At 32.5% G+C, this 72,089-nt stretch overlaps 1 protein-coding gene across 1 annotated transcript; it reads left to right on the plus strand.

Moving 5' to 3' along the window:
* Window positions 1-560: 560 nt before the first annotated feature.
* Window positions 561-31,430, plus strand: LOC128555024 (rab3 GTPase-activating protein catalytic subunit-like; the record flags this gene model as incomplete). Its single annotated transcript, XM_053536376.1, is given in 14 exon segments — window positions 561-653; window positions 2,651-2,811; window positions 3,402-3,494; window positions 4,676-4,848; window positions 5,717-5,771; window positions 6,069-6,468; window positions 6,470-6,821; window positions 13,706-13,787; window positions 14,419-14,524; window positions 16,418-16,539; window positions 16,893-16,989; window positions 19,425-19,525; window positions 21,502-21,720; window positions 27,161-31,430. Coding segments are annotated over 14 exon segments (2,297 nt in total), but the record flags the coding sequence as incomplete, so codon positions are not given.
* Between the last annotated feature and the right edge of the window lie 40,659 nt (window positions 31,431-72,089).

Consider the following 72,089-nt stretch of genomic DNA (forward strand, 5'->3'; position numbering starts at 1 on the left):
TTCTCAATGGATCTTCATGAAAATTGGTGAGAATGATCAGCTTGATGATATCTAGGTCAGGTTCGTAACTGGGTCATGTGCGGTCAAAAACTAGGTCAGTAGGTCGAAGAATAGAAAAACCTTGTGACCTCTCTAGAGGCCATATTTTTCACGAGATCTTCATGAAAATTGGTGAGAATGTTCACCTTGATGATATCTAGGTCAAGTTTAGAAGTGGATCACGTGCCTTCAAAAACTAGGTCATTAGGTCAAATAATAGAAAAACCTTGTGACCTCTCTAGAGGCCATATTTTTCAATGGATCTTCATGAAAATTGGTCAGAATTTTTTATCTTGATGATATCTAGGTCACATATGCTCAAAAACTAGGTCACTATGTCAAATAATAGAAATAACGATGTCATACTCAGTTGAACACTGGGTCATGTGGAGATAGGTGAGCGATTCAGGACCATCATGGTCCTCTTGTTCTTGAAATTTGGGCATGTTTTTTTAGCACAGGTTTGAATGTACATGGGTTTTCTTGTATATAATTCTTGCATATTTCTTCCTTTATTTCAGGAGAGTATCTGATTAATTTTTTGGCACTGTGCCACAGAAAAGAGACATTAGACCAGCTGATTGGAGGATTTGGCTCAGAAATGAGAGAAAGTGGTAAGATTCTGTTTGATCACTATTATTATTATTATTATTATACCAGATTTGTTGAGCGCCCTTTTCATATGGAATATACGTTCAATGGCACTTTACAATTAAACATGTGACACATCGCAGATATGTACGAAAATAACAAAACATGACATATGCAATCACAAAACTGAAACTGAACAATTTGATTAAACGCCTTTTTTATCATGAGTTAAATATGTTTTGTAATCTAGACAAACATTATGGTAGTTGTCCAATATAAACAATCTCCGAGAGCCAGATATTTCCATTCACACCTTCAACCAGTGATAGATTTTTTTTCTTGACATATTACTCTTCAGCTGGTAGAAAAAATGAAATAAAGTGAATGCTTTTCATTTAAGCTCTATTTTATTATAATAGCCTATGAATTTAAGCATTCATCTATAAATTGCAGTAAGTTAGTCATCTTAACATGCTGGGGTGTAACATGAGTCTTCTAGCATCGTCAAAAAACAGGGGGAAATCCTTAAAATACCTTTTCTTTACTTTTGTGTCATTTAAAAAAAAGTTCAGTTGACACTTGAGTACATATTTAAATGTTCATCGCGTTTCTCAGTAAAGAAGTGGTATATTTTTTCTGGTTCGTCAGTTAGTTGATCCATGCAATGTTTGGGTTACAATCATTAACTGTATAGAATGCTTGGATGTTTTATTGACATAGGGTTGTTGATTATAGTCAGTAGATGATTCCCATCGTTTTAGGGTCAATACACCAAAGGTCAAGGGCATAATGATAGTTTGAAAATGGTTTATAATCAATATCTGGAGAATGCTGGGGATTATGATGCCAAAATTCAGCCAAGAAGAATAATAGCAGACTTGGTTTGATTGTGTCTGTTTATAAGAGGTAATGAAATGTGCAACATCTCTCACGCTCTCTAGCATCGGAAGTTGTGCATCTATTGTTTTGATTTGGATCAGTTATTAAGACCAGAGCTATAGCCCTTTACTGTCAGAAGTATTTATAAAAGGCCAAAAAGTTTGTGCCACATGTATTTCAAAAAGTGTATGACCTAGAGTCACGAAACATTACAGGATTGTTATTCAGCGAGGGTTCAACACAATAAGGGCGTATCTACATATAATAACTATATGCAGATACGCCCTTATTGCGTTGAACCCTCGTAATATGAAATTATGCATCTGTGTGATTTTGTTTGGGATATTATTCTGCACGACCAAAGTTATGGCCTTTGACTACTGTAAAAGCAGAAATATTTGTGAAGGGTTAATTTCCACTAAATTTGTGAGGTCCCGTACCTTGGGAACTTTAATCCTCATGTGAATATCAAGCATTAATATAATGCAAATCAAGAAAATCTTGTCATCATACAGACCTTCCTCAACATAGCAAATTAAAGCAGTCATATTTAGGAACTGTGGTTATGTTCTGTGTTTCCCATATACAGGTAGTATCATTTTAAAAAGAATAAAACAAACTGCAATTTTGACCTCACTAAAATATGTACAGTAAGTCAAAAATATGCATTAAGGGCCCAAAAGTTTGTGTCACAAATACAACAAAATGTAATAAAAATCTCAAAAATGTATTTTAATTGGAGTTATTGAAAATCGGAATGTTGTTCAGCAGGTGAAGTTGTCCACTTGCGGTTTCATTTTGAATGTAATCAATACCTTACCCCTCCTACTCTCCCCTCTCTGAAAAATGCACTGATTTTTTTTTTACTTCAGTTTCTTTTATGTGTCTCTTGATGATGTTTGTAGTATCTTTACCCTCCTGGCGTTACTCACTCCCATACCCAAGGTAATATGAAAGTTGAACTTGTCATAAAGTAACAAATTAGCATACAGTGACAGAAAGTGAGAGCACCAGAGTCCTATAAACCGATATCCAGTCATACCTTTTATTCCTCTGGCAGCTCATGCTATCTTATAACTATTAACGAGGTATCTCTGAATGACCATCATAGAGTATACAATCAGTTTTGTATATATTTTAGATTCTGCGGGAGAAATAAGCAATGCTCTTCAGAAGTTGACCGAGCCATCAGTTGGATACAACATTCCTTCATTAACATCATATGTCTCACAACCACAGAAACAGGCAACCAAAACCAGGGATGCTCCCATACAGGGGGAACTTCTGGACCAGATTCTGCAAGTAAGTACTGGAACATTCCTTCATTAGTGTAGTATATCTCACAACACCAGCGATATTCCAGTAGTTACTAGTCGAACTCTTGGGTCAATACAAGTCAGGAAGGAACATCCCATCATTCATGCCATTTGTATCACTACCCCAGAAACAAACTAGCAAGAACAAGGATGTTCCTATGTGATACTTCTGGACCAAATTGTACAAGTAAATAATGGAACATTCCTTAATTTATACCATATGTATCACAAACAAGCAAAGTCAGAGATGCTTCAAAAAAAGAGAAATTGTGCAAGTGAGTGAACATTCTTTGATTATGCCACAACCCCAGGCCAGCATGAGCTAGGATGTGCTAGTAAAGATGTACTCTAGGAAGGGATGCTTTTAGTCCCACTGTATGGTTATAAAGGTCATATATAGGCACTATGTAGGTAATAAGTATGTAATTCACCATAGCATAAAACTAAGTAGGAGTAGCATGCCATATACATGGGAAACTGGTGGGCTGAGATCACAGCATAGAAAACTATTTGATATAAATGTAACCCTGTATATCCATGTTTTTATAAAACAAAGGTTACTGTGTGTATTTTCAGTTCCTGTTCCCTGATGCAGCCAAACCAATGTCTGTAGACAAGTCAGATAGTGCGGAGACAAACACAACTCTGCAGACCTCTCAGACTGTCAGGGTAATTCATCTATGTGAATTGTGCATGCTGATGTCTTATCAAGGATGTACAAGTTTACGCAATTTTAACTTATCAATAATTAAATGAAATTACTATAGGCTAATTGTACAGTGATTGCTGCAGAATGAAAGCAAACCATAATATATGCACATCAATTATAAACACTGTTTCTAAGTTAAGTAAAGTATGGCTTTCATCTTTGCTTTATTTTCAAAGTGGCATTGAAGACATTTTTAATGCAGATATTGCCAGTTCATTTCCTTCAGTTTATATCATTTATAAAAGAAAGATCAAAGCTAATATACATCTGGCATAAATCCATTTATGCATATATCTTTTCAAAGCCTGACCTTTGTTGTTTTTTTTTTTGAGCCATAGAATTAACTTTCAGCCCATACAGTAATAAAGAATGCAGTATCAGCTTCACATGATAATATACCCCTTATGACCTTTCAGCCAAAGCATCTGTACTTTGTGATACTGTAAAATCATTTAATTTTGTGGCATTAAATTTCATGGTTTTGGTCAAGACGGCAATTTCATGGGATATGAATTTGTGGATTTCAACTTTTGAACATAAAATGAATTGGAATTTTATTTGTTTGTTGGAATTAACTTTCGTGGATTGACTCAACCACGAAATCCACGAAAATTAGTCCCCAAAGAATATTAATGATTTCACAGTAAGTGACTCTATCTATGTTAATGCCTTGACATCCAAACATTATAGCATAATATTAGTTAACTTAATTTCACTGAAACTGTGATCCGTTCACCACAGTTTCCAAACAAAATGCTCTTCAGTAAATATGGAAATTAGCTTTGTTGGAAAGGTGATTGTAAATCCAATTATTGTCTTCAAATTTGTTTAAAAATAGAAAGAGAACGATGTAAAGTATTAAGTTCCATAAAACTCTGACCTCTTGAAGTCTCTTTGGGATTACCAAAATGCCTGAGTTATCACATTTTGACTGATCCAAACATAGAAAGTATAAGGAAAATCGTTTTGTAGCATATAAATTGCTTGAATCAGCGTTGGTGCTGTACCTGTTGATGTTTTATTGATCATCTTTCACTATACTATGTCAAATGATAACTCGTCAAGTTCAGTTTGAGTACAAAGTTGAACAAGCCCTGATAAATATTTACTGGTAAGGTAATTTTCCTCATTGTTTTTACAGGAACTCCCCAAACAGTTAAAGTCAGCACCAGTAGATGGACTGTTACACAAGCTGTCTATATGTCTGTGTGTGTTGAATCACAACCGTGGTGGTCTGTTTGCTGTGGCCCAGATATGGCAAGAGTTTGTACTAGAGATGAGATACAGATGGGAACATAACTACTTTATAGAAGGGTACATTGTATTTGTTTTACTTATTTACTAAGTTAAGCACACACTATAAGCTCTGTGGGAGAAGCACCTTGTATCAGGAGGTCACAAGTTTGACCCCTGAGCTTTGAGAAGATCTACATTACCATTTGAAAAGAGACTGTTATATCTGGAGTTATTTTTCCTACCAATATGGGGTGTTTGTCAGTTTACTCGCAGAGAACAAGGTAGTCGTGGTGCAGACACCAGTGTCAATAGTTAGGTAAACTGCCTGCTGTTATATAACTAAAACACTGTATAAAACAGGCTGTTATACCAATATAAAAATACTGATATGACTTGCAAGGCTATTTTACAAAATGGATTGCATAGTGTTGGTGCTAGTTCATTCTCTGCCTCTGTTTCTTTTGTTTTCCAGTGAGTATTACCTGTATTTAGGAGCACTTGGTTAATTAGCTGACTGCCAATAATATCTATAAATCAATTTCATAAATGAATCTCAAATGCTACTGTTGAAAAATAACAGTGTTATACTTAATCTAAGCATCAGAAACACAAACCACTTTTAGAAAATATTTATACATTGTAAGATTTATTTGCTTTGTCACTGTTACAGGTTTCTTGTGTAATTATTTTGTTGCTTGGATACTGTGAAATTATTTAATTTCGTGGGCATAGATTTTCATGGTTTTGGACAAAACGGCAATTCGTGGGGATATGAATTTGTGGATTTCAACTTTTGAACATAAAATATATGGGAATTTTACTTGTTTGTTGGGATGAAATTTCGTGGATTGACTCAACCACGAAATCCACGAAAATTAGTCCCCCACGAATATTAATGATTTCACAGTATTTGTTTCATAAAAATGCAATAGCCTTTTTATTACAGGTTAGAAAAGGGACCTCCAAATTTAGGATCTTGTTTACTCCATCAAAAATTACAGGTAAAAAAATATTTTCTTGAGTTTCCACTCCCTTGTTTAAAATATATTATTATGCAACATATTACCTAAAAAGCCATTTTAGCATATATTGATAATGCTGAATGTATGATGAGGCAGATGGGCTACTTAAGTATCGACAAATTTAAAATATATAAGATGTTCTATGGAACTATGTTACAGTTTACTGTGATATGATTCTCAAAAAGATTGTTAAATTAGTATGAAAGTCCTCTATTTTCAACAGTGCCAGGTTTACTTTTAAATAAATATAAACATTATTCATATATTCTGTTTCAGATGTTAAATTGCTGTATAGAACATAAGAAAAAAAGGGAACAACTTCATAAAGGTTATACAGGGGAACTTGACTCACCTCCAAATTCCCCGTACAGGGGCCCATCAACTTCACAGGTGTCAAGGTCAATGTCTCAAGAGGATGCTTTCAATATCCAATCAGATAACAGTGCTGGACAGAATGATTGTGACATGAATCAGGCTGGGGCATCTGGACACCAGTCAAGTGACAGTGCAGAAAAATCGAGAAAACCAAGTGCAATAAAAAGTTTAAATAAGACTGGTTCCCAAGACTTGCAAGTTCAGGAGAGTCTAGTGATGAAGATGAATTCTTTGAGTGTAATGATGATGAGAATAACCAGTCTGGTGAAAAAGATGAAGATACTTCAGCAGAGAACAGACTACAGAAACTGGTAATGAAAGCCAGTCTGTTGATAATGATGATAACCAGACTGAAACTGAAATGGAATGTGAACCAGTCAATACTTCACAGACTAGTTCTCTAAATACATCATTGACTGAGTCTCAAATAAGAGAAATGACTGGTTCTGAGCAAAGACAAAGTGTTAGCAATGTTTCTGTAGTAAGTGACTCAGCATTTAAGGAGAGCTATTCCTATAAACCAGAAGGAAGGCTGGCACCTTTCCAAGAGTTAAAGTTGGTAAATTGTGAAGAAAAAATGTACATACCAATAACACAGGAGCCAGCTCCAATGACCGAAGATATGTTGGAAGAACATGCTGAAGTTCTTGCAAAGTTAGTATTTCAGTTGATTCAGAATATTAAATCTTACTTTTGTTAAAAATATTTTCTGTTTTCTGTTAATTTTTGAAATTCTAGCTCAATGTAAGTGGTTAATAATACCAAATTTTGATCATTTGTCAGGAGAAGTAGGATAAAAGGATGAGTCATGTTTGTAATGGCCTGGTGTGGAAGATTCTTGAGGCATATAGTGTACTACCAGTCTGTCAGTCATTTTGTCCATCAATCACACTTCTTGTGGAATCAGTGCCACTTATATTTTGCATCCAGTTCAAATGAAATTTGTTATACACCATCATCTTGAAGTGGACATATGCATGGTATCAGAACTTTCATGTCAGGTTAAGTTTTTCGTACCAGTCCACATTTTGACAAAGTCTTTTGAGATAAAGCTTTGAAACTTTCAACACTTGTTTACCATCACCATGGCCAGTTATAGGCAGGAGCACATAACTCCATCAAGGATTTTGGCTGAATTACGGCCCCTTTTGACTTAGAAATCATGGTTAAGTTTTTCGTACCAGTTCATATTTTGACAAAGTCATTTGAGGTAAAGCTTTGAAACTTTCAACACTTGTTTACCATCACCATGGCCAGTTATAGGCAAGAGTACATAACTCCATCAAGGATTTTGGCTGAATTATGGCCCTTTTCAACTTAGAAATCTTGGTTAAGTTTTTCATACCAGTTCATATTTTGACAAAGTCTTTTGAGATAAAGCTTTGAAACTTTCAGCACCTGTTAACCATCACCATATCCAGTTATAGGCAAGAGTACATAACTCCGTCAAGGATTTTGGCTGAATAATGGCCCCTTTTGACTTAGAAATCTTGGTTAAGTTTTTCGTACCAGTTCATATTTTGTGTAAAGTGTTTGACATATGGCTTTGAAACTTTTATCACTTGTTCAGTATAATAGTCTCTATCTGTAGGAAAGAGTACATAACTCTGTCATCTATTTTGGCTGAATTATAGCCCTTATAAGACTTGGAAATTTGTTCCGTTTTCATACAAGTCCACGTTTTGTCAAACTATTTGACATATTGCTTTTAAACTTTGAACACTTGTTTATCATCATGATTGCCATCTGTAGGCAAGAGTACATAACTCTGACAACTATTTTGGCTGAAATACGGCCCTTTTTGGACTTTGAAATTGGTTCACACATTGCCATTTAGTGCAAGACTTATCGAAATCCACAAATACAGGAACATTTTTTGTATAATCTATTTTTAGCTCACCTGTCACAAAGTGACAAGGTGAGCTTTTGTGATCACGCGGTGTCCGTCGTCTGTCCGTGCGTCCGTAAACTTTTGCTTGTGACCACTCTAGAGGTCACATTTTTCATGGGATCTTTATGAAAGTTGGTCAGAATGTTCATCTTGATGATATCTAGGTCAACTTCGAAAGTGGGTCACGTGCCTTCAAAAACTAGGTCAGTAGGTCTAAAAATAGAAAAACCTTGTGACCTCTCTAGAGGCCATATATTTCACAAGATCTTCATGAAAATTGGTCGGAATGTTCACCTTGATGATATCTAGGTCAAGTTCGAAACTGGGTCACGTGCCGTCAAAAACTAGGTCAGTAGATCTAAAAATAGAAAAACCTTGTGACCTCTCTAGAGGCCATATATTTCATAAGATCTTCATGAAATTTGGTCAGAACGTTCACCTTGATGATATGTAGGTCAAGTTCGAAAGTGGGTCACGTGCCGTCAAAAACTAGGTCAGCAGAGCCCACGCTGTCGTTCGCCACTCGAGCCATTTGGCGAATCTGCGATGAAAGTGGCGAAGAAAAATCGCGAGTGGCGAAAATGAAAAAATGTTCGTAATTTGGACCGCCATTTTGTTTCAGACGTTCTAAATCGTAACCTCCGAGAAATTATTTTAAAAAAACAGTTGACTGGTTCCGATAATTTTACCTTATAAAATTAACTTACTTCGGGATAGTACTACCCAGTCTGCGTTTACTTTACAATGTGTAATAAGCATCTTGACACGCGAGAAGATGCAATTTGCAATCCATTAGCAACCGATTATCGGGTTAAAATAATCTTTTTGTTTTGTTGTCATTACGGCAGATTAAATGATTGATGCCTTTAATTTCCATGGATCAAATAATTAATAAATAAATCTGCAAAATAATGAATGGTTTGATGAATTTTTAACGTTGTCGCCACCGTCAGACAGTATCTTAGTCACAGGCACGGGTCCAGTGTATTTTTTGTTTAATATAAAAATCCATTTTTTTCACACAAATATACTTTTTATATGTTAGTCAAATGAAAAAAAAATGATGACAAAAAATCCGGTCACAATATCATACACGACACTGACCGGATTTTTGTCATCATTTATTTTTTCATTTTTTTTTCATTTGACTAACGTAAGAAAAGCATATTTGTGTGAAAAAAGGTTGTTTTTTTATATTAATCAAAAAAAAAAAAAAAAAATACACTGGACCCGTGTCTGTGATCTTAGTAAGTAATTAGTAAAAGTGTTTGCCAAGCTTTTTGAATGTATTTAAAAGTTAGGAATGGATTTGAAATGTAATCCTGTATCAGGGTAGATTTCTCGGAAGCACAGAGCACCAAAAACACAGCCCCGGGCCATGCATTTACATAGTGGGCCCCACAACAAAAAGAAGCTGTAATGGAAAAATATTTCAGACAGGTTGCTTCAAAAAATCCAACAACATTTTAAAATACAAAACTTGCTTAAGAGTTATACCCACTTTCATTCAAAAGTCCCCCTATATAGCTAGAATATCACCATTTGCTTAGGAAGTAACAAAAATTTTCAAACACGCCGCGGAAGGGAAACCTCTGCAGCATCCTCCCTACCGTTCCCGAGAAAAAAAGTGGCTCCAACTTTTTTCAGCCCAGTGTGGGCCCTGGGTCAGTAGGTCAAATAATAGAAAAACCTTGTGACCTCTCTAAAGGCCATATTTTCATGGATCTGTATGAAAGTTGGTCGGAATGTTCATCTTGATGATATCTAGGTCAAGTTCCAAACTGGGTCACGTGCCGTCAAAAACTAGGTCAGTAGGTCTTGAATAGAAAAACCCTTGTGACCCTTGAGAGGCCATATATTTCAGAGATCTTCTTGAAAATTGGTTTGAATGTTCATCTTTATGATATCTAGGTCAACTTCGAAACTGGGTCACGTGCCCTCAAAAACTAGGTCAGAGGTCAAATAATAGAAAAACCTTGTGACCTCTCTAGAGGCCATATTTTTCATGGGATCTGTATGAAAGTTGGTCTGAATGTTCATCTTGGTGATATCTAGGTCAAGTTTGAAAGTGGGTCACGTGCCTTCAAAAAGTAGGTCAGTAGGTCAAATAACGAAAAAACGTTGTGACCTCTCTAGAGGCCATATTTTTCATGGGATCTGTATGAAAGTTGGTCTGACTGTTTTTCTTGATGATATATAGGTCAAGTTTGAAACTGGGTCAACTGCGATCAAAACCTAGGACAGTAGGTCTTAAAACAGAAAAACCTTGTGACCTCTCTGGAGGCCATACCCTTGAATTGATCTTCATGAAAATTGGTCAGAATGTTCATCTTGATGATATCTAGGTCAAGTTTGAAACTGGTCACCTGCCTTAAAAAACTAGGTCAGTAGGTCAAATAATAAAAAACCTTATGACCTCTCTAGAGGCCATCTTTCATGGGATCTGTATGAAAGTTGGTCTGAAGGTTCATCTTGATGATATCTAGGTCAAGTTTGAAAGTGGGTCAACTGCGGTTAAAAACTAGGTCAGTAGGTCTAAAATAATTAAAATCTTTTGACCTCTCTAGAGGCCATATTTTTCAATGGATCTTCATGAAAATTGATCTGAATGTTCACCTTGATGATATCTAGGTCATTTTTGAAACTGGGTCACGTGGGGTCAAAAACTAGGTCAGTAGGTATAAAAATAAAAAACCTTGTGACCTCTCTAGAGGCCATATTTTTCATGAGATCTTCATGAAAATTAGTGAGAATGTTCACCTTGTTAATATCTAGATAAAGTTGAAAACAGGGTCACGTACCTTCGAAAACTAGGTCCATAGGTCAAATAATAGAAAAACCTTGTGACCTCTCTAGAGACCATATTTTTCAATGGATCTTCATGAAAATTGGTCAGAATTTTTATCTTGATAATATCTAGGTCAAGTTTAAAACTGGGTCACATGAGCTCAAAAACTAGGTCACTATGTCAAATAATAGAAAAAACGACGTCATACTCAAAACTGGGTCAAACTGGGTCATGTGGGAAGAGGTGAGTAATTCAGGACCATCATGGTCCTCTTGTTATGTCAGGGACACTTTGGGGACATCTCTTGGTGGCATCCCTCTAGAATTTTGAAATTAGAGTGTAGTTTCAGGTAATTGCATTTGTTGGGTAAAGAAAAAGTGAGTCAGTGAGTGCTATCATAAAAAAAACTCTGAGTCTATTAAGTATGAAGTGTAAGTAAGGCTGTAAAACAGAAGGCATTTAGTGCTATGTTATAGATAGAGTTTATTAAGTGAATTCTTTGTGAAAAAGAAATCGATAGGAAGGGAAACGGAAAAGAAACCAATAGGAAGGGAAATGGAAAAGAAACCAATAGGAAGGGAAAAGGAGTGTAGCGGAGTGACTGACCAAGGTTTCTTTTTCTCGAAGAATTCTTTTCATGGACTCTATCTGACAGTGTGAAATCTGTGTTTGACCAATCAGAATTGTTGAGTCATGTGTCGACGCTCTTCAGTATGTAGAGATGTTCTTCGAAAATTATTGTTATAGTCACATTGATCTTCAGGGACAAGAAGCCACATTTTTAGCTCACCTGTCACAAAGTGACAAAGTGAGCTATTGTGACCGCTTGATGTCCGCCGTGCGTCGCCCGTCAACAATTTCTAAAAAATCTTTTCTTGAAAACCACTGGGCAGAATTACACCAAACTTCACAGGAATGATCCTTGGGTGGCCCCCTTTCAAAATTATTCAAAGAATTGAATTCCATGCAGAACTCTGGTTGCCATGGCAACCAAAAGGAAAAACTTAAAAAAATCTTCTTCTCAAAAACCAGAAGCCCTAGAGCTTAGATATTTGGTTTGAAGCATTTCCTAGTGGACCTCTACCAAATTTGTTCAAATCATGACCCTGGGGTCAAAATTGACCCCGCCCCATGGGGTTACTTGATTTTACATAGGAAAATCTTAAAAAATCTTCTTTTCAAAAACCAGAAGCCCTAGAGCTTAGATATTTGACATGTAGCATTGCCTAGTGGACCTCTACTAAAGTTATTCAAATCATGACCCGGGGTCAAAATTGACCCTGTCCAGGGGGTCACTTGATTTTACATAGGAAAATCTTCAAAATTTTTAAAAGTAAACCAGAAGGCCTAGAGCTTAGATATTTCACATGTAGCATTGCCTAGTGGACCTCTACAACATTTGTTCAAATCATGACCCCTGGGGTCAAAATTGATCCCGCCCCATGGGGTTACTTGATTTTACATAGGAAAATCTTCAAAAAATTTCTAAAAATAAACCAGAAGGCCTAGATCTTAGGTATTTGACATATAGCATTACCTAGTAGACTTCTACAAAATTTGTTCAAATCATGACCCCCGCCTCATGGGGTTACTTGATTGTACATAGAAAAATCTTCAAATTTTCTAAAAATAAACCAGAAGGCCTAGAGCTTAGATATTGACATGAAGCATTGCCTAGTGGACCCCTACAAAATTTGTTCAAGCTTGACCCCCAAGGTCAAAATGACCCAGCCCCAGGGGTTACTTGATTGTACATAGGGAAATCTTCATAAATTTCTAAAAATAAACCAGAAGGCCTAGGTCTTAGATATTTGATATGTAACATTGCCTAGTAGACTTCTAAAAACTTTGTTCAGATCATGACCTTTCCCGGGGTCAAATTGGCCCCGCCCCATGGGGTTACTTGATTGTACATAGAAAAATCTTCAAAATTTTCTAAGAATAAACCAGAAGGCCTAGAGCTTAGATATTTGACATTTTAGCATTGCCTAGTGGACCTCTACAAAATTTGTTCAAATCTTGACCCAACAGGGTCAAATTGACCCAGCCCCAGGGGTTACTTGATTGTACATAGGGAAATCTTCATAAATTTGCTAAAAATAAACCAGAAGGCCTAGATCTTAGATTTGATATGTAACATTGCCTTGTAGACTTCTAAAAACTTTGTTCAAATCATGACCCCCGGGGTAAAATTGGCATTTGAAACATATAGCTCATATTACTCAGGTGAGCGATCCAGGGTCATCATGACCCTCTTGTTTTCTTTGTCTGAATATCTGTGGTAATATTTTGACACCATTCTTCAATTAATTCTTCAAATAGTCGAGCGCGCTCTGGTTTAAGTTGTTCCACTTTTTCTGGACTTAGCAATATAACAACTGCATCTGAATTTTGTGTACTCAACATCCAAGAGTTCCAACCCAGTCTGAATGAAACTTGATATAGTACATCAACAGGAAGTGGACAGGCACATATTGTTGGAACTTTTATATCTGATGATTGTTTTATTAGTTATGCCCCTTTTTGGATTAAACCATGCTACAACTACTATAACATATGTACCATGTGTACTCAACTCCTCCTACAGTTTCCATCCAGCTCAAATGAAATTTGGTAAACGTCATCAACACGAAGTAGACATTTGCATATTATTGGAACTTTCATGTCAGACTTTTTTGAATGATTTAATTTTATTCTAACTCATTTGTGAGGGAAATACGCTATGCATGCTTGACAGTATTCTTGTTTTAATACTGGTATTTTATTTTGATGTAATAAATATGTATGTGAAATTTAAGAAAGTTTTATCAGTTTTAATAAATGATATGCATGAACAAGATATTTTAACACACTTTATAGACTTGGGACATCTGCAGAAGGAGCAGAGTTGAGGGCCAGGATGCAGAGTGCTTGTCTCTTGTCAGATATGGAGTCATTTAAGGTACAGACATTTTGTTATTTTTATATAACAGTTTCCAGCCTATACACAGCAAGATTATATTTAAATCTTAGCAGTATCCATTTATTGTTTCCTTACTGTACCTATAGTTGGAAAAAATCATGTACACCACTATAAAAGTATTTACATTGGAACACCAATTGCTCAAAGTGGCAAGGGAATGAGTTCAAATGCTTGAGCAATCAAACATAGAAAATATAAGGAAAACTTCTTTAGGATTACATGAATTGCTTGAGTCAGCTTAGGAGCCGTCAGTGCTTGAGTCAGCCTAGGAGCCGTCAGTGCTTGAGTCAGCCTAGGAGCCGTCAGTGCCTGATTGGTCAGCACGGTTAGTTCAATACATTCAACCCAGCATGCTTTTAATGATGAAGATGTGGGTTGGAATCTTAGGTGAGGTGTTTATTCTATGTAATGATTGACTGAAGACAGTCTGCCAAAATTTATTTGCCTCCACCATTACTAAATGTAGGGAAGTTCATTCAGAAAAATACTTGTTAGCTTATGTGATCACTCTAAGTAATTTGAATACTGTTCAAAAATGGCCGTTAACCTAACAAAACAAACAGCACTGTTGACTGAATCATTTAAATGTTTTTTGTTATTTGTATTAAAGTCAGCTAATCCTGGTTGTGTCCTTGAAGACTTTGTAAGATGGTATTCTCCCAGAGATTGGATTGAAGAAACTGTTGAAGATGAAAATGGAGATGTTAAAGTAGAAGGTATGTGATAAACTCAAACATCAGATTTATACCACAGGCTTGGAGTTTTTAGCTCACCTGTCAAAAAGTGACAAGGTGAGCTTTTGTGATCGAGCAGCGTCCGTCGTCCGTCTGTCCGTGAGTGCGTAAACTTTTGCTTGTGACCAATCTAGAGGTCACATTTTTCATGGGGTCTTAATGAAAATTGGTCAGAATGTTCACCTTGATGATATCTAGGTCAAGTTCGAAACTGGGTCACGTGCCTTCAAAAACTAGGTCAGTAGGTCTAAAAATAGAAAAACCTTGTGACCTCTCTAGAGGCCATGTATTTCCAAAGATCTTCATGAAAATTGGTCAGAATGTTCACCTTGATGATATCTAGGTCAAGTTTAAAACAGGGTCATGTGCCTTCAAAAACTATGTCAGTAGGTCAAGTAATAGAAAAACCTTGTGACCTCTCTAGAGGCCATATTTTTCAAGGGATCTGTATGAAGGTTGGTCTGAATGTTCATCTTGATGATATCTAGGTCAGGTTTGAAACTGGGTCACGTGCGGTCAAAAACTAGGTCAGTAGTCTAAAAACAGAAAAACCTTGTGACCTCTCTAGAGGCCATACTTGTGAATGGATCTTCATAAAAATTGATCAGTGTGTTCACCTTGATGATATTTAGGTCAAGTTCGAAAGTGGGTCACACGCCATCAGTAACTAGGTCAGTAGGTTAAATAATAAAAAAAGCCTTGTGACCTCTCTAGAGGCCATATTTTTCATTTGATCTGTATGAAAGTTGGTCTGAATGTTCATCTTGATGATATCTAGGTCAAGTTCGAAACTGTGTCAGCTGTGGTCAAAAACTAGGTCAGTAGTTCTAAAAATAGAAAAACCTTGTGACCTCTCTAGAGGCCATACTTTCGAATGGATCTTCATGAAAATTGGTCAGAATGTTCATCTTAATGATATCTAGGTCAAGTTTGAAACTGGGTCATATGCAGTCAATAACTAGGTCAGTAGGTTAAATAATAAAATAACCTTGTGACCTGTCTAGAGGCCATATTTTTCAAGGGATCTGTATAAAAATTCGTCTGAATGTTCATCTTGGTGATATCTAGATTAAGTTCGAAACTGGGTCAGCTGTGGTCAAATACTAAGTCAGTAGGTCTAAAAATAGAAAAACCTTGTGACCTCTCCAGAGGCCATACTTTTGAATGGATCTTCATGAAAATTGGTCAGAATGTTCACCTTGATGATATCTAGGTCAAGTTCGAAACTGGGTCACGTGCCTTCAATAACTAGGACAGTAGGTCAAATAATAAAAAAACCTTGTGACCTCTCTAGAGGCAATATTTTTCAATGGATCTTCATGAAAATTGGTCAGAAGTTTTATCTTGATGACATCTATGTCAATTTCAAAACTGGGTCACATGAGCTCAAAAACTAGTTCACTATGTCAAATAAAAGAAAAAACGATGTCATACTCAGTTCAAAACTGGTTCATGTGGGGACAGGTGAGCGATTCAGGACCATCATGGTCCTCTTGTTATTACTGTGATATTTTATTTTTATGCAAATTAGATGTGTTCTCCTGGCAGTGTTTTTTTATAAATATATGCTTTTTATTAAAAACACGTAATTCAATATTTTCAGGAATGGTGTAGCCATCGTAAGATCTGGTGTTCACAAGGGAAAGACATTTTAATTTACATTTAAAACAAAGAAAATTTCTTTTTCTTTCATGTCTTTTCTATAGTTTTGATATAATTTACCCTTTTTCCTTTTTGGGGGGTTTGAACAAATGCAAATTATATTTGCTATTTTCTTTGCGAAATAGTCATTATTTCAATAATTCTTAGACAAACATGTACATGAAATACTAGTAAGCCCTGACAATTCAATAAAATCTTTCAATTTTCTTCAAGGTCATCTAAGTCAGAGGATGCAGATACCAGGAAATATGTGGGTAGAAGTTTGGCAAACTGCCAGACCAGTCCCAGCAAGAAGACAGAAGAGACTGTTTGATGAGACAAAGGAAGCTGAGAAGGTCACTTTCCTTTTGTTTTTTTTATCATTTTATTGTAGTTTTAGTGTCATACATTTAAGTCAAACTCTTTAGAATTTCTTTTATGATTACTACCTAAAATATTAAAGAACTTTGATGTTAACTGAAAGCTACAGTCTATCTTGGCTGGTTATGTCTATAGGAAATGTCCCAGAAGACTTTTAAAAGAAAGTATAAAATTTGGAATCCAGTGGGCATAAATTAGATACAGTCTGTTTGTAAAAGGTTTTTTTTGTGGAAAGTCTACCTCACTCTCACATCTCTGTTCTTGACCTCACATTTTCGATTCCAAATTGAGTCAGCATACACTGTATGTTACCTGCTCTGTATTCCAGGTTCTTCATTTCCTGTCATCACTGAAGCCAGCAGATGTTGTGGTTCATTTGATGCCTATGTTAATTCATGCTGCCCTTCTTAAAGCCATGGAAAATGGTAACAACTTGTTCATTAACACAATTTATCATCTTTGTCTATCTTTAATGAATTGAGTTTTACCCAGGAACAGATTTCTAATTTTGTGATGCCTAGCAGTCACTGCTTGGAGAATAGAATAGGAAATAAATTTCTTTGGTTAATAAATTTCCTTCATGTTATTGCTTATATTCTGATTCAGATGAAAATTTGAAAAATCCATAAAGGTTACATTGAGAAATTTTCTAGTGTTTTATTAGAATCTGAAAATTTTAGCTAAAGGTAAAAAGGTAAAGGTAAGTTTTATTTACCGTCGCTTTGTGAAACAATTAACATAAGCTCTATAGAGCTTTTCTGCGACCCTATATTAAGAACAGTTAAAACTAATTATACCTCACCCCCAGCAATTTGTTGGTACTCATTTACAGCTGGGTCGACTGAGGCAATCGTGATAAAGTGCCTTGCCCAAGGACACACCGCAATGGGAGTAGCCAGGATTCGAACCAGGGGCCTTCACCTCCGTAGGAAAGTGTCTTAGCCCTCTCGACCAATGCGTCCACTGCTGGAAAAAAAAATTTGCTTTTGTATTTTAAAGACATACATTGTATGTTTTAATGTCTACACTTAAATCTTCAATATAATTTCTCTTAGTGACACATGCAAAGAGAAAACGACCTTCTACAAATACAATATATTTTCCTTTTACAGTGAAACATCACTTGCATGAGCATGTACCTCAGTGGTTTTCCATAGATTATCAATATTTGGATCGCTGAAAACCTTGAATAACTTGAGCGTTTTGCTCATCTCCTTTTGACCTTGAGCAGTCAATGTTTTAATTAAGAAATAATGTATAGAAAAATCGTGTTTTAACATTATTAGTACACAAAAAATAGGTTATACGTCTACGGAATAATTTCACGAGGGTGAAACTGGAGTGAAATATTCTGGTGAAATATAACTGATTTTGAGAGTTTTAATTTAAATGAAATGCAATTTTGCTATAGACCTACATTATTTTGATTCGAATATGATCTTAATCTAAAATAGAGGATAAAGTATAGTAGTGCTCTTTCTTGGTCGCAACAAAATCATTGACTTTATTGACTTTATCACCCATTAATGTGATGTCATTTTGTTTTAACAGAAACAAGCATATTAGAATGTATTTCGGAGGAAAAGCTCTGTACAACAAATATGTTTTAGATACAGTGGTGTTCACTTTAAGGAGATTGAAGTATATCAGTTATGTTATACTGATATTTTTAACTCGACTCTTCGAAGAATAAGTAGAGCTATCCTACTCACCACGGGGTCTGCGTCACACCTTGGTTAAGTTTTTCGTACCAGTCCACTTTCTGACAAAGTCTTTTAAGATAAAGCTTTGAAACTTTCAGCAATTGTTAACCATCACCATGTCCAGTTTTAGGCAAGAGTACATAACTTCATCAAGGATTTTGGCTGAATTATGGCCCCTTTTAACTTAGAAATCTTGGTTAAGTTTTTCGTACCAGTTCACATTTTGTGTAGTGTTTGACATATGGCTTTGAAACTTTTATCGCTTGTTTATTATAACAGTCTCTATCTGTAGGCAAGAATACATAACTCTGTCAACTATTTTGAATTATGGCCCTTTATGGACTTGGAAATTGGTTCAGTTTTCATACAAGTCCATGTTTTGTCAAAACTATTTGACATGTGGCTTTGAAACTTTGAACACTTCTTTATCATCATGATTTCCATCTGTAGGCAAGAGTACATAACACTGTCAACTATTTTGGCTGAATTATGGCCCTTTTTTGGACTTGGAAATTGGTTCAATTTTCATACATTGTCAAGTCAACATTTTTTCAAAGCTATTTGGCTTTGAAACTTTTAACACTTGTTTATCATCACGATTCCCATCTGTAGGTAAGAGTACATAACTCTGTCAACTATTTTGGCTAAATTATGGCCCTTTTTGAACTTGGAAATCAGTTAAGTTTTTCACACCAGTCTGTATTTTGCCTAACCTGTTTGTCATATGGCTTTGAAACTTTGACCACTTGCTTATCTTCATAGTCTACTTACCTAGGATAAGGACTTTAGCTCAGTTATGACCCTTTTTTTGGGCATAGAAATTAGTTAGGTTTGACATACCATTCAATATTTTATCTGATAACTGTTTGATATATGGCTTTGAAACTTTGAACCAACATGGTCACACATTGCCATATAGTGCAAGACTTATCCAAATCTGAAAGTGCAGGTACATTGTTTGTCTTATCTGTTCCTTTTCTTTTGTCTGAAAATCTCGGGTAATATTTTGACCCTATACTTCTATCAATGCTTTGAATAGTCGAGCACGCTGTAAACAGACAGCTCTTGTTTATTTTAGTTTAGGTAACTTTCTATTAGTTTAGCTAGTTTCCATCTGTGGGAAGATATGATTGGTATATTGCATGTATTTCTTTCAGATAACCCCAAGATACCTGTATTGAAACAGGTGATAGAACAGGCCTGTCTGAAAGCTTCTCAAGTGACCAGGTCACCACAACAAGATGCTAAAAGATATGAGGTAAGACATTAACTATATTAGATACATTAAACATTTTAAAAACGGGACAAATTTAATTACATATATTAAGTGTAGTATTTCCTTTTTATGCTAGATTTTAACATTTAAATTTCCAACATTAGTTTTTATGCCCCCGAAGGGAGGCATATAGTTTTTGAACCGTCTGTCGGTCTGTCTGCAATTTTCGTGTCCCAGGTCTGTAGCTGAAAGGTCAAGGTCACAATTAGACATTAAAGGATAGTGCATTAATGGGCGTGTCCGGTCCATATCTTTGTCATCGATGGATGGATTTTCAAATAACTTGGCATGAATGTGTACCACAGTAAGACGACGTGTCGTGCGCAAGACCCAGGTCCGTAGCTCAAAGGTCAAGGTCACAATTAGACATTAAAGGATAGTGCATTAATGGGCGTGTCCGGTCCATATCTTTGTCATCGATGGATGGATTTTCAAATAACTTGGCATGAATGTGTACCACAGTAAGACGACGTGTCGTGCGCAAGACCCAGGTCCGTAGTTCAAAGGTCAAGGTCACAATTAGACATTAAAGGATAGTGCATTGATGGGCGTGTCCGGTCCATATCTTTGTCATCAATGGATGGATTTTCAAATAACTTGGCATGAATGTGTACCACAGTAAGACGACGTGTCGTGCGCAAGACCCAGGTCCGTAGTTCAAAGGTCAAGGTCACAATTAGACATTAAAGGATAGTGCATTGATGGGCGTGTCCGGTCCATATCTTTGTCATCGATGGATGGATTTTCAAATAACTTGGCATGAATGTGTACCACAGTAAGACGACGTGTCGTGCGCAAGACCCAGGTCCGTAGTTCAGAGGTCAAGGTCACACTTAGACGTTAAAGGATAGTGCATTGATGGGCGTGTCCGGTCCATATCTTTGTCATCAATGGATGGATTTTCAAATAACTTGGCATGAATGTGTACCACAGTAAGACGACGTGTCGCGCGCAAGACCCAGGTCTGTAGCTCAAAGGTCAAGGTCACACTTAGACATTAAAGGTCATTTTTCATGATAGTGCATTGATGGGCGTGTCCGGTCCATATCTTTGTCATTCATGCATGGATTTTAAAATAACTATGCATGAATGTGTGACACAGTAAGATGACGTGTCGCGCGCAAGACCCAGCTCCATAGGTCAAAGGTCCTAAACTCTAACATCGGCCATAACTATTCATTCAAATTGCCACCGAGGGCATGTGTCATCCTATGGAGACAGCTCTTGTTCAATTTAGTTTATTTCTATAATGATATTTTTTCATTGATTGATATAATATCTATTAAATATATAGCAACCATGCTGGCTGTTTTAGAAGGTTCAAATATATATATATATATTAAGATATTTTCTTTTATAAATACATGTAAATCAGTATGGACAATATATTGTCTGGCAAATGATTTAAAAGAAAAAGTTGTTTTGAAGTGTCAATATTATTTTCAAACATTTAGCTTGACATGGTCAATATATACTTATGAAACCTGAATCTGTAGATGTACATGTAGTAATCAACTGGATAAAAATTTTTGGACAAGTGTTATGAGACATTTTTTATTGATAATGTATAAGGATTTCACATTCTGCCGATGTAAATATAGCTTAACATACACAATGTCATGGCTTTCCATAAGAGGTTTAGAATGCTGAATTCAGAGAATACATATGAGACATGCCATGAGAAAACCAACATAGTGGCTTTGCGTCCAGCATGGATACAGACCAGTCTGCGCATCCACACAGTCTGGTCAGGATCCATGCTGTTCGCTAATGGTTTCTCTTACTGCAATAGGCTTTGAAAGCGAACAGCATGGATCCTGACCAGACTGCGCGGATGCGAGGGCTGGTCTGGATCCATGCTGGTCACAAAGCCACTATGTTGGTTTTCTTATGGCGCGGCTCTATTTTGCAGATTGTCATCACAGCTCCGCTACCTTAAACCTGTCCTTCTTTTTCAGGAATTAATCAGAATAATAATGCAGGCAGAAATCATCATAGCACGAAATCTCTCGCTGCAGTCCAAGTTTACATTTGATCTGCTTGAGAGACCTGATGCCAGACAGGAGCTTGAACATTTTGTGGCGACAATTCTACAGAACTCTGAGGTTCCGGTGAGAGGCGGGCCAATGGGTCCGGCAGGGAACGTCATCAGTAAATTGTTCCAGGCTGCACAGAGGGTAATACAGTTGTAATGGAGTTGTTAAGATTTAATATGTTATAATTTTAGAAGTACCTGTATATGTTGCCTGCACACTTAGCTATGTAAGGAGAGTGCAGGTCTATGGATTTTGGGTCTTGAGTTCACCAGTAATGGCTGAGCAAGACATTCGTTCTCCATGAATATTTAGTTTTGAGTCATGTCTTGAGTCATGTGTCCTCCATCTGATTCATCAGGAGAAGTTGGTTGTCACTTGTGGAGAATGATTCCCACCATTATACAATTGACATACTGTTGAAAAACAGTGCAGAAAAAGGAAAGCTTACAAAAATGTAGGATTTTGATATGTACCTGTGATGCTCAAAAACAACCCACTCAAATGATATTCTATGCTCGTTTGAAAAATGGGATGCCTGAAAGGTGGTCAGTGACATTTGAATTATGACACATTTCTGTTCTCACAATATACTGTTAGAGATTTATTCAAGAAACAAAAATACCCATTTAGTAGTTAGATCCATACTTGAAATGTATATTTTATTACTTTTTGTAAAATTTTGTAATTACCTCCCTTTAACTTGTAAATATTTAAAAAGTTGAGTACATTTTTAGATTTTAATGTAATTTCTAGTTTTTTGTCGAGCCCGCTTGCGGTGAGCTCGACTTAGTCGTCACTTTTGGCAGTTAGGTGTATGTGAGGAGTGAGTCCATCCATGGGCCTATGGGCATGCGGATGTCTGATTTTGTCTAGACCATATCTTTGACATGCATGGAGTAATTTTGTTTATATTTGGCTTGAATGTTAACTTCATGAGGTGTCATAGGCAGATTTAATGTTCCTATCTCAAAGGTCAAGGTCACAGTTGGAGGTCAAAGGTCAAATTGAAGAATGAGTTTTTCCAGAGCATTTCTTCTTGATGCATGGTGGGGTTTTGATGTAACTTGGCTTGAATATGCACCATTATGAGACAGTGTCATGCGCAAGGTCTAAGGTCAAGGTCACACATAGAGGTCGAATGTCAGATACAAGAATGACTTTGTCCGAAGCATTTCTTTTTCATGCATGGAGGGATTTAAATATAACTTGGCACAGCTTCTCACCATCATGAGACAAGAGTGTCATGCGCAAAAACCTAGAATTACTTCCCTTTGTTGTTACTATAAAAGGCTTATATTGTAACTTTTGTTACTGGTTGTAGGGAAAAATCAAGACCACTTTTCTGTAGTGCAACCTAGTAAATGGAGAGCTAGCCTACTCACCCTTACGTCGGCGTCTTTCTGTATTCCTACCTTGGTTTATAAAGTTTTTTTACGCTTTCTCTTTTTAGCTCACCTGTCACAAAGTGACAAGGTGAGCTTTTGTGATCGCGTGACGTCCGTCGTCCGTGCGTGCGTCCGTAAACTTTTGCTTGTGACCACTCTAGAGGTCACATTCTTCATGGGATCTTTATGAAAGTTGGTCAGAATGTTCATCTTGATGATATCTAGGTCAAGTTCGAAACTGGGTCACGTGCGGTCAAAAAATAGGTCAGTAACCTAAAAATAGAAAAACCTTGTGACCTCTCTAGAGGTCATACTTTTCAATGGATCTTCATGAAAATTGGTCAGAATATTTACCTTGATGATATCTAGATCAAGATCGAAACTGGGTCACGTGCCTTCAAAAACTAGGTCATTAGGTCAAATAATAGAAAAACCTTGTGACCTCTCTAGAGGCCATATTTTTCATGGGATCTGTATGAAAGTTGGTTTGAATGTTCATCTTAATGATATCTAGGTCAAGTTCGAAACTGGGGCAACTGCGGTCAAAAACTAGGTCAGTAGGTCTAAAAATAGAAAAACCTGTGACCTCTCTAGAGGCCATACTTTTCAATGGATCTTCATGCAAATTAGTCAGAATGTTCACCTTGATGTTATCTAGGTCAAGTTCGAAATTGGGTCACGTGCCTTCAAAAACTAGGTCAGTAGGTCAAATAATAGAAAAACCTTGTGACCTCTCTAGAGGCCATATTTTTCATGGGATCTGTATGAAAGTTGGTCTGAATGTTCACCTTGATGATATCTAGGTCAGGTTCGAAACTGGGTCAACTGCGGTCAAAAACTAGGTCAGTAGGTCTAAAAATAGAAAAACCTTGAGACCTCTCTAGAGGCCATACTTTTCAGTGGATCTTCATGAAAATTGGTCAAAATGTTCACCTTGATGATATCTAGGTCAAATTCGAAACTGGGTCACGTGCCATCAAAAACTAGGTCAGTAGGTCAAATAATTAAAAAAAACTTGTGACCTCTCTATAGGCCATATTTTTCATGAGATCTGATTGAAAGTTGGTCTGAATATTCATCTTGATGATATCTAGGTCAGGTTTGCAACTGGATCAACTGCGGTCAAAAACTAAGTCAGTAGATCTAAAAATAGAAAAACCTTTTGACCACTCTAGAGGCCATATTTTTCAATGGATCTTCATGAAAATTTGTCTGAATGTTCACCTTGATGATATCTAGATAAAGTTTGAAACTGGGTCGCGTGTGGTCAGAACTAGGTCAGTAGGTATAAAAGTAGAAAAACCTTGTGACCTCTCTAGAGGCCATACTCTTCATGAGATCTTCATGAAAATTGGTGAGAATGTTCACCTTGATAATATCTAGGTCAAGTTCAAAACTGGATTGTGTGCCTTCAAAAACTAGGTCATTAGGTCAAATAATAGAAAAACCTTGTGATCTCTCTAGAAGCCATATTTTTCAATGGATCTTCATGAAAATTGGTCAGAATGTTCATCTTGGTGATATCTAGATCAAGTTCGAAACTGGGTCACATACCGTCAAAAACTAGGTCAGTAGGTCAAATAATAAAAAAGCCTTGTGACCTCTCTAGAGGCCATATTTTTCATGGGAACTGTATGAAAGTTGGTCTGAATATTCATCTTGATGATATCTAGGCCAAGTTTTCAACTGGGTCAACTACGGTCAAAATCTAGGTCAGTAGATCTAAAAATAGAAAAACCTTCTGACCACTCTAGAGGCCGTATTTTTCAATGGATCTTCATGAAAATTTGGCTGAATGTTCACCTTGATGATATCTAGATAAAGTTTGAAACTGGGTCATGTGTGGTCAAAACTAGGTCAGTAGGTATAAAAATAGAATAACCTTGTGACCTCTCTAGAGGCCGTACTCTTCATGAGATCTTCATGAAAATTGGTGAGAATGTTCACCTTGATAATATCTAGGTCAAGTTCAAAACTGGGTTATATGCCTTCAAAAACTAAAAAAAATAGAAAAACCTTGTGATCTCTCTAGAAGCCATATTTTTCAATGGATCTTCATGAAAATTGGGTCATGTGGAGACAGGTGAGCGACTCAGGACCATCATGGTCCTCTTGTTTCTTTTTGTCTCCGTAATTACTTCAAACTTTAAATAATTATTCTTCATCACCGCCAACATAATATGACACAAGGGCCATAACTCTTACACCAATTTTTAATGAATTGTCCCCCTTTTTTCTTTTCAGGTTAAAGTTTTCATGCACTTTCACTCTATCTTAGTTATTACTAAATGGATTTAATTCAAACTTAAAACAGTTGTTCAATGTCATCACTCACATCATATGACACAAGGGCCATAACTCTTGTACCAATATTTCATGAATTACCCCTCCCCTTCCAACACACACACCTTTTTACTTAGAATTTCAGGTTCAGTTTTGATACACTTCCACTGTATCTCAATTATTACTAAATGGATTTGATTCAAACTTAAAATAGTTGTTCCACTTTATCACCCACATCATATGACACAAGGTGCCAAGCTTTCATGATTTATGCCCCTTTTACATGGAATTTAAGGTTAATTTTTATGCATTTTCACTATATCTCAATTATTATGAAATGAATTTGATTGAACTTGAAATTCCACATCATCACCCGCATGATATGAACAAAGTGCATAACTCTTGCACTGATAATTTATGAATTATGCCCCCTTTTTGCTTAGAATTATACTTATATACATAGTGTTTTGATTAACTTTATCTTTACCTCTCTTATTACTTAATATTTTTGACACAGACTCAAGCTATTGTGCTATATACTTTCATCCACCATTTGAGTCATTAAACACTCAAGTGACAGCTTTAACGTCCTCAGATATGTCCAGTTTCACTATCCAGCATTGAAATAGTTGAGTGTGCTGTCTCCTGTAATGGCTCTTGTTGCATCCCCAGTCCTTTTGACAGCTGGCGGGCTTGATATGTTGCCTGTGGGCATCTAGCTTATATTTGCATTTGGTAAATACTGGTATTGGGATATTTTAAGTACCTGAAACAATAGCCAAGTTTTAAAACACCATGAAGCTTTGGCATTCATCTATTTTTATGCCACCAGCATCTACTGATGTGGGAGGCATATAGTGATTGTCCTGTCCGTCCATCCATACCAGGTTAACCAAATGGGACCGTTTCGTCTAGCATCAATACCCCTTACTAGAATGACTTGATACTAATGCAGATGTAACCTGTGACCATTCCTCATCTTCAGACATCACCTGACCTCAGTTTGACCTTGACCTTGAACTTGACCTCGTTTTGGACTTAGGTTGCTTTGTATCGACAAGGATGCCACCGGGGGCATCAAGCGTTTATTGAACGCAGTTCCTTGTATTTTATCTTAATTGCACAAAAGGGAGGTAATAAATTAATAATAATTTATAAACTTGCATATTTTATGAATTTTGGCAAAATATGAATTTGTCAATGGAAATTTTTTACAAATTTAATACGGAAGTGCCTATATCCATATTATTCCTTAGACAGAAAATGTTTATTAAATTCATATTTTCATTAAAATAAGTTAGTAACACTACCAGACTTTAGCAATAGTTCCAGTAAAAAGCTAACATGTTTTTAGAACTCGGTGAACACAGGGTAATTGCTTTGGTAAATTCTGTTTAAATAGTTGATATATTGAGAAAATTTATTTTCCATTTCAGATAAAAAAATATCTTTTCCTTCTGAACCCCAGATCATGCCTTTTCACTTATAGTTATGCCACTGGTGAAAATTGCATGTGCATGGTGTTCACTTGGTGGGAGATATTTATATCTGCACACTGGAACAAACAAACATTTTCTACAATGAGACCACTTGCTGGATCATCTTGGCTTACTTGAGCAATTCATTTAGTCCACTTGCATTTTTTTCTCATAGTTTCTATGATTTTACTGCTTGAGCCCCTTTATAACTCTAGTTGTAGCTTCTGTTCTGTCTTAACAGTTAATCACATATATTGACTTCCTGCTGTTTGACTGAGGCCCTATAGGGGTAGTCAAGTTGTGAGCTCACTGTATAGATCTAGGATAACTCGAGCATTTTGCTTGTACCTTTACAACCTGGAGCAATAGGTGTTTTACTTTCTTGTAGACATTTCAAATATACACTCTAGTATCATATTGCTGTTTTATTTCCAGGCGTCCTATATGATACTGGATGAAGAAGACACTGAGACCAAAATGGAAGATGACGATGACGTTAGACTTAATAGTTCTGTTCCGAATTTCCCCAGACCTTCAGCAAGGGAATATATTTTAAGGACATATGTACCGAGGCCAGCTCCATACTCCAAACATTTACCACAAAGGTTGTTTTGTTCTATTGAAGAAGACGAGTTTAGGATTGCTGGTGCATTTTCTAGTGATTCTGTGTTTCAGTGAAGTGTTTCACTCGTGACTTTGTATGTTAATAGCATATGCTACTCTTTTTGAAGTGATAAACTGGTGATGAACTATTTCTATGAACAGTTTCATCAGGTGATAAACTATTTCACAGATTTCTTAATTGATTCAAAGTATTAAAGTGATGATTTTGTATGTTAGTGAAATGTATTACACTTGCTTTCGTTAATTACTGATTATAAGCTGTTTCACTGATGACTGGAATGTAGGGAAAATATTTAGTTGTGACTGAATGTTACACTTGTTGTTGTTCATTGATAGGTTGGTATAGTAAACAATTTCAGTGACGTTTATGTGTGTAAGTGAAATATGTCACATTTGCTATTGTTTACATGTATTGAAATAATATACAGGTGATTAACTGTTTCAATGAACTGTTTTTAGCTCACCTGAGCCAAAGGCTCATGGTGAGCTATTGTGACCGCTCAATGTCCGGCGTCCGTCGTGCGTCCTGCGACGTCCGTCCGTCAATATTTCCTAAAAAATTCTTCTTCTTGAAAACCACTGGGCAGAATTACACAAAACTTCGCAGGAATGATCCTTGGGTGGCCCCCTTTCAAAATTGTTCAAAGAATTGAATTCCATGCAGAACTCTGGTTGCCATGGCAACCGAAAGGAAAAAGTTTAAAAATCTTCTTGTCCAAATCCACAGGGCCTAGGGCTTTGATATCTGGTTTGTAGCACCATCTAGTGGTCCTCTACCAAAATTGTTCAAATTATCCCCCTAGGGTCAAATATGGCCCCGCCCCGGGGGTCACATGGTTTATATAGACTTATATTGGGAAAACTTTGAAAATCTTCTTGTACAAAACCACATGGCCTAGGGCTTTGATATTTGGTATGTAGCATCATCTAATGGTCCTCTACCAAGATTGTTCAAATTATCCCCCTAGGGTCAAATATGGCCCCGCCCCGGGGGTCACATGGTTTATATAGAGTTATATAGGGAAAACTTTGAAAATCTTCTTGTACAAAACCACATGGCCTAGGGCTTTGATATTTGGTGTGTAACATCATCTAATGGTCCTCTACCAAGATTGTTCAAATTATCCCCCTAGGGTCAAATATAGCCCCGCCCTGGGGGTCCCAAGTTTTACATAGACTTATATAGGGAAAAAAGTTTAAAAATCTTCTTGTCTGAAACCACAACTCTTAGACCTTTGATATTTGTTTTGTAGCATTGTCTTATGGTCCTCAACCAAAATTGTTCAAATTGTACCCCTGGGGTGAAAAGAGGCCCTGCCTTGGGGGTCCCAAGTTTCATATAGACTTATATAGGAAAAAGCTTTAAAAATCTTCTTGTCAGAAGCCATATGGCCTAGGCTTTTGATATTTGGTATGATGCATTGTCTAGTGGTCCTCTATCAAAATTGTTCAGATTATGCCCCTGGGGTTAAAAGAGGCCCCGCCCTGGGGTCACTTAGTTATTATGTGAGTTATATAGGAAAAATACTTAAAAAATCATCTGATCTTATTTCCAAGACTATTTGATTATAATTACCTGATGACCCCAAGTAATATGGTGTCACTTGATTGTGACCTTGACCTACTGACCTACTTTCTTGTTTTTTAAGATACAGCCTTGAAATATTGATGACTTACAAAGTTTTGCACACAAATCTTAAAACTAAATTTCATTGACCATGAATGTGACCCACTGACTTCCCTCTTGTTTGAATTATGCCCCTGGGGTGAAAAGAGGCCCCGCCCCAGGGGTCACTTGATATATGAGTTATATAGGAAAAAAATACTTAAAAAATTATCAGATCATGTTTCCTGGACTGTTTAATTATAATTACCCGATGACGCCAAATGATAAGGGTCATCTGACTATGACCTTGACCTACTGACCTACTTTCTTGTTATCCCCCGACGAAAGTCGGAGGGATATAGTTTTGGCGTTGTCCGTCCGTCCGTCCTTCCGTCCATCTTTCCGTCCGTCCTTCCGTCTTTCCGTCCGTCCGTCCGTCCGTCCGGAGCCATATCTAGGAAATGGTTGGGAATATTTATTTAAAACTTCATATACATGTTCACCACAATGAGTTCTTGCGGCCCGTCAAGTTTCAGTCAGATTGCCCAAGTAACACCAGAGTTATGGCCCTTAGAAGTTTCTAGTGTTAACTATATAGGGTACTATAAATATGGTAATTTCTGCATCATAACTTTTGATATATTTGACCTAGAACTATGAAACTTAAACAGAATTTAGATCACCATAATGTGGTTGTGTACACACAATTTCATTTGGATTTATTTGTAAATTAAGAGTTATTGCCCTTTAATTGTATAAAAATCCACATATTTGTACATAACAAACTTACCATTTGGTAGAATTTCATTAAATTTCTTTCATTCTTTTCCATGAACATTTATTGTAAACACGTAAAGTTGTGTACCCACACCTGGTCCCCACCTTACCTTGATCACACACCTCCCCCCCCCTCCCCCACACCCCCCCCCCCCCCCCCCCCCCCAAAAAAAAAAAAAAAAAAAAAAAATTCATTCCTTATTTTAGATTTTTTTCAAACAAACTTCATATACATGTTCACCACTATGAGGTTATGGGTCCCATCAAGTTTCAGACAGATTGCCCAAGTAACACCAGAGTTATGGCCCTTAGAAGTTTCTAGTGTTAACTATATAGGGTACTATAGATCTATAGATATGCCAATTTCTGCATCATAACTTTTGATATATTTGACCTAGAACTATGAAACTTTAACAGAATTTAGAGCACTATAATGTGGTTGTGCACAGACAATTTTGTACAGATTTCTTTTTGTAACTTCAGAGTTATTGCCCTTTAATTGTCTAAAAATCCACATATTTGTACATAACAAACTTACCATTTGGCAGAATTTCATTAAATTTCTTTCATTCTTTTCTGTGAACATTTATTATAAACATGTAAAGTTGTGCACCCACACCTGGTCACCCACTTGCCTTGGTCACACCCCCTCCCCCTCCCAAATTTTTTTTTTTTTTTTTCATTTATTTTAGATTTTTTTCAAACCTTCCAAGTTGTACTATTCCCCCACCTCACTTCTCCACCCAGTCATGCCCACCACTGATCATGCATCCTCTGCCCCCCCCCCCCCACTCCAACTTCACCCTTTTACCTTTTTTTTTTTTCATTTTTAATTTTCAATCAATATTTATAATCAGCATGAGAAATTTTGTTTCCTCTCCCGTTCCCCTGCATCCCCACCCCCTAAAAAAATAAATATATATAGATATATATATTTCCATCCTTTTTTTTTTTTTTTTAAATGTTCAAACCTTCAACATGTTAAGTTGTGACTGCACAAACCTTGCCCTCAGCCATGTTCAAGATATCTTATCTGTGTTCTCTTAAGGACATCTGATCTTTTAAGTTCAAATGTACATGTAAAACAGCAACACCTGGTGCCAAACCACTCAAAGACAATATTTCATTCCAGTTAAACTTCAAGCTCACATTTCAATTAACTGCATTTAATTTTAAAAGCTAAGCTTATTACAGTAAGCATATCCCATTCAAAATAAATTCTTTAGTCCGGATCAAAGTATCATACATTTATTGTGTACTCTTTAATTAAACATTTGTTTTCTGTTAAATTGATTTTGACTAATGAAATTATTTGCTTCTTATTAACATCCTTAACTTTTTGCCGGATATATCTTTTTGCCATTCCTCACCACAAACCCTTTCGGCGGGGGATACCAATTCATCGAATTTGCTTGTTTTTTAAGATACAGCCTTGAAATTTGGATGATATGTACAGTTTTATACACTAATCTTAGAACTGACTTTCAGTGACCATGAATATGACCTACTTACCTACTTTCTTGTTTTTGAAGCTTTAGCAAAGAAATTTGTTCAAGTGAGCAACTTAACTCAGGTGAGCGATATAGGGCCATCATGGCCCTCTTGTACTGATGATTCCAAATATTAGAGAAATGTTTCACTTGTGACCCAGTGTCACACTTGCTGTGATGTATTTTTAATTAAATGTTTCAAAGAAGAGTTTTTCTGATGATTCTACATTTATAGTTTATAAGCTTTGTATCGGGAAATATGCATGAGTTCTTCAGTAGAAATATTGCGCGACTAGAAGCGCAATATTCTTCTGCTGAAGAACGAGTGCATATTTCCTGATGTAAAGATAATAACCTTTTTATTACATACGCATCTACACATATAAATATAATGTAAATATCATACATTTGTTCAATAGCTTGAATTGACAAGTTTGAAAATGGATTATCTGGGGTCAAAAACTAGGTCACTAGGTCAAATCAAAGACAAAACCTTGTGTATGCGATAGAAGCTGTATTTTTCAATTGATCATCATGTCAAATATGGGTTATCTGGGTCAAAAAGTAGGTCACTAGGTCATATCAAAGAAAAAGCTTGTGTATACAATAGGGTCTGCATTTTACACCATATCTTCATGAAATTTGATCAGAATATTTGTTTGGATGAAATCATAGTCAGAATGATTGCCTTGATGAATTTCAGGAGTTTGAACATGGGTCTTCTGGGATCAAAAATTAGGTCACTAGGTCAAATAAAAAAAAAACGATTGTTTATGCGATTTTAGCTGCATTTTTCAACTGATCTTCATGAAATATTGTCAGACTGATTGCTTGATGAAATATAGGCAAAGTTCGAAAATTGGTCATCTAGGGTCAAAACCTAGGTCACCCGGTCAAATTAAAGAAAAGCCTTGTGTATGCAATAGGGGCTGCATTTTACACTGGATATTCATAAAATTTAGTCAGAATGATTGCCTTGATGAAACTTAGGGCAGGTTCAAATATGGGTTATCTGGGAAACACGTTTACTCTGTTATGATGTGTTTCTTAGGTGAGCTTGTCTTTTTGGTTTTGTTTCCTCTCGTGAAAAATTCAATGCCCCAAGTTAGACTTGAACCCACATCGGTTAGGGACAAGTGATTCAAAGTCAGTGACATTAACTACTCAGTGGCAGAGGTCCCCTTAAGACCAACTACAACCTTGTTACCTAATTTGTCCTCCCACATGACTTTTGTGAAAATGATTCTGATAATATTGATATATATTGCATGATGACTGTAGGACAATTTATTTCTTCCCTGAATTAATGTCCTTTTACAGCTTCATTTGCAAACTTAAACATTAATAGATAACCACTTTATATGGTGGCTGATTTCTACAGTTTCGCTTTTTCATATTGACACTACGAAAACGCGACAACATGAAAACACGACAAAGTGTACATGAAAGCATGACGTTTAGAGGTTACCTGCATGACAGATTTATTTGTTGAGTTTTAGTGTTGACGGTATGAATATGTCATATTGGCGCCCTTTATTTGTTGTGTTTTCGTCTTTTCACCCCGCCGACATGAAAACACAACAAATAAAGGAGACCAACACAACATATTTATACCCGCCAACACTAAAACTCAACTGATAAAGTTGTCATGTCCGTGCCCTCTAAATGTCAACTTTTTAGCTCACCTGAGCACAAAGTGCTCAAAGGTGAGCTTTAGTGATCACCCTGTGTCTGTCCTCCGTCGTCGTCCGGCCATCCGTCCGTCATCAACAATTTGACTGTTAACACTCTAGAGGTCACATTTTTGGCCCAATCTTAATGAAACTTGGTCAGAATGTTACCCTCAATAAAATCTTGGACGAGTTCGATATTGGGTCATCTGGGGTCAAAAACTAGGTCACCAGGTCAAATCAAAGGAAAAGCTTGTTAACACTCTAGAAGTCACAATTTTGGCCCAATCTTTATGAAACTTGGTCAGAATGTTACCCACAATAAAATCTTGGACAAGTTCGATATTGGGTCATCTGGGGTCAAAAATTAGGTCACCGGATCAAATCAAAGGAAAAGCTTGTTAACACTCTAGAGGTCACAATTTTGGCCCAATCTTAATGAAACTTAATCAGAATGTTACCCTCAATATAATCTTGGACGAGTTTGATATTGGGTCATCTAGGGTCAAAAACTAGGTCACCAGGTCAAATCAAAGGAAAAGCTTGTTAACACTCTAGAGGTCACATTTTTGGCCCGATCTTAATGAAACTTGGTCAGAATGTTACCCTTAATAAAATCTTGGACGTGTTCGATATTGGGTTATCTGGGGTCAAAAACTAGGTCACCAGGTCAGATCAAAGGAAAAGCTTGTTAACACCATAGAGGCCGCATTTATGACTATATCTTCATGAAACTTGGTCAGAATGTTAATATTGATGATCTTAAGGTCCAATTTGAATCTGGGTCATGTAGGATAAAAAACTAGGTCACCAGGTCAAATCAAAGGAAAAGCTAGTTTATAATGTAGAGGCCACATTTATGACCTTATCTTAATGAAACTTGGTCAAAATGTTAATCTTGATGATCTATAGCTCAAGTTCAAATCTGGGTTAGGTGGGATCAAAAACTAGGTCACCAGGTCAAATCAAAGGAAAAGCTTGTTAACACTCTAGAGGCCATATTTATGATTGTATCTTCAGGAAACTTAGTCAGAATGTTAAACTTGATGATCTTTAGGATAAATTTGAATCTGGGTCATGTCAGGTCAAAAACTAGGTCACCAGGTCAAATCAAAGGAAAAGCTAGTTAACACTGTAGAGGCCACATTTATGACCATATCTTAATGAAACTTGGTCAGAATGTTAATCTTGATAATCTTTAGGTCAAGTTTAAATCTGGGTTAGATGGGGTCAAAAACTAGGTCACTAGGTCATATCAAAGGAAAAGGTTGTTAACACTCTAGAGGCCACATTTATGACTGTATCTTCATGAAACTTAGTCAGAATGTTAATCTTGATGATCTTTAGGTCAAGTTCGAATCTGTGTCATGTCGGGTCAAAAACTAGGTCACGGGATCAAATCAAAGGAATAGCTAGTTAACACTTTAGAGGCCACATTTATGACCATATCTTAATGAAACTTGGTCAGAATGTTAATCTTGTTGATCTTTAGGTCAATAGGTCAGGTGAGCGATACAGGGCCTTCATGGCCCTCTTGTCATGTTTTCTGTTTTCAACCTGCTGATACAACAACACGAAAACTCAACAAATTAGGTTTATGTTGTGTTTTTGCCCCACAACATGAAATGGCAGAAATCAGCCACCATAATTTTACCCTGTAAGAAACAAAGCGTGGTATAAACTTAATATATCAAATACTGTGCATACTGCTACATTTATTCAATAAAATGTATAGACAGTAACACATTGCCTTGGCCTATATCCTTGTCAGTTTACTAGTAGATACTGTATTCCTTATGTTTTTCATGCAAATCATGTAAAATTACCATCATGGAAAAACAAAAGAATACAGTTATTCTGTTGTGCATATTTAGTAATATCTCTGGTTATCTTATACATTCATGTATACAGGCATGTGTGTATTGCTTTGATGTATGTATGTGAATGTTACTGTCAGTGAGTGTAATAAGATTTTATGAACATTGCGTTTATTAGCTCACCTGTCACATAGTGACAAGACGAGCTTTTGTGATCACCCGTCGTCTGTCGTCAGTCCGTGCGTGCGTCCGTCCTTCAACAATTTCTTGTCTGCACGATAGTGGTTTCATTTATGATTTTGTTTTAATCAAACTTGCACACAACTTGTATCACCATAAGATCTCGGTTCCTTTCTTGAACTGGCCAGATCACATTATGGGTTCCAGAGTTATGGCCCCTGAAAGGGCCAAAATTAGCTATTTTGACCTTGTCTGCACAATAGCAGCTTTATTTATGATTTGGTTTTTACCAAACTGGCACACAACTTGTATCACCATATGGTCTTGGTTCCTTTCTTGAAATGGCCAGATTCCATTATGGGTTCCAGAGTTATGGCCCCTGAAAGGGCCAGAATTAGCTATTTTGACCTTGTCTGCACAATAGCAGCTTCATTTATGATTTTATTTTAACCAAACTTGCACACTACTTGTTTCACCATAAGATCTCGGTTTCTTTCTTAAACTGGCCAGATTCCATTATGGGTTCCAGAGTGATGGCCCCTGAAAGGGTCAGAATTAGCTATTTTGACCTTGTCTGCACAATAGCAGCTTCATTTATGATTTGAATTTAATCAAACTTGCACAAAACTTGTGTCACCATAAGATCTCGGTTCCTTTCTTGAACCCGCCAGATCCCTTACTGGGTTCCAGAGTTATGGCCCCTTAAAGGTCCAAAATTGGCTATTTTGGCTTTTGCAGCCATATAGAGACTTCATTTATGATTTTATTTGATACAAACTTCCAAAATATTTTCAGCAACAATAAATCTTGGATTCCATGACAAATCAGATCCAATCATAGGTTCCAGAGTTATTTTATATCTGATTACCTCCCCTGATTGGAATCAAAATGGATTTATATCAGTAAGTACTTACAGGACTTATTTGAAATTTCATTATTGTTATTAGTTGGACTGAGACAATCAGGGTAGATAACTATGGACTGATTTTATGTCATATTACCTCCCTTTATTTAAAATTAAAATTGTTATATCCCAAAAACTACTGAAGATACTGATCTAAAATTTCATTTATGTAAACGGGATTTTTTGGGGGCAGACCCTTTTTTTGTCCACTTACAATTTTTTTTTTTAAAATTTTTTCCCCTTTTACGTTACAAAAATTTGCTTTTTTTTTTGAAACCCTTTTTTATTTTTTGGCCGTAGGGAAAACTTTAGACCAGTTTTCTGTGGTAAACCCATGGATGGTACCCCCAAATTTTTTAGGTGTTTTTTAACATATCTTTTATTTTGAAAAGATTTTTTTTTTTTTTTGGGTTTAAATTTTTTCCCTTTTTGTTGTTCCTGTCCTTTGGACTTAGTTTTTTTTTTTTTTTGAGGACCTTTTGTCCTCAAGTGAAATTAAACAGGTGAGCGAAAATGGGGCCATAATGGCCCTCTTGAAATATTTTACTCACCTAAAGATTTTTACTTTTTTAAAATATCCATAATAAATTTCCTCACAGACCATAATCAGTACTCATTTACATTTCATGATAAAAAACTGTTTATTGAAATTTTCTTTTTTTTGGAAAAAATGTTTTTTTTAAATTTTATTTTAAATTTTAAAAGTTAGTTTTTTCAAGACCTAATGGCAAAGAGAAAACATTTTAAAGTAAAAGTGTTTTGAAAATACAAACTCTTACCTATTTTTTTCCCAATGTATTTTTTTTCTTTGTGGGGGTTTTTTAACAAATTGTATAAAAGACGGGTTAGTAAAATTTATCATAATTTCTGCTCTACCAAACATTCTTGTTTAAGAATTCTGTTAAATTCTGTTAAATGCTTACATTACATTACATGGGTTAAAAAAGCCTGAGAAAAAAAAACCATTCTTCATTACCCGATACTGGGTTAAATTTAAATTTTTTTCCCGGGTTGTTTTTATTTTGATTACAAGTTTATTTTTTTCTTTTGCAGCCTTATCTTTTTCACTGGCCCCAATTCCCATGGTTATTGGTTTGGGTCTGCTTCCCAGCAGGCAGGTTAAAAAAGAAATTAAACACTTGGTATATTGTTTAATCTTAGCCCAAATGGATCTACGGGCACTAAAAGGTAAGCACATAATTAAGGGTTTTAAAATAAGTTTAAAATTTTTTTTAATAAAAGGCTTCTCCCAAAATTTATGCGGATTTTTTTCCCAAATTAAATTTACTAAAACCTGATATTTTTAAAATAGAAAAAAAGGGGAAAAATTTCATGGTCATTCAACCAGCAAAAACAAAAATGTTGCAGGCTTGGTTTTGCTGCTTTTTTTTCTTTTCAATTACTATAACGTATATTTTTAAAATAGAGAAAAGCGGAATTATAGGCCCTTCAACAAAACAAAAACGAAAATGTTGCGGGGGTTCGGTTTGATTGAGTCTTTCATGGAGGGTTTGTGGAAATTTTAAAGTCTTTTTTTTTTCCATTACCCCATTTTATGTTTTTAAAATAATCCCAAAAAAGTCAAAAAAAGTGATTTTAAAAAAAAAAAAAACAAAATGCTTTTAGCCTTTTTTAAAAAAAAAAATTTTTTTCCCTTTTAATTTAAACCATTTAAAGGGATACAATAAAAGGACTTATGTATATCAAAAGCAAAATATTAGATAATATGAAATTTTTAAAACGTTTCCCTAGTCTTAATTTTAATTGGATATAAAATTAAGAATCCAAAATTTTTTTTCCGATATCTATATACATTTTTTATTTTAAATTTTTTAAAAACAGACCCAGATTCAAAGTGCGCGTTATTATAGAAAAAGGGCATTCACATATATTTAAATTAGATTAATGGATACTTAAAAGGTGAACATCCTGCTTTTTGCTCAAGCAATTGATTTTACACTTCATTTGATAAATGAAAAAAATATTTTATGTCGATTTTGGCGTTTTTTTTGAAACGCAGGGTAAGTCGGGAAATTTCCATTCAAACATTTACACTAGGTTCCTTAAAAAAAGGGGCCCCCAACACGGCAATATTTTTTCTATATTGACGTTGATTTTTTAAATCGGTTGCTTGACGTAAATTTAAATTAAATTTCGTTGTTTTGGGAATTATTTATATGCCAATATTGTAAATTTTGTAAAAGCTTTTTTGAAAAAATTTTGTAAATTTTTTAATATAGTAATTGCAGGGTTAAAATAGTAGGTATTGAAAAGATTTTTAAACTTTTGTATCCAGGGGTTCTGAAATTCCGAAATAGTCGCGACTCTAGCAAAAAGGTCCAAGGGGAACCATTTTTTCATGTTTTATGTAAAAAAAGAATACATAATTTGAATTATCGAAAAATTTTTGGGCACTTCCCCCTTAAAAGTCGCGAAATATATCCGCTGCAGAAAACGGCAATTTCTTCATAAAAAACCTTAATTTTAAATTATAAAAAAAAATAGTAAAAACATCTGTGGGTTTTTTGTTTAGTTCAAAATATTTTAAAATATCCAAAAAAGGTTTAAAAGAAAAAAAATTTAAAAAAAAATTTTTACGGTTTTGGGGACAAGACGAAAATGAACAAAAGGGAAAAACGGTTTACACGTGAGGGGGTTTTCCGTGGGTACTTACCCGGATGTTGACAGATGATAAGTGTCACCCACAAACAAATTTAAATAATTTTCGAAATTCTCCCAGTTTAAACTATTTCTCCAGTATCAATCTGCGGGGAAAAATGTTATTTTGATATTAAATGAGATGTGTCGCAAACTGATGTCTGTAATATTGTGGTAAAAAATTAAAGGGAAAGGGCCCCTTTAAATTTATTTCAGATTTATCAAAATCCTTCAGTCCCAGGGAATCCGGTTTTAAATGCGGGAAAAAAGAGATTTTCGGGAAAATTGTACCTTTGCATAGAAGAACACAGAAAATAAAGGGAATCAAGACTTTCCCAAAAATTGATCAAACTTCGGGGTTTTACCGTTTATACATTTTAGTTTTTTTCAAAAATTGAAAGGGCATACAGAAACCTATAGTTACACGTTTGCAAGGCAGTCCATTCAAACGACGAGATAAAGCAGATGCCAAACCCCCCCCCAAAGCGTAAACCAAATTATAAAACAGCAAAACGCATTCCTTGCGATACCGTAAATTTTTCGATTTTGGGCAGAGCTTTCACAATGCCCCACGTGCATGACGTCACAAATTCCCACACCCATAATATATAAAAATTTTGTAAAATTGTCGCTAGTTTACTTGATGAATAGTGTGCCTGTAAATATTTATATATATTTTAAAATTTTAAAGGGTAATTTGTTTTTTTTGCGCCCCAAAAATTTTTCCAGACTAGTGGAACTTTTTTCCCCCGGGCGTTTGCATTGCACGTAAACGCCGTTGTTTGGCACTAAACTCTAGGATGCCCAATATGCTTTTTTTTGAAAATATATTAACTTAAAATTTATAGAGCATAAAAAAACCCTTAGCTTATAACTTTTTACACCCTTTATCCGTTTTATGAAAAATATAAAAAAAATTTTTAAAAGGGCAAATTCAGGTATCAAAGGAGCCGCGCCATGAGAAAACAAACATAGGGGCTTTGCGACCACCCACCGATCCAAAACCAGTTGCGCGTCCGGGGCAGTCTAGTCGGATTCATGTTTTTTTTCGCTCTAAAAGCCTAAGCATTAAGAAAAACCCGGGTTAGCGAACAGAATGGACCCTGACCAGACGGCCCCGGATGCGCGGGCGGCCCTGGACCCATGCGGTCCATGGTTTTACTTTTGGGGGGCCCCTGCTCGGCTAAAATATTGAATTATTCATTTCAAAAAATGATAAGAGATAGGATAAAAATCAATCGATTGTTTAAAAAGTGATATAAAACACAATCAGTATTTTTTTTTAAAATTTTTAAAATATTTTTAAAATTTAGTATGTGATAAAAAAATTTACAAAATTTCATTGAATAGTTTTTTGAATAATTTTTTTTGAATATTTTGATAAAAAAATCGTTATCTAAACCCTAACAGTTTTTTTAATACCAAGTAGAAAGCACACTCGAATGTTTTTGGAAGGGAAAAAAAAATTGGGGACGCTAGCATAAAACGCGCTTATTTTTTTTCAAAAGCTAGGTAAAAAGGATGGGTTGTAAAAAACCTTTTTAATCATTTTTTTGTAGTGGAACTTTTTGTCTTTTTTCTGAATAAAATGAAAGTTCAAATTTTTATTTTTGAGGTAAAGTCGGGAAAAAATTGGTCAAGTTTTATTTGGGAAACCTGCGGGTCAAAAGGGTTTTTAAATTTTGGTGTGCTGCCCAATAAATAAAAATGCATAAAGAGTTTCACTAATTTGCCCATAAAAACAAAAAATATTTTTGTAGCATGAACACTTTGATAAATAATGTGCGAAAAATTGAAAGCTAGAGCTTTGGGGCATTTCTGATTTAATGCGGAAACTTTTCACGTCCAAAGGGGTTTCAAAGGTCATCTTTTGTACAACGGTATTCTTATTTTTGGGAAACAAAACAAGGCTTTACAAAAAAACTTTTTGAAAGGGATTTTGCATCAATTAAAAAAGGGGACTGCCCCCCCCTTTTTAAAAAAGGGAAAACGTAAAATATATCAAAAAAAGATTTTGTATTTTTATTTTCATAGGTTATGGGAAAGGGATGAAAAATGCATTTTTTTTATAGATTGTTACTGCATTTTTTTTTGACAAATTGAAAAATTTAAATACACGTTCCCCCGGGTAACACTCTCCCCCTTTTTCCATTTTTGCATGAAGGGTAGACTTGAAAAAATATTTTTTTTAAAAGGGATTATTATTTAAGTTTAAACAATATTTTATTTTTTGAAAAATTTGTAAAATTCTTGTCGTTTTGCATTTACTTTTACAATTTTTTTACTCATGTTTGGGTGGGTATGGGGGTTTTTACAGGCCCCGTAAAATTACAAAAATTTTTTGCCCGAAACATAGTGTAAAATTTTCTATATTTTTTAAAAGCTTGCTAATCCCCCAAATTTGGGAAAAAAAAAAAAACGAGTTAACTCTTCAAAAGTTGCATCTACTTTACTTTAAAAAAATTAAAAATTCGCCCAAAAAATTTTGGAAAATTTTTTTAAGAAATAAGAAAATACATGTGTTGGAGACGAAAATTAATTTAAATTTGGATTTTTTTTAACTTTTCAAAAAATTAACAACGGGATTTAGAATAGATGGGGAGGTAGAAATGGGGGAAGCGAGCGCATTTTTCACCTAATTTAACTTTTAAACCCTTTGACCAAAAACCGACCAATGTGGGAAAAATTTTAAAATCCACGGGTTTTAAAACCCCCTTTAAAAATTTTTTAAATTTAAAATTTTAAAAATACATATGATAAAAGATGATTTTTACAGAATAAAATAATTTTTTGGGAAAAGAAAAAAAAATTTACAAAAAAATGAAAACCCTCACTTTGTTAAAAGCAAAAAATGGGGGTTTAATGATAAAAAAAAAATTTTAAATCTTGGGCCCCCAAATAAAAATTTCTTTTAAAAAAAAACCCTGGAGGTAAATTAGTTTTCCCATAAAGCAATGTTCCCTTTTATTACCTAAAAAAGGTTTTTAACATTTCCTGGATAAAATTTAAAATTGGGGCCAGGAAACCCCCTAGTAATGGCCCCCCTGCCCAATGAACTGGATGCGTAGGTAGGGAAACCATATTTTGTTTGACTCAAGACTAATTTAAAAGTAAATGGGGAAAAAAAAAATGTTTTTTCCAAAATTAAATAAAACAAAATAAAAAACATTGGAAAAAAGATTGCAAAACATTTAGTTGAAAAACCAGCTTTCCCCCGGAAAATACCACTTGGTCGGGAAAAAAGGGTCAAAAAAGGGGAAAAAAGGGGGTAGATTTTAAAAACCCCCGAAATAAATTGGACGATGAATTAGCAAATTTTTCAAAAACCCAAATTAAAAAAAATTTGGGGAAACGAAGAGTGATTGTTCATGACATTGATGAAACTTGGTCACTGATTTATTGACATGCAAGTTTTTTCAAAATATAAAAAAAGGAGTAAAATACTTTTTAAACCCGGGTTTTTTGATATATTTAGAAAAAATAGGGTTTGGGGTTATTCCATTAAAGAATAAAACTGGAAAAATCTTTTAAAGGAAGCATTTAAAAAAATTTTTTAAAAAGATAAAATTTCGGGGACAAAAGCCCCGAAGACGGGAAAGGTTTCCCACAAAATTAAAGGGTTGATAAAGGGAAAAAGAATTTTAAAAAAAAAAGTTTGAATCTTTTTTGAAAAAATTTAAAATTAATATTTTATTTACTTTTAATAAAGGGAAAGGCTGTGAAATAGAAAGTTTTAATAAAATTTTTTAAAAAGAAAAAATGTGGAAAAAATTTTACGGGGCAAATAAAACTTATACTTATTTAAATAATTTGGGCAGGTTTAGGGTTTGATAAATATAAAAAAACCCAAAACATTTTTGCATAAAAAAAAACACCAACGAAGTTATTAAAAAACTTAAATAAAGGTACGTTTTCTTTAATTTAAAATGGTGTTTTAAAGATATAAAAGAGCAAAGAAAATTTTTAAAATTTGGGTTTGATCGAGTTCGTTTAAGCAAATTTAAAAAAGGGACTTTTTAAAAAGGATTACACCAAATGGCCAGGGGAAAAAATATTTAAAATTTTTTAAAAAATTAAAATAATCCCATACCCCCAGAACGTACCCTTTTAAAAGTTTTTAAATTTGATGAAATAATTAAAGGGTTTCATTTTATAAACAAAACTTTTACCTACTCACAAGAATTTTTTAAATAGAAAAATTTAAATTAGACGAGCTATAAAAAAAAAAACAAGCTTTAAAAAAATTTGGAAAGGGTTAAGCGAAAAAATTTAATGGTTGGGGTTTCCCTTTTGGGAAAACTTGAAAAAATTTAATTTGGAAAAAAAAAGGTTTAAATTTTATTTTAAATGAGCAATAAAAATCTAATTTCAAATTAATAAGGGAATAGAAACAATAGATCAATTAATTATTAAATTAACAAAAACTAGTGCTGTTACAAAAAAAAAGTTAAAAATTTTTGTGGGAAGTAAAAAACGGGTTAATATTACAGCAGGTGTCTTGGTTTTTTTTCAGTTTCATTAGAACTTTTTTCCAACTATTCCATATTTTTTGGGAAATTTCTGGCGCTGTTCCATCAGTAATTACCAATTTTACTAACAGACAAAAACTTGCCGACAAGAAATTTATTTTAAAAACACATCATCAAAAAAAAAAACAATTTTAAAACAAAAGCACTATGGGAAAAGAAAATAAAGAAGGAGAAAAAAGTTTTTTTGGATTTTTTTTAACTTTTCTATTAAAAAATGAAGAAAAAAAAAAATTTAAATTCAAACCCTTGAAAGCTATAAGGAATTTTTAAATTTAAAACGGTTTAAAAGAAAAAAAGAAGAAGAGCGTATTAAATTTTAGGGTGTTTTTTAAAGTTTTTTTTTCTAAAAGTTTTTTATAATGGGGGGGTTTTAATAAAAGGTAGATAAAAATGTTTTATCCCAAAATTATTAGCACTTTAGGAGAAATAATGAATCCAGAAAAAAATTCATTTTAAGAAATTTTTAAAAAGAAGAAATTTTTTATTAAATCAAACTTGATCAAAAAGTTACCGATAAATTTAAAAAAATTAGGGTTATTGAAAAATTTAAAAAAAAATGTTTATGGGTTTCCTTTAATTTTTTAAAAAATAATTTTTTTTGAAGGGGAACTGGGGTTGTCTTTTAAAACGAAGAAGAAAATAAAGAAAATTAGGGATTGCCCCAGACCAAATAATTATCGAAAAAAATCCAAAAAAAAGTTATTGTAACCACTGTGTTTACTAATGAAAAAAAAAATTATATAGAAGCACTTACAAAGCACAAAAAAAAAATTTGGTTTAAATTGCTGGGTTAATAAAAATGTTTGTGAAGGGACAAACCGATTTAAAATGGGGAAAATATCAAAAGTTAAGGGAAAAAAGATAAAAATTTTAAATATTTTTTTCCTTTTTAAAAAGAAAATTTTTAAAACTTTATTTATTTTATTTTTTTTTTTTTAAATTTTTTTTTTAAAAATTTTTTTTAAAAAATTTTTTGTTTTGAAGATTTTTTTTTTAAATATAATAATAGAGGGGAAAATCGGGGAGATCTACAAAACAATATTATAAAAAATTTTAAAATTTAAAAATTACATATAGAAAAGACCCAAAGAATCAATTATTTTTAATTTTAAACACTCTTATGAAATATTTAAAAATTGAATTTAAAAAATTTTAAAAGGGTAAAAAAATAAATGTTGTTTTAAAAAAAAACTTTTGCAAAAATGGAAAAAACTGATAAATTTAAAAAAAATCGCTTTTTTCCCAATCAAAGGTTTTTTAGAAAAAATTTTAACAAAAATTGAAATAAAAAAAAACTTTACATCAAGCTTTTGATGAAATAATAAATAGAATTGGTTTTTGGAAATTTTAAGGAATTTGGGTTGGGAATAGAGTCATCGGATCTCATTATATAAATAGATATAAGTATAGCCCTTGGCTGCTTAAATTTAAATTTAGAATTACCAAAACCTTAAAAAATTTTAAATGAAAGGTTTAAAATAAAAAAAAAGGAATGATGATAACGAATGTTTAGATGGTGTCTTTTTTGCTTAAAAAATTTCCTTTTTGAAAAAGCCCCTCATAGAGTTTCAAATAAAAAAAAAACATAAAAACGATCTTGTTTAAAACGGGAAATTAAAAAATTTCCCTTTTTACTTTAAAAATAAAATCCCCCTTAAAATAAAAGGGTTTTAAATGAAAAAATCTTTTTAAAAATTTTTGGGTTTATGAAGAAAAAAAAAAATTTTTCCTTTTGGAACATTCAAAAAAATAAAATACAAAGGGAACACTGTGACATGTTGCAAATTTAAAAATGAAAAATTTAAATGATAAAAAAAATTTGATAAAATAACTGAAAAAAAATAACCGAGGATGGACTTTTAAGGGTTAAAACCACTGTATTTCCAAACTTTAAATTTTTTGGATAAAAAAACTTTAATAGATTAATTTTTAAAAAAACAAACATGCAAAAAAAAACTTTTTTTAAAACCCTTGTCGGAAACCCTTTTTTCCAAGAAAGAATATTAAATGAACCAATACCAAATTGTTTGGGAATTAAGGGTACCCAAAGGGGTTTTTAAAAATCCCAAAAGAGGGAATTTAAATTAAAATTTTAAAAATTTATCAAAAAGGGTTTAGCAGTACCTTTTGTAATTTATGCTAAATTTTTGAATCAAAACAAAAAAAATTTTTAAACTGTTTTAAAACCCATAAACTGAATTTTCATTTACTAAAACCATACCCAAAATTTATAGATTGTGGTTACGGCTATAAAGTTGTTTGTTTTTCCGAAAAATATTTTTAAAAAAAACCCCAGATTTTGGGGAGGCCCTAATGCAGTTTATAAGTTTATTAAAAAAAATGTTTGAGGAAGGGAAATTATTTTAAAAAAATTTTTAAAAGAAAAATTTTAAAAAAGAACTAAGAATGTCAAAAAAAGAGGGAAAGTAAATTTTAAAAAAAACAAAAGTTTTGTCAAAATTGTAAAAAAAGAATTATGGGAAAGACCCCAATAAAAGGAAGAGTTCACTGTCTTATAACGGGAAAAATTTCAGGGAAGTGCCCCACCGGGAAGGGAAATTTAAATTTTTAAAAAACACCAAAAAACCCCTGTTTTTTTTTTCATAAAAAAAAGAGGTTATGAGGGGCATTTTTTTTATGCAGCAAATAGGGAAATTCAAAAAAAAAAATTTAAATTGTTACCTAACAATATGGAAAGTTTTTAACGGGCCCATTTTATTCTGATTTGGGTTTTTATTTATTCATTTCAATTTATGTCTAAATCTTTGGATAACTTAGTAAAAAATTTTCCCAAAAATTTGAATACATTTCAACTGAATTTGTTAAAATATAGAATTATTAAAAACAAAAGGTGTTTTATCCTATGATTCCATGGATTTTTTAAAAAAAAATTCAAAAAAACAAAATTTCCCTTTTCAAAGAAGAGTTTTTTTTTAAATTTTTAAAATGAAACTAATTTTTCTGATAATGAATATGAACATGCTAAAAACGTTTGGAAAAAAATTTTAAAATTAAAACAAGGGGAAATATCATGATCTATATTTAAGAAGGGACGTATTTTTTTTTAGTGATGTATTTAAAAAATTTTTAGAAAATTATTTTTTGGGAGTACTACAAATTAGACCCTTGTCATTTTTTAGTAGCCCCGGTTTTTATTTTGGGGTTTGCAATGTTAAAAATGACTGGAATTAAGTTAGATTTAAAAACTGATATTGTTTGTATTTTTTTATTAAAAAGGGACTGAAGGAGGAATAAGTTATATTTCAAACAGATACATTAAAGAAAAACAAAAAATTATATAAAAGTTTAAAATTTCCCCCCCGAAAAAGGGAAAATTACTTATTTTCCTTGACGCCAAAAAACCTTTATTTGGGGCTATGGTAAACCTTTTTACCCCGGGAAAATTTTTAAAATTTTTTTAAAACCCAAAAAAACATTTAAGAAATTAATTGAAAAAGGTAAAACTAACTTTATAGTTGAATGGATCTTAAAATACCCAAAAGAATTCCCTCCCTGTACATAATAAATTATCCTTTAGCCCCTGCAAAAATTATTTTACCAGATCAATGGTTTTTGGGTTATAGTAAAATTTTAAAACAGAATTTGAAATGGGAAAAAAAGTAATGTAAAGAATTTATTTCCCAAAACTTTAATGAAAAAAAAAATTATTTTTGTTCATTATAAAAATCTTAATTAAAACTAATTAAAAAAGGGGGGGTTTTAATTTTTAACAAAAATAAAATAAAATAAAATTTTTGATTCATCCCCTTTGGAAAAAAAAAGGGTATATTGATTTAATATTTAAAAAAAAGATCAAAAAGAAAAAAATTTTCCTTTTGAAAAGGACTTTTTTAATTTTAATGAAAAAATTCTTTTCGGTAAGACGATGGAATTTACGAAAGAGGATTAATTTAAAATTTAACTCATGATGAAAAATTTTTTTAAAAAATACATAGCCAAACCTTCTTTTGTTATTCAACAAAGTTTAACTCTAACCTTTTTGGTATTCATAGAAAAAAAGAAAGTTTGTTATTCCCCAAAGACCTTGTTATTTTGGAATGTGCTTTCCCCTGATTTATCAAAATTTTAATGAAATTTTTTCATTAAAATTTACTTTAAAGGGAAAAAAGTAGGGGGGGGGAAAAAATTGAAAAATTTTTTTTACTGACACTGTTTAAATTATTTTGAAAAAAAACCAAAGATGCATATGAGGATTTTTATAAGGAAAAAGATTTATTTGATAATATGATTATGATGAAATTTAAAAAATTTTTTTTTGTTTAAATAAAAAAAAGAAATTGGAAAAATTTTTAAAGATGAAGCTCCCGGATTCCCTTTGTTGAATTTTTGGGAAATTAAGAAGTAAAATGTATTATTTTTATTAGAAAACGAAGTTAATTTTAAAAAAATGAAAAGGGAAAATTACAAAATTTGTTTTTAAAGAAAAAAATAGTTCAAAAAATTAAAAAGTTTACTTTTTTTAAATTTAAACCCCAAAAGTAATCAAAACCTTTTTAAAGTTATTCTTTTCTAAAAAAACACAATTTTTCCCAAGTTATGTTATAAATAAAAAAATCTTTATCATGTTATGATGATAAAAGATTATTTGAAAAATGGTATTGATACATTAGCTTATTCTTAAATTAAAACAAAAATTAAAAATTTAAAATTATAGAACCAAAATTGTTAACTGAATATTCATAACGTTTAAAAAATTTAAAATAAAATAACTTCTTTTTTTTTAAAACCTTTTGAAAAATTTAAATTTGAAAAAAAACCCTTTTTTTCTTTTTTTTTTAAACATGTTTAACTTTAAAGAATTACATTTTTTTTAAATTTTTTTTTTTTTGTAATTTAGCTTCCCCTTTTTTACAAATTTTTAATTGCATCAAAAAAGAATAATTAAGATGAAATTTAAAAAATTTAAATTTTTACATTATTACCATTTTGAATTTAAAACCGGGATTTGCTTTTTCAGTTTTCCATTGAAAAAAATCCCCCACCCGGATTTTGGGGTATAACATTTTTAAAAAAAAAATTGGGGTTTTTTTTTAAATTTGTGGGGCTTCCAGCTCTAAAGGAAACTGACGTCCTTTCTTTCTTTTTTATTTATTTTTTTCTTTTATATTTTTTGAAAAATCCCATTATATTAATTTTTCCAGTTAAATAAAAACACATTTAATTAATTAAGTTTTTAATTTTAATTTAAAAATTAAAACCCTTTTTAACCCAAAATTTGGTTACAATTATAGGATACGGGGTTCTCCGATTGTAGAATCTGATTAACTCCCCATCAAAAGCTTTAAATGTTAATTTCTTAGATGCTAAATCGTCATAAGGGTGAATATCAAACATTGTCCCTTGTTTTAGAAAAAATTTTTTAAATTTTTTTCTTATCTTTGTTTTTTAACTTATAAAGTGTCAAAGTCCTCAGCTGCCTCAGCTGTTAAAATTTAAAATTATAAAATTATATCAAAAAAAAAAAAACTTCACCCTAAAGGTCTATTATTTCGCCACCAAATTTTAAAATTTTGATTTTGGGCTTTTAGTGGTTTATAGGGGTTCCCCCGGGGGAGCTCCCCACCCTTTAATAAAATTTTAATATCTATTATTTAATTCCCGGGTTTTTTTCTGATCGCAAACACACCACTCAAAAGCAAAATCTAATACATTATTTTAAAATTTTTGGGGTTTGTTTTTTAAAAAATTTTTTTTAAAATCAAACGAAAATTTCCAGGTCTTATTTCAAATATATTTCAATAGTTCAGACGGCCTTTTTTTTATATGTTTTGATCCAGGCACCAGGGACGGTCAAAATACTTTTTCTTTTGTATGTAATCAAAAGTATGATTATAATAGTTTTCCCAAAAAAAAAAACATTTCCCATGTTTTACTTCCTCTCCCCTTTTTTTTTTCCTGTTTTTTTTTTAAAGTTTAAGAATTTTTTCACTAAATCTTCAACTGTTTTGTTGTGGGCAACTTCAGAACAATAAATTGTAAACAACGCTTTTTTTTCTAGCAAATTGGGGTTTCTTGTTTAAAAAAAACATTTTTTATTTTTGTAATTTTTTCGGCATTCGTGGTAATTTCTTCGAAAAATTGGGGTTTTTTTGCTTTAGTATTAGCGGGTAAATTATTTGGGGGTATTAGCAGGATTGATTCTCCTTTTTTTATCTGATTTTTTAACTACAGGGGCCCCTAAACTTTTAAATTTTTTTTTTAAAATTTTACCCTTAATTTTTAATTCCTTTTCTTGTTTAACTTTTTTTTTCAACTAAAAAGCCCAGATCATTTATTTTTTTTTTAATTTTTAAACCATTAAATTCATTAATATCTTCTGAAATTTTTTTTTGAAAATATTATTTAAATTCGGGCAATTTTAAATTTTTACGGTTGTCAACAATACTAAAACCAATTTTGATTTGTTTTTTTTAAAATCATTTTATTTTTGAATTAAATTTTTTTTTTAAAGTCATCAATGCCGTGTCATGTTTATCCCCTCTTTGTGAAGCTGCCTTTTCCAATTCAGATTTATTTTCCCGCAAATTTATTTAAAAAAGTATCCCAGTAAATCTTGTTCCCCCTTTTTCCCTTTTATTTTTAGTTTTTTTTATTTTTTGTTTTTTATTTCTAAAATGATACATATTTTTTAATTTTTTTTCAAACTTCAAAATCTTTTCTTTTTGTTCTTTATGTTTAATCATACTATCTTTTAAATTTTTGAACCCTTTTGGTGTTAACTTTTCAAAAATTTCTTCTAAAAAACTTTTTTTTTTAAGGGCATCTGTCAAATCAATTTTTTTTCCCAAATTTTTTTTAATAGAAAACAGCCCTAGTTTTTTTTTTTTTTTTTTATTTCTTCTTCAATTTTTCCCTTTTTAATTGATTAATTTAAAAAGAAAATTTTTTTTAAAAAACTTTTGTTAATTTTTCCAAAATTTTTTTTTACTTTTTACTTTAATGTTTTTTTGTATACTTTTGACAAAACTTTTTAAGTTTTTTAGTACTATTTCACTTTGAATTTTTTTATACACAAACCGTCTTTAAACTGCATCCTTTGGGGTTTTTTGGATTTCCTAGGTTATTATTTCATTACCCCCCATATCTAATGCCCCTATTCATTGTGTTAAACAAGTTCCTTATTTCTATAAGATACATTCCGTTTCCTTTTTAAGCTTTTTTAATTTTTTTTAGTAGCATAATCACCCTTAAAAACAATATCAAATTTAACTTTACTTTTACTGTCAGGTTCCCCTTATTTTTTTTACATCATTAAAAAAAATCCCAATTTTTAAATTTCCAGTAAAGTTTTTTTTTAAAAAATTCCTTTGGTTTTTCAATTTTAAAAAGAAACATTTTTTGGGTTTGTTTTCATTAGCAAAAGTTTCACAACTATATTTTGTTATCACAAATCCTTTTATTTTCCCTTTTACCTGGACTTTCAAATAAAAAAATAAAGTGAAAAGTTTAAAATTTGAATATCTTTTGTTTTTTTTAGTAAATGACTTAAAAAAAATAACAAAAACGTTTTTTTGACGTTCCCTTTAAAAAAGTATTTTGTTTTTTCATTTTAAATTTTTTAAACTTCCCCATACAAAAAAACATCAAATATTTTCTACTTTTTTTTTTTCTGATTAAGATTCTCCCAAGGTTTAATTTTGGGTTTGGGGTCAGCTGAATAATTTTAAGTATTTTTTATTTGGGTCAAATTTAAATTTTTTTTTCAATTTGGGTTTAAGTTGTTTAAATTTAAACTTGATATTTAGATTGTTCAAGGGTTTTTTGCTTTTTAAGTATAATTTACTAATATATAAGAGGTTTTTTGAAAGGGATATGCCTTAATTTTTTTGTTTTTCCCCGATAGAAATTCCACATAATTTTAAAATTCTAAAACATGAATCGGGATAAAGGGATAAAAAAGTTAAAGTTAGTGGATTTATCCTTTTTGTATTTATAATTTTGGGAAATTTTCCCTTTTATTTAATAATACAATATCTTACCCCTTATCCTACTTTTTTTTACATTATTTTACTTATCTTACTTATTATATATAAATGCAAAAAAACTTAATGAAATAAAAATAAAAAAAAATTAGTCCCGGGCCCAAAAGATGAAAAGATCTTAGAAAAAGAAAAAAGAAAAGAAAAAATAAGAAAAGCTACAAATTTGGGATATTATACTGAAAATTTTTTAAGCCAATTTTGAAAAAAAAGAAAGTCAAAAAAAAACAATTATCAAATCAGTTAAAAGGGATTAACCCGGAAAAAAAAAACAATTACTTTACTAGGTGATGAAATGAAAAGACTACAAACATACCGGGGGTACCCAGCTATTCCAAGAACCGCCAATTACTTTGGCTCCCGAAGAATGGCGAGGGAAAATAAAAAAAACAGGGGAATTTAAAAAAAAACCTACTGAAAAAGAAATTAAAAAAAATACTGGGAAAAATTATGAAAGAGAACAACTTTAAAATCGGGGTTCACCATAGATTTGGGGGGATGAAACTGTTGGGGGGGGTTTCTCAAGAAGAACTTAAAAAGTTTTGAAGATTTGGAAGAAAAAAGAAGGGAATAACGAAACAAAAATGATGATACAATGAAGAATCAGAAGAACGGGAGCCCAAAACCAAAAGAATTTACAGTTAATTTTAATAAAAAATATTGATTTTGGGGCTTTTAGAAAGAAAAACAAAATTTTACACCGCAAGAAGTGTTTGATTTTTTTTTACACTGAACTAAAAATCCTGATGAAAAAAAAGACTAAGAAAGAAGTAGAGGATATTTTGAACAAGTATTTGGATGAAATAAAAAAAAATTGGGTTTAAGGAAAACTTTTGCAATAACTAGAAAAACAAAAAAAAACAGATCTTGATTTTAAAAACAAAAGGGAAACAATTTTACTAAAAATCGGATAAATTTTAAAAAAAATAGAGAAGGGAATCAAAGAAATTCCCAAAAACAAAAAAAAAATACGGGGAAAAAGGGAAAAAGATATCAAAAAAAAAAAAAAAAATTTCCTTTTCCCCAAAAAAAAAGGATAAAGTTTCACCAAATGGGGCAATATGGGAATTTAAATTTTTAAATTAAATAAACTTTTTGGGCAAAACAAAATTAATTTCTAAAGGGTAGAATAACTGGAAAAAGAAAATAATTAACACTAAAGTTAAAAATGATTTAATTGATTTTATTTAAAAAAAGTATAACCCAAAAAAAAAAAACTTCAATTTATTCAAGAAAAATATTTAAAGAATTAACAGAAAAGGGGCAGGTTACCTATAAAAAAGATCTAGGGAAATTTTTAAAAAGTAAAATTTGGGGGGACAGGGGTTAAAGACGTTTGTCCAAAGTAAATCCAGAAAAAATTGGTTTAAAGACTTGGAGTTAATTTGTGGTTTTAATTTAAAGTGAAAATTTAAAAATGGGAAAAAACTAAAAAATAAGGTATTTGAATAAATTTATGAACTATTTAAAAAAAAGAAAACATTTTACCCGAACAACAAAGGGAAAAGTTATATAAAAATTTTTTTTTCTTGAATATATAAATTTTAACAAAAAAAGTTTTTAAGTTTTAAAACAGTTAAAGATAATAAAAAAAACTCCCAGTGATTTTACAATCAGATTTATCGTTCTTTTAATTTTTGAAAAAATAAAATTTATGTTGTTTGGTTTTTGGGTTTGAAATTAAAATATGCCATCTTGGCATAATATTTGTGAGAATATGAAAAATAAAAGAATTCGTTTCATAATGGTAAGGATTGGGAAAAATATTTATTTTCAAATGGGTTTTTACAGTTACACAGATATTAAAAAATTATATTAGGGAAAAAATTTAAAAATTTAAAGGGATTATGAATTTGAAAATCAGAAATTTCTCCAATTAAATTTTGGAAATTTTATTTAAAGTTTTTTTTTTAAAAATTTTGATTTCAAATTCCCGATAATTTTTTTAATTTGGGTTTGGAAAAATCAAAAAATTTTTATACATTGCTTGGGGGTTTGAGAAAAAAAAAATTTAAAATATGAATGGGGAACCCAAAAAAACCCAAAAATAATAAAATCGGGATACAATTTACATTTTATTGGGATCTTATTGATAAACATTGTTGATGGTAAAAATTTAGTGATATTAACTATGCTTTAAGTACTGCAGATTTTAAAAAGAGTTATCCATTTACAAAAAAACCACAAAGATTTGGGTATTCTTTAAATTAATAAAAATTTTTATAAATTCAAATAGGAAAATATATTACAGAGTTTTTTGGTAGAATAATTAATTTTAATGAGGGTTTAAAAAAATTTTTTCAAATAATTTTTAAAAAAAATTAATTAAAATTTTTTTAAAACTTTTATTAGAAATTATAAAATTTTAGGTTTTTTATAATGTACAAAAAAGTTTTTTGACAAAAATAAAGGAATTTTATTTATGTTGATGCCAACGGGAGGGAAAAAAATTTACGCGGGCAGGAATCTTTGACACTTTAAAAAATTGCTTTCCCAAACGGAGTTGCTTTTTCAATTAGCACAGCCCGGAAAAAAAGCTTTGGAAACAGGGAGGAAAAACAGCACTTTAAATGGAACAAAAAAAAGTTTGGGCCCGAAGGGTTGGGAAAATTTTGCTGTTTAAAAAAAATTTTGAAAAAAAAAAAAAGAAAAATCTCCGGCAGTTGGGAATTTAATTGTAAGGAATTACAGAAAAAAATAATAGTAAAAAAAAGTAAGGGGGAGGAGGGTATTTAAATATAGATTAATAGATTATTGTCAGGGTCTGGGCTTTAGTCGGGCGGGAACCCTTTAGGGCCCAAAAAAAACGTAAATTTTCAGTTTTAAATTTTTAAAAAATTAAAATTTAAAAAAAAAGTTTTAACTTTAATAAAAAATAAAATAAAAAAAAAAAAAAACTTTAAAAATTTTAAATTTAAAAAAAAATAAATTAAAATATAATATAACATGTTTTTAAAAAAAGAAATTGTGAAAGATAGGGAAATTAAATCCTATTCAATTAGATACAGGGTTTTTAAAATTTTGTCTTGGGAAAAAATTTAAGCAACAAAAAAAAAGGGTATCACTTTACAATTAATGAAGAATTCCCTTTTTTTTTTGGTTTTTAAAGGTTTTTTTTGAAGTAAGTTTTTAAAATAAAAAAAGCTTGCTAATGGGGGTGAGTATGATGGAGCCCCCCAAAATTTCTCTAATTAAAAAGCAGCTTCATTAATTGGGGGATTTTGTGGTTAAACAAAAAAGGGAAAAAAGTATATGATTGTAAAAAAATTTGTACAAAGTAATAAATGTAAAGAGTTTTTGGGTTTAAAATACTGAAGATTATTTTTAAAATCAACGGAACAAAAGAATTTTCTATTTAAGGGTACTATTTCACTGCTGCTGCTAAATTTAAAAAATTTGGGGGTTTCTATTAAAAGGATTTAATCAAGAAAAATAATGAGGTAAATACTAAGATTCCCCTTAAAAAATTTCATTTTTTCAGGGTTTTTGAAAAATAAATTTTACCCCAAAGTCAAATTCAAAAAAACATGCAACTGACAGATGAAAGAAAGAATTAATTTTGAGCTAATGCTGTGATCCTGGGGGGTAATTGTAACAAAAAAAAAAATTTTATGGGTTCCCCCCCTTTGGGTTTTTTTGAATTTTGGTTTTTATCTAATTACTACTGAAAGGGTTTAAAAAACAAGATGGTCTACCTACGGGGAAATGGGGACCAACAATGATTTCACAACAAATAAAAATTTAACCCTTTTGAATAACGGCCCGGTGTAACCCCCCCCAACCCCTTTATTTGTTTATTTACAACGCCTGACAAAAATAATTCACAAAAACTTAAACCCATTTTTTAGTTTCCTTTAAAAATTTAATTTCACCCAAAAGAAATTGCATTTTGGCCTTGTCCCTCTTGAAGTTGGTAAAAGGTGTTTTTTTCCAGAAAAAAGAATACACAAGTATATCAAGAATATATGATGATTTTTAATTTTAAATTTTTATTTAAACAAAAAAACAAAATTTTTTTTTTGGAAGTCTTTTAAAAAGAAAAATTTTTTAAAATTTGTTTGGGATTTGTTCATTTTAAATTGGAATATAAAAAAAGGAAATAAAATACAAAGAACCTAACATATTACCTTAACAAAAGGTTTTTTTTTAAATTTTTAAAAATTCACCAACCAATATTCGTGTTTACGCAATTGTTTAAATGAGGAAAAAAGTTGAAAAAAAATACTATTGGAAATGAACTTTTTATTTTTTTAAATAAAAAAAAATATAAATTAAAATAAATATTTAAAATTTTATAATTCATCAAATTATTGAATAAAAGTTAACCTTTCAGATGGGCCCAAAAAAAAAATTTTGCCCCCAACCCCACAACAACAAAAATCCATATAATTTAGATTAAAACATGAACAATTACGTGGGAAAAATTCCCTTTACTTTTAAAAAAAACACAAATTAAACAAAATTTAAAAAACTTTTTGCAAATAGAAGGGATTTGAAAAATTTCAATTTCAAAAAAAAAGAATGTCCCCGTCAAGGACAAAAAGGGGGATTTTTAGGAGCTTTGGGTCGTTTGTTAGGAAAAACAATTTTTTCCAAGGGGAGCAAAAATAGCTCCAAAAAAAAAGGGCCCCCCTAGGCATGGGGCCCTTTTTGGACTGGGCCCTTTTCTGGTGTTAGTAAAATTTTGGAAATGGTTTAAAGATTTCATTTGCTAATGATAAGAGAAATATGATATCACCAAAACTTACACTTTAAACAAAGAAAAACAATTAGTTTGGATTGGGGGTGAATTTTAAAATTAAAACAAAAACAAAAACAAGACGGTGGGTTTTTTTGGGGAAGTTTGGGTGTAGTCAGGAAAAACCCTTTTATTACATCTTTGTTTAAATGGGAAAGGGTACGGGTTGTTTTACCCAAAGGAGACCTTACAGACGAATTCCTATAGTAAAAAAAAAAAAAAATTTTTTAAAAAAAAACCAATTTTCTAACTTTGAAATTTAACAAGGGTTTTAAAAAAAAATTTAAAATTTAAAAAAATTTTGGGGTGTATTTATTTGAAAATTTAAATTTTTTAAAAACAAAAAAATTAAAGGACGAGTGTGGAATTATAAATTTGGTTTACTCTGTTTTGGGCCCCGGGAAACATTGGGTTTTTTATTGAATTTCTTTTTATTTCGATAAAACTAAAAGTTTTTTTGAAAAGTTTCTTTTTTTACTTTTATCCATTTGGACTTCCTTTCCCCCAAAAAAAGAATTAAGATTTCCAAATGTTAAAAAAAAAACAACAATGTTCAAAATCAAGACAAAACAAGTATCTTTGTGGATTTTATTGTTTTTTTTTCATTAAAAATTTTACAAGATAAAAATACCGTTGGGATGGGTTTATTGTAAAAAAAACTAAAAGTTAACCAAACAAAGAGCAAACGAAAAAACAATTTTTTTTATAAACACTTTCAATTTCAACCCCGGAAAGAAAAAAGCGTTTTCATTTGTAAACGTTACTAATAAAAACACAAAAATTGTGCATGGTATTTCAAATATAAAAAAGAGGGTTTTTTTTGTAAACGTTTTAAAAAAAAAAGTTACTAAAAAATTAAATTTTCTTTATTTTACTATAGGGTTTTTAAAAATAATTTGTTTAAAAAACTTTTTTTTTTTTTTTAATTGTCCCGGGATTGGGGCGGTTTTGGTCAAAGGGTTTTAAAAGTTAAAAATTTGGGGAAACTCGCTGCTCCATCATATATTAAAATACTTAAATGCCAAGAATTTTGGACGGGAAATTTTATAGAATGAAAAAGTAGATGAACCCTTTTTAAAGAATTTGACTCGCTTTTTACAAATTTAAAGGGGATTAGACAAGCTGTTTAAAAAAATATTGGGTACAAATTTAAAACTTGCTCATTTGTTTTTTATCAAAAAAGAAAATTTTTTTTTTTTTTAAAAAAGGTTTTTTGCTGTCCTGGATAAACCTCTTGAAATTTTATTTAATTATTTTCTAAGTAAAACCGGTTTCCCCAAATCAAGGGCCCAAAGGGGAATTAAACCTTTTCCCAAAAAAAGGGAATAATAATTTATCCTAATAATTCAGAGGTATTACGCTAATTAGGTTTTTGCTAAATTTTTTACGGTGGTTTTTGAATGAAAGGGTTTAAAAAATGGCAGACAGTTGGGTTCTTACAGACGCACGTTTTGGTTTTAAAGCAAAAATTCAGCAAGATAGATGCTTTTATTTTTTGTTGGGAATTCCCCTTTTTTGAAAATCAAAATTTAAAAAAGAAAAACGTTTGTATTTTGTTTTTTTAATCTCATGAAATGGGTTTGACTCGAATACAGAAAAAGGTCTATGGTTGAAACTTAAAAAAAGCGGGATTAACGGGAATTTTTTTTAATGTTATCCGGGCTATTTACTTAGGGAAAATTGTGTGTCCCAAAAAAATTAAAAAGATTGTTGATTTTTTCAATTGTGAAAATAGGACATTAAAAGGGAGATTAAATTTTCCTTTTCTTTTTTTAATTTTCCCTAAAAAGGGAGAATTAATTTTTGCAACAGGATTTGTCTGCGGGCCCTTTAAACCCCTTTTTCAATTGTCTATTAATTAATTTTTTACTTTTTTTCAGACGACGCAAGGGTTTTTTTCTCGAAACTGCGGAAGGCTTTTAAAAGTCATTGAATTTAATTTTTAATCTTATTGTAAAATGGGAAATTTCGTAAATGTTCAGAAAAACAAAAATAGTTTATTTTGGGAAAAGGGGGTAGACAAGGGAAAGTTTGTGAACAATTTAAGTATGCTAATGAAATAATAGAAATTTTTAAATTTTTTAATTATCTTGGGAAATTTTTTTCCAAGGTGGCTCATTTTTTAATGCTACGAAAACTCTTACAGGCAAGGCTCTTAGAGCCCATGATGCACTGTTTTCGGGTTTCAAAGTCCTTTTGGGAAAAACCCGTAAATATTAAGTTGAATTTGTTTGATGCCTATGTAGCTTCCATACTAAATTATTCATGTGAATTTGGGGTTTTCGAAAAGGGGGGGAAAACAAAAGAACGTGTGCATTTTGAAAATTTCTTAAAAATCCCTTGTTTAAATGTTTAAAAAACCCAATGTTTTCGCAATATATGGGAGCTAGGAGAATTTTTCCCTTTTCAAATAATAAGGTACATTAGAAAATTTTAAAATATTATCTTAGACTGCCCTTTGGGAAAAAAAAATTTAAATTTTTTGTTAACATGTTTTGTTTTAAAATCTCAGTTTTTGGGAAGATAATGACAGACTGTGAAGAAAATGGCCTCAAAAGGGCAGGGATTTATTTAAAAAGGGAAAAAAGGTTTTAATGATTTTGGTTTTTTCCCCAAAATTTGGTCAATGCTAAAGTATTTTTTGCCATTGTTAAGGGCAGTTTTTTAGATATGTTCATTTAAAGACTGGAAAGGGAAGATATTTCAGTTAAAATCTTCATTATCACTTTAAAAAAGAAATTTAAAAACGAACTTTGTAATTTTCTGAAATATTTGTTTAAAACTTAAATAATGTTTAAAAACAGAAATTCCCTTTTCCCCATTACGAATATCCTTCCCTCAGTTAAAAAAATAGAGATGGAAGGCACCGTTTAATTAATTTCCCAAAAAGCAAAGGGGAAAAGAAATCTTTTTGAGAAAAAAGTATTGAAAATGGGGTTTCACTTCCCTTCTTATAAGTCCTGTTTTGTCATTTGAGAAATATTTAAAATACCTAGGTACTACAGTAGACGGCCTTTAACTTTATAAAAATTTATAGAATTGCCAATGTTTTAATTTAAAGATATTAAATAAAATTTTCAGATTTTTGCATTTAAAACATTTAAGCAGAGAAAAACTGTTTTTAATTAAACCCGTATGATTAATGTAAACTCCCAAATTTTAAAAAAATATCCATATGGTTTTTAAAAGAATTTTAAAACATTATAGAGGTTTTTGGGATACTTATAAATTTTTATAGTGATATTTTTAGTGTCAAAATTTTGGGGGAATTGTAGCTAAAAAAAGAGAAAATAACTGATGGCATGGGAGTTAAATGTAACTTTTAAAAAAAACCCGTCTTACATGATACTGTTTATGTCCCATACTGTCCGCAATCTCTATTCACTTCAGGTTCGAATGCCTTTTATTGGTTTTTTAAAGTTTTATATTTTAAAGCATAAAAATAGGGCCCCCAGATAAATCTTAAAATTTTGTTTTTGCAAAGGGTTTTTAAGTCTAGGCAACCTGGGCGAACCCCGTGCTGTTTTGGTAGTTTGGGAAAACCCTTTCAATTTCGTTTCGGTAAGGAATTTTAAATATTTTTTAAAGTTTTTTTAAATTTTAAAATTATTTTTGAACGCGGCGTGTGTCATAAATTTTTTTAAACATTTTGGGCTACATGATTAATTTAAATTTCTATTAAAAAGTAAAGAAAAAGTTTGCTTCTCTTCTTGACTTTTATTCACCTAAACCCCAAGTAATTGATTATATTTTTTTATTTTTGAAATTTGTTTTCCCTTCATTGATATGAAAAAAATGCATTATCCCCTATATAAACACTTTTCTAAATTCATCAATGGAGTCAAAAAATTAATAAATTAGTTTTGTAAATTTTGGGATAAAAATTAAAAAGTGCAATTTGAACAATTTCAGCATGTTTTTTTGTTTATTTTTATTCATATGTATATTAAAATTGTTAAAACTCTCTCGTATAAACGCATGCTTGTTTCAGTTTTTGTGACGATAAAAGTCTATGTTCAAGTCAAAATTGTTAATAAAAATTCTGTTCTGTTCTGTTTTTTTATAATTTGCCCTTTTCAAATGCACTCATTTAAAGACCCATATGTTAAAAAAATTTGTTTTTTCCTTCCCGAAAAACCCAAAAGTGTAAATTAAAATACAAAAATATCCCCCGGCAATTTACATAATTGACTGGGGTCATTAAAAATTTTAAAAGCTTTAAAAAGAAACCCTGAAACCAAGAATTTTGATAACCCCTTTATATTTCATATTTTTAATTATTTATATTAGGGAAAATTGGGCATGATTCAAAATTTGGGGGGGGCCCCGTAATTTTTGAAAATTTTGGGCCCCGGATATATAATTGCTAAAATTTACAATCTTTTAAAAAAAAAAAAACTAAAAAATAAAACCAGAAAAAACCCATGTACATAAACAATACATAGGGGAAAAAATTTTTCAACGGTTTTTTTGGGGAAACCCATGCGCTTTCAAAGGAAATGTCGACATTCTTTTTGGGTAGAATGAAACCCGGTGCTAGCACGAAGTGTAGCCTTGTCGTGCAAGGGAAGTGAGAATTTTACTGAAATATCAAAACCCAAATTTTTTTTTTCTTTTTAAATTAAACATGTTATAAAAGGGTGACATTTAAAAGAAATTTATTTTTGTCGACCCTTTTTAAATTGTTCGTTTTATATTTTGGCTAAATTGGGAAAGTTTTTAAATGTCCTTTTTTTTAATATCCCCAATATATGACCAATTTTTAAAAAAATACGGTAACTGTATTAAAGAAAAATATAGATAGTAAGGGATTTTAAGTTTTTAAAATGTCCGGGGTCTTAAACATTTTAAAATTATTTTTGAAATTTTTCAAAAATAAACATTTTAAAATTATAATATAATATATATATCCCAAAGTTAAATTTTGGTTTTTCATATTTATGTGCAGTCAAACTTTTCTGTAACTTGCAGGGGGCCAAGCTATGCAGAACAAAAACTATTTGACTCGGGTTTAATTTTTTTTTTTAAATTTTTATAAAAACAAGGACCGCTATAAAAATGGTACTAAAAAGCCTCCCAACTCTTTAAACCCTATCGTGCCCAAAAAGTTAGTGAACACAAAACCCAAAATAATTTAAAAAATTTTTTTTTTTTCAATTTTTTGAAGGATCGTTATATTTTTTAGCCCTTGACAATTAAAAAATTTAAAACTGATTTCCGGGGTCAAATGTACATTTCAATACCGCCCTATTTAATATATTCAAGTAAATTTATCATATATAAATGTATTTTTAGCACACCCATTTAACACTTTTGAACATAATTGTGTTAAAAGTTTGGTTGTAAAATATCACATGGCAGGGCCTTTTTTGTTGTTTTTAAAGAAAAATGTTTTAAAAATGCCCTGTAGTACATGTTTAAAAGTTTTGGGAAAAAAGCGTGAATTTTTTAATTTTATAAAAAGGGGAGGGGAATCTTTTCGGGGTTAAACAGTCCCTTTCATTTATTTTTTTTAAAACAATTTTTTTGTTATGAAAATGTGAGAATTGACACCCGTTTTAAAGGTTTTTTTTGACAGAAAATAAATATAATTACAAGATTTTTACCCTTAAATTTGAAAAGGTAAGCTGAGTATTACCTTAACTATCAATAACTTTTTTAATTTTTAAAAAAAGTAACGAAAACTTTTTTATTTGCAGGCTAATTTCAACAAGTAACCTAAAATTTTACAACCAACTATGATGAATAGAAAATTCCCATTTTAAAAAATACATTAATTTTAAACAGTAATGTTTAGCAGTAAATAATTGACCTTAGAAAAATTCGACTTGTACATAAAATTGAAGATGCCCAGCTCCGAGGGAAAAAAATAATTTTGGGAAAACCTTCCCAAATATTAGGCTTCAAAATTCCCGACCCCTGTTTGGTTATAGAGCCAAATTAAATAAACATTCTATTCCTTTGCAAAAACCCAACCCCTGCCCTTTCTTAAAATAGCAAATGTAAACTGATTGGCATAATAACTCAGGGTAAGGGAAATTTATTAAATTTACAACAAATAAAATTAAAAGATAAACAAGATCTCCCACTTTTCGGGATCGAAAGTTTTGAAACTTTTTTTCTCTTCTGGTCCTAATAATTTCCATTTATATTTAAAATTTTCTTTTCAGGTCTTTGAGTGAAAATATCGGTATTTAAGGGGGGATTTCTTTTTTCGATATTTTAAATATAGATTTTTATTATAAATGAAAAAATTTAAAAAGCTTTGTTTTAGCAAGCTTTGTATGATCAAATAACATTCACTAGTGTTGCATTTGGTTTTTAAAAAGAACAGAACAAATAAACCTTTTTTTTATTTATTTAAACTTTGCGCCCGAAAGAAAGTTTACAAGTTTTTTTTGTTTTTAAATTTTTTTAAAATATACCCGTGTTTGTTTTCTTTGTTTTCTTTTTTTAATAAAGGGCTAAAATCCTAATCTAAAACGAGTTATTTGCAAAAAAATGACCTTTTTAAAAAGTTTGATTTTTTTAAAAACAATTTTGGGGGTTTCGCTTTTATTCTTTTGGGCGTAAGCCTTGATAATCTGTATAAAATTTTTTTATTAAATGTACATTTTAGTATCACACGCATGGCAAAGGTATGACTGATTTTAAAACCATGATGGTTTTTACAGGGGGCTGGTTTGGGGAAAATGAGCTGAAAAGAAAGAAAAAGACCCCGTTTAATAAAGGGAAAAAACAGCGAGGGAAAAAACGATAGTTTTTGAATAAGCTGTTTTTTTTTTTTGAGTAATACACGTTTTTTTGGTATTTAAAGCCTTTAAAAAAGCCCGTGGGGTATTTTTTGTAACCTTTAGCAAAGTCTGCCGAAAACCCGTGGTTTTTTTGTGACCGAGACCGAAAGGGCGAGGTCACCAAAAATTTTCCACGGGCTTCTGCAGGCGTTTTATCAAAAAAAAGTGCATTGTCCCCATTCTTTCATAAAAAAAAGAGGAACCCTGATGGTTTCCCGAATTTGCTCAACCCCTTCCCACATGACCCCGTTTTTTGGTTTTAAGTCGTTTTTTCTATTATTTGGGCATTGTGACCTATTTTTTTATCCTTTTGAAACCCGTTTTGGGAAATTGGGCCCAGTTTTTATCAAAATAAAAATTTTTGACCCAAATTTTTAAAAAGTTTCCATTGAAAACTATGGTCTCTAGAGAGGTCACAAGGTTTTTCTATTATTTGACCTATTGACCTAGTTTTCGAAGGTACGTGACCCTGTTTTGAATTTTATCTAGATATTATCAAGGTGAACATTCTCACTAATTTTCATGAAGATCTCATGAAAAATATGGCCTCTAGAGAGGTCACAAGGTTTTTCTATTTTTATACCTACTGGCCTAGTTTTTGACCGCACGTGACCCAGTTTCAAAACTTACCTAGATATCATCAAGATGAACATTCAGATCAATTTTCATGAAGATCCATTGAAAAATATGGCCTCTAGAGAGGTCAAAAGATTTTTCTAATTTTAGACCTACTGACCTAGTTTTTGACCGCAGTTGACCCAGTTTCAAACTTGACCTAGATATCATCAAGATGAACATTCAGACCAACTTTCATACAGATCCCATGAAAAGTATGGCCTCTAGAGAGGTCACAAGGTTTTTTTATTATTTGACCTACTGACCTAGTTTTTTAAGGCACGTGACCCAGTTTCAAACTTGATCTAGATATCATCAAGATGAACATTCTGACCAATTTTTATGGAGATCCATTCATAAGTATGGCCTCTAGAGAGGTCACAAGGTTTTTCTATTTTTAGACCTACTGACCTAGTTTTTGACCGCACATGACCCTGTTTCGAACTTGACCTAGATATCATCAAGATGAACATTCAGACCAACTTTCATACAGATCCCATGAAAAATTTGGCCTTTAGAGAGGTCACAAGGTTTTTCTATCATTTGACCTACTGACCTAGCTTTTGAGGGCACGTGACCCACTTTCAAAATTGACCTAGATATCATCAAGATGAACATTCAGACCAACTTTCATACAGATCCCATGAAAAATATGGCCTCTAGAGAGGTCACAAGGTTTTTCTGTTATTTGACCTACTGACCTAGTTTTTGATGGCACATGACCCACTTTCGAACTTGACCTAGATATCATCAAGGTGAACATTCTGACCAATTTTCATGAAGATCTCATGAAATATATGGCCTCTAGAGAGGTCACAAGGTTTTTCTATTTTTAGACATACTGACCTAGTTTTTGACTGCACGTGACCCAGTTTCGAACTAGACCTAGGTATCATCAAGATGAACATTCTGACCAACTTTCATACAGATCCCATGAAAAATTTGGCCTTTAGAGAGGTCACAAGGTTTTTCTATTATTTGACTTACTGACTTAGTTTTTAATGGCACATGACCCAGTTTCAAACTTGACCTAGATATCATCAAGATGAACATTCTGACCAATTTTCATGAAGATCTTGTGAAATATATGGCCTCTAGAGAGGTCATAAGGTTTTTCTATTTTTAGACCTACTGTCCTAGTTTTTGAAGGCACGTGACCCAGTTTCGAACTTGACCTAGATATCATCAAGATGAACATTCTGACCAATTTTCATGAAGATCTTGTGAAATATATGGCCTCTAGAGAGGTCACAAGGTTTTTCTATTTTTAGACCTACTTACCTAGTTTTTGAAGGCACGTGACCCAGTTTCGAACTTGTCCTAGATATCATCAAGATGAACATTCTGACCAACTTTCATAAAGATCCCATGAAAAATGTGACCTCTAGAGAGGTCACAAGCAAAAGTTTACGGACGCACGCACGCACGCACGGACGCACGGACGGACGGACGACGGACGACGGACACCGCGCGATCACAAAAGCTCACCTTGTCACTTTGTGACAGGTGAGCTAAAAACATTACACGACGACTAAATTATGGTGGCTGATTTCTGCCATTTCGCGTTTTCGCCCCGCGACCCCGCCGAGCGAAAACACGAGAATTAACAAGTTAAAATGGCGGGGGCGCGGTACGAAAACTCGCTATTTAGCGTGGGCGCGGAGCGAAAACTCGCTGTTTAGCGGGGTCGCGGGGCGAGATTTAGTATCTGGTATGTCTCGGGCGCGAGACGAAAACACGATAACTAGCGCTGCTTAAACGTCGAGTTTTCGCACCGCGCACCGACATTCCATTACTAAATCTCGCCCCGCGCCCTCGCTATTTATCGTGTTTTCGCTTCGCGCCCCCGCTAAATAGCGAGTTTTCGCCTGGCGCCCCCGCCATTTTATCTTGTTAATTTTCGTGTTTTCGCTCGGCGGGGTCGCAGGGCGAAAACACGATAATTAGCGGGGTCGAGGGGCGAGATTTAGCAACTGGAATGTCGGGGGCGCGGTGCGAAAACTCGGCGTTTAAGCAGCGCTAATTATCGTGTTTTCGACACGCGCCCCCGACATACCAGTTACTAACTCTCGTCCCGCGACCCCGCTAATTATCGTGTTTTCGCTCCGCGCCCCCGCTAAATAGCGAGTTTTCGCCCCGCGCCCCCGCCATTTTAACTTGTAAATTCTCGTGTTTTCGCTCGGCGGGGTCGCGGGGCGAAAACGCGAAATGGCCGAAATCAGCCACCATACTAAATGGATTGTTTTCATATGTGATGACTTTACGATTCCGGTACAATTTTAGTTACCATTCGGTTGTATTTGGAAATGGTAAACATGTTTTAAATATCCATAACTGGGGTACACATAAAAACAACACTACCAAAAGCGTGATTTGAAGGTTTTTGAGCATCTTCTTTTATTTTTAGTTATTACAAACGTTACAAAATACATATAGCTTAAACCTTTGTTTAACAGGAACATAATTTTAAGGCCCGCCCGCTTAGCTCAGTAGGTAAGAGCGTTGGTCTACGGATCGCGGGGTCGTGAGTTCGATCCTCGGGCGGGGCGTATGTTCTCCGTGACTATTTGATAAACGACATTGTGTCTGAAATCATTAGTCCTCCACCTCTGATTCATGTGGGGAAGTTGGCAGTTACTAGCGGAGAACAAGTTTGTACTGGTACAGAATCCAGGAACACTGGTTAGGTTAACTGCCCGCCGTTACATGACTGAAATGCTGTTGAAAAACGGCGTTAAACCCAAAACAAACAAACAAACATAATTTTTTTTTCGAATTATTTTTAGTACGAATACACTTAGAGTATGGACGAGTACGAAGCTAGTGACTAGCTTTTAAGGTTTATTATATGAATTCTGTGAAAAATCAGGTAAAACAAACCGACTATTACTAACGAAAATCATTAATATAATGCCTAAAACGGGCAATAGCACAAGTTACACGCGATACTTATTTATTCAAAGTTATTTACAATAATTTATAAAGGAAGTAAACTCTAAGAGAAGCTAGTGCGTAAATTGATGGGAGCAGTACGTTTGGGGTTGGAAACTGATACAGCTCAACATACTATGGATTACATTGCATCTATAATGCTACAAGAAGAGGTTATAATGGAAGAAACAAGATACAAATGCCAAATATCAGTCTGCGCAGATATACATACATACGTCCCTGGCAAAGCATTTCAAAAATAAAAATCATGTATTAACAGCCCGTAAATTGCCTTGTTTGCACACGAGTTTTCTCCCGTTAATGCATGTACGGATCCAGTGACAAAAAAGTAGTTTTTATGCAAGAATATCAAATAAAATGTGTAATGTTTTTAAATATATCGTCAGTAGCAGAACTGCACTGATTAATGCTATAAAGTTATGTTGGTTTTCTCATAGCGAGGCTCATATGTTTTGCAACTAAATAACAAGTGGATATGTCCCGATGCAAAGCTAATAATTAGCTTATATTACATATGTATCTATATATATTAATATTGTAAGATAGTTATTTATTTGTTCAAAGTCTGAAATAAAATTGACAGAACTGACGTTAATAAAAAAACCTAATGTTATACATTCAAATGACGTTACCAACCCGATATTCAGTGAACGAAATTCAGTCGCCGATATGTAAAATATATAATGAGTAATATTTACCTGTGTAACAAAGCGGTGATATAAAAATAAAAATGTAGTATGACTGTTTTACAGTATATTAAATGACAAGTTAATTTATCACACTGTGCTCCTGATGGAGTATTTGTGGTACCTACAGCTAACTAAGTCCTATATTTCACATATTTTACAATAAAGAAAAAAAATATGTTTTAGTAATAGCAGAAATTAATTTTGACTGTATCCTGTATAAGAAGATACATGTATATTGAATTCTATATATGAATCATTCAGCGTGCACAAGACGTTTTTGATAAATGTTTTCCAGGTTGCTGTGATTGAATGGACAAAGAAAAGGGTGTTTATTTGAATTCTTGCTGATAATGGTAAATGGAGTTTTCAAAAAGGCCAGTTGGATGCGGTTTCAATATAAAGTTTGCATTGCGAAAGCTTAACAAGAAAGATGAACTTGAAATTGACTTAAGTTATATGATACCTAATTTTTGTGAGAAAATCAACAGAGACACAAATTTATTGGCGGCGACGGAAAGGGACTATACCATCAAACGTGTAACAGCTTACTTTACTCTAAGTAAAACACTGTTTGTTTTAATTTATGGACCATCATGAACATATGTTATGATCCGTAATTGTGGCATGTATGCAATTTTGCGTTTTGTTCATATCTGATTCATTTGATTGATATTATTGTGTTGTTTTAGATGCTGTATTGTAAACTTCTATATAACAGAAACTGAATACAAAATCTCTTGCACCATTTATATAGTAATTTGCCTTATTAATTATAAATGTCTACATTTGAAAGGAACGAAAGTAAATCATTCTGCAAATGTTGTAGCTATTTCTAAAACTAAATGTATTCAAAATACCATTTCCACGTAATATTTCTGTTTCAGAACTCATTTAAATAGAACATTAGAAATCTAATATCTGATTTACCTTTAAATTGTTCTATTTGTATTAAAACATATAACAGGATATTGAACAGCTAACGCGCGTATTAGTATCGTTATGTAATACAGTTTAAAGCACGAACCGTTGTCTTACTAATTAAATTAACTATTTTCTGTTGTATATATTTTACTTGTTTTCCTATTATCAAAATTGTTAACTGTATGCAACAGGCCTTGCAATTAGATTGTTAAATACTCTAGTGATTGAACGGTACTTTTATATTGTTGATTACATGTATATTATTATTTTTGGAGGGACATATTTATTTTATATCGATGTGTACTTTTTACATTTTTGCATGTTTTCTTACAAAAAAAATGTTATATTCTTACTTAATGAACATATGTCAATGTATTTCGTCCTTTTAGATATTTGAGAATTATGTGTTTAGTAATTTTACATATGTTGAATTAGCATGAATGTTTTGGCGCGCTGCACCTATTAGTTAAAGCTTTTTTAGTATTCGTAGTACCCCATAGTTTTTGTCTTACATTAAATCTCCGACATTCCTACTGAAAAGATCAAACCCAATTACATAAATATATTATAACACTATTCCGTACGCGTAAAGTACTGTGTTTTTACACTTTTGACACGGACGCGCTTAAATAGCATAGTGATCCTGCATTAACCTGCCATAAAACAATACTAGGTTGTCTGGCAGCTAAAACCAACTCACTTAAAAACAAATACATTTTTCGTATGTCCATCGAACTATAAAAAACGGTTTAAATCATATCATTAACGAAGGCCAAATGTGTCATAATTTACTGAACTAGTGGTACATGTAGACAGGTTATTATTAGAAAATTATCAGAAATTATTTATAATGCATTCATACTGAGAACACTGTTATTGTAAATAGTGTTAAACTTTTAGATCTACGCATCTAAATAACAGTTCTGTGTGCCCTCCATTATATGACTGAAATACTGTTGAAAAGCGGCGTTTATACCCAAACGAACAAACAAACTACCGTGTATAATTGTAAAATGTACAAAACTCGTCTTGATAACAATTTATGTTTCATGAAAAATAATTATTGTATTCAAACATGCTTAATTTTTACGTTGTTTGTATCAAATCAAATAACAACTGTATATGTTTCAATGGTATGACAAAAAAACTAGTGTTTACCTCGACAAAATATTAAATATCTTTCTGTCAGTCTGCTTTTAATGAAAAGCAATTGGCAATAAGTAAGCTTTTGATACAAGGTCCAGAGCATCAAATATCGGCAAAATTTATCACGAAACAGGAAAACAGAGGTTTCCAGCCAGTGTGTTTATATAAGTCAAACCTGTCTTTAAAAAACACCCTTAGGACAGCTAAAACGTGTTCTTAGAGCCAGGTGGTCTCTATTCAAAGCCGGTCTTTAACAAAGGCTTGACTGTACACACCACATGTACACATTGCAAAGATTTATACTAGTTATATCTTGAACACACAAAAATTTAATTAAGTTTAAATTGTTTAAATAAAAGTACATCTTTTTATTTAATATATTCAGCGTTAAAACTGCATATTCCTGGCAAATAATAGGCTTTAATGTCTAAACCGTCTGCTTATGAGGTTCATTCTTTATTCCAGTTTTTGTGATCTGACTAGCTTTTCCCGGCAAATTAATTTCTTTGGTAGTTTGGAAACTATGATTTACAAAGTTTTGCTTTAAAATCTAATTACACAAACCTAATGATAAATAATGTTTGTGAATTTATTATTCGGTAGTTGATTCGAATGTTAAGCGTGCATGTTTCATATTAAAAACCTGCATTAGCGCTCGTTCGGCATTTTATATGACAGTTGCGAGTTAATTTGAAGTGCCCCGTTGATCTATTTACTATTTGTTTCTTTTTCGGCGACGCCGTCTAAATTCGTTTTCGTTACCTATGCCACGTGACTTAAGTTAGCAAATCAAACTACTTGATAACGCATTATAGATAATTTATCAAAATGGAAGATTTATGCAACACTCTGCCTGATTGGACGAGAGTGTCAATTTCTTTCACTCTGTTGATTGTGCTACGCTGAGTGAAATGTAGACAAAGCGTTTATCCTAAACGACGCTGTTCACTGTTTTAAAGCTAACTTTGGCTCAGTATATTTAGCAAGAATATTGACATATCTCAAAATGATAAGTAAGTTTAATAAGCATGATAAAAACCTGTTCAAATACCAAAATATACCAAATTAAAGAAAGAGCTGAATACGGTCTGCGTATCACATGAATAAGGGTGTGATAAGAGTCTTTTATGTAGAGAAGTGCTTTTATAAAAGATTTTCCTTGTTACAATTGTCGTCTGTATATGAAAAAGTTTCTTGCTTTTGTGACTTATTCAGATTGCATATTAAAATGAGTACTTGTTTGCTTTGATATATTTGTTATAAATTATTTAACTGATTTATTATATATGAATATCTTTCTTTAGTATGGTATGCAAATATTGAACTCAGTTGAAATCTGTTTTATTATATATATGCTATATAATGACTGAATCTCATTACACTGAAATGAAGGTACGCTGCATACAGTTTATCTATGTGATATGACTGCGGTCAAACTTTGCTTATGAAACAGAAATATTGAAATAATTACAATTGTATGTTTTGCTTGACCTTCACTTTTTTATAGGTGTGACGTCATTGTTCAAAGATTCATGAATAGCGAATATGCATTTGTTAAAGCGGGATCAGTTGGCCTATTTTAGAAATAAATAAAAATAATAAATAAAAAAATCCTTTAATTGATTTTTTCTCATGTATTCTAATCAAACTTGATTTGTAGCATCTTTATTAGGCCCGCAGCCAACTTTGTTCAGCTGGGACATTTAACCCCTTTTAGGGGCTGCTAGAGCTAAAACTAGAAATGCCTTTATACAGCGTCTCATGAACAGCTTGGTGGATCTTTGTCATACTTGGTCTGGAACATCATTATAAGGTCCTCTTCCAAATTTATTTATATAGGAACTTGGGCCCTATTAGGGACCACTATAGCTAAACGTAGATATGCCTTTCTTCGCATTAACCACTAAAATGTAATGGATTTTTATCAAACTCGATGTGTAACAATATCGTATGGTCTCTTGCTATTTTGTTACAAATGGGGATAGGGACCAATTTAGCTAAAAATATAAACACGTTTAATGACCTATTCTCATGAACCGCTTCATAAATCTTCATCAAACTATTGCTGTAATTATTCGTCTAAGGATAAACGAAACAAAATTGCAACCCTACGAAACCTTTGCGAAAAATTAAAAGAGAACCATTTAAATTGTTAAAGTGCGGTGTTTAGTTTTGCAAAATGTTAGATGAAAGATGAATGTTAGATGAAAAATTCATAAACTTCTTTCCTTATTACAATTCGCCGACCATCATTTTTAGAGATATTTCTTGTTATACCTTACACTGACACAGAAGACAGTGTTTCGTGTGCTTGGTTTTGTATTTGCTGAGTTTTAAAGTTGTAATCCATAGTCAATGCATCAGTTTGGGAAAGACCTAAACCGTTTATTATTTAATGGATTTGTGATACTATTAAGAAGTAAATAGTCATACACTTTACTACCTTACTAGACCAAGTTTGTTTAAATTCTTGGATTTAATACTATTTGAAAAAAAGATGGAACTTGATAGATTAGCATTATACTGTAAAATACACTGTGTAAGATAAACTCTATTCTGAATTCTATTACTTAATAGTTTTATACTGTTCAACCTCAACTGTTTACTGTTATTGAGTTACTTATTGAAATGCATAGTCATTGATTATGTGATAGCTGGCGCTTGTAAATATGCTATGTATGCATTGCGGGTGATGTACATTGTACAAGCCACAATACGCTATATCCTTAGGCTGGCCAGTACATATTTATGCAATCTCGCCAGGCATATGTGTGTTTTTGACAACACAGAAAATGACATAACTGGACCTTCAGCTATTTCCGGAAGTAAATAAAATGAAAGTAGAAATGCTAAACTTGAAAACGAAAGCCACATTTCGATTCGTAGATAGTCAGCGCGTGAATTTCTCTTTGTGGTTTTTTTTTTTTTTTTTTTTTTTTTTTTTTTTTTTTTTTTGCTATTGAGAAGTCAATTTTCAGCACTTTATTACGAATTGACATAACCTGGGCTTTAGTGCAGCATTTAATCTATGAAAAAATATTTGAGCTCTGGATAAACAGAAATCCCACAGGTGTCCGTGCATTGATAATTTTGGAACTTCATCAAATCGCTCAAAATGTCATTTTTGATGTTGTCTGAGAGTGTCAGTATATGCCTCAGATGTCAAATATAACCGTATTTGAGAGCTGCAGACCTAGACATTTCAAAAATATTTTCAAAAAAGTTTCGTGTATTAAATGTTGTTTCTACGGAAG

Source organism: Mercenaria mercenaria, unplaced genomic scaffold, assembly GCF_021730395.1.
Source record: "Mercenaria mercenaria strain notata unplaced genomic scaffold, MADL_Memer_1 contig_954, whole genome shotgun sequence".
Classification (NCBI taxonomy): domain Eukaryota; kingdom Metazoa; phylum Mollusca; class Bivalvia; order Venerida; family Veneridae; genus Mercenaria; species Mercenaria mercenaria.